The sequence below is a fragment of the Rhinolophus hipposideros genome (genome assembly GCF_964194185.1).
Source record: "Rhinolophus hipposideros genome assembly, chromosome: 2".
Classification (NCBI taxonomy): Eukaryota; Metazoa; Chordata; class Mammalia; order Chiroptera; family Rhinolophidae; genus Rhinolophus; species Rhinolophus hipposideros.
This window is the reverse complement of record NC_138048.1, coordinates 51836827-51902933: the sequence shown is the minus strand read 5'-3', so window position 1 is coordinate 51902933 and position 66107 is coordinate 51836827. Positions and strand designations below refer to the sequence as shown.

The 66107-nt window shown below is 36.8% G+C and overlaps 2 protein-coding genes across 5 annotated transcripts; one reads left to right on the top strand and one right to left on the bottom strand.

Moving 5' to 3' along the window:
* Positions 1 to 8674: 8674 nt before the first annotated feature.
* LOC308508238 (small ribosomal subunit protein uS14) lies at positions 8675 to 11523 on the bottom strand. 3 transcript variants are annotated; one of them, XR_013994999.1, is made up of 3 exons: positions 11336 to 11502; positions 11067 to 11250; positions 8675 to 9422 (listed from the first exon to the last, which is right to left on the bottom strand). XR_013994999.1 is itself a non-coding variant. In XM_081074602.1 (2 exons), the coding sequence occupies exon 2, from the start codon at positions 9378 to 9380 to the stop codon at positions 9210 to 9212; it is 171 nt and encodes a 56-aa protein (XP_080930728.1). In that variant the 5' UTR covers positions 9381 to 9422; positions 11067 to 11192; the 3' UTR covers positions 9096 to 9209. The 3 variants fall into 3 exon arrangements, 1 of the variants encoding a protein (XP_080930728.1); XR_013994998.1 differs by having other exon boundaries at positions 9120 to 9422; positions 11339 to 11523; XM_081074602.1 differs by lacking the exon at positions 11336 to 11502 and having other exon boundaries at positions 9096 to 9422; positions 11067 to 11192.
* Positions 11508 to 62911, top strand: UBXN7 (UBX domain protein 7). Of its 2 annotated transcripts, XM_081074581.1 has the most exons (12): positions 11598 to 11733; positions 27914 to 27949; positions 28040 to 28187; positions 30346 to 30413; positions 37296 to 37361; positions 46793 to 46905; positions 52190 to 52336; positions 53659 to 53749; positions 54403 to 54530; positions 59258 to 59651; positions 59774 to 59853; positions 61193 to 62911. In XM_081074581.1, exons 3-12 carry the CDS (start codon positions 28066 to 28068, stop codon positions 61352 to 61354), a joined length of 1371 nt encoding a protein of 456 aa, XP_080930707.1. In that variant the 5' UTR covers positions 11598 to 11733; positions 27914 to 27949; positions 28040 to 28065; the 3' UTR covers positions 61355 to 62911. The 2 variants fall into 2 exon arrangements, with proteins under 2 accessions (XP_080930706.1, XP_080930707.1); XM_081074580.1 differs by lacking the exon at positions 27914 to 27949 and having other exon boundaries at positions 11508 to 11733.
* Positions 62912 to 66107: the final 3196 nt, after the last annotated feature.

The following is a 66107-nucleotide window of genomic DNA, read 5'->3' as shown; positions in this document are numbered from 1 at the left end:
GCAGGTCATGGAGGGTAGCCATGCCCCAGGCACATAACCTTTTTTTTTTTTCAAACAAAGTCTTTATTCCTAAAGAGAATTCAAGGGTAAAAAGGCACAAAACCCACAAGGCATGGACATACGCAAAAATCGAACTACTGCACTGGCATATAACTTCTTCAGTGAAAGGTTTTCAACCAGCTCTGCCCATTGTTTTTGTGCATCTTCAAAGGTTAACACACCTTTGAAATGCCAAAAGTAATACCCCTTGAAGGCGTTATTAATTCTCAAGAGAGGACATAACGATCCCATTCCGTAATCCAATCTCCCCCTTGCTTTCTCCAATCTTCCTTACGTCCTCTCCTTAATTTCAAGTGCATAAAAGAAGCTGCAAAACTGCTATTCCCCAGAGCATTGGAGATCTTGCTCCTTTAGTATATGTCATCAGTTTGGCTCTAATAAACTCTTATAAAAATTCTCTACATGTTTGGATATTCTTACGTCAACAGACTGGGTGGCTTAAACATCAGAAATTATTTTTTTCCACAGTTCTGGAGGCTTGGAGTCCAAGATCAAAGTGTTGGCAGGTTTGGTCTAATTCTCTGCTTGGTCTCCCTGGTATCTCCTTTCATGTCCCCATTTCCTCTTATAAAGACACCAGTCAGATCGAATTACAGCCCACCCTAAAGGCTTAGTTTTAATTTAATCACCTCTTTAAAGGCCCCATCTCCAAATATATTCACATTCTAAGGTTCTATGGCTTCAACATATGAATTTGGAGGTGGACACAATTTGGCCCACAAAAGGAATATAATGTGAAACATTCCCCCATAACACTAAGACCCCTCTGGGAAGAGAACCACAAGTAAGTAATCCTTCCACTCCCTATCACCAAGGGCTGCATGGAAGGTTGCCTTGATGGGTAATGAGGAGTGGGGGCTGTCTCTGAGAAGCTGTAGCCTCAGGCCATCTCTGATATGTTGATTTGAAGCCCAAATTCATTTTGCCTGTGTGGTTCAAAAAGCTTCCAGTTATAAGTTTAGTTTAAATTGGTCTCAGTACGGTAGTGCCCCTAAATGGTTGGCAGGAACAAAGGCAAATCCCCTCTAGAGAAATGTGCCTTCATCTTAGACCTCAAAGAATTCCTATAAATAATTTTGCAAAACATAAGCACCCCACAGTAAAAAAAAAAATAAACTAAGCACACACACAAAAACCCAGGCACCATGTATGAGAAGTGGTATAAACTACAGCCTAAATGAACAGATGTGCAAAGACTTCAGATGTTGGAATTATCAGACATGGATTAAAAAATAACTATGATTATCATGTTTAAAGAAATAAAATATTAGCCTGAAAGCATCTGCTTAAATCTGGTTAAAAATAGCTAACCAGATTTGAAATATAAATATTAATAGAACTCATAGAAATAAAAATACAATAATTAAATTTTTTCAGCTATTTTCATATAAGCTTCAAACATACAAAACGATTGAAAGAACAATATAATAAACACCTGTAGGCAACTACCTGGCCTACATTTAACAATTGTTAACATATTATCATAGCTATAGTATATATATATTTTTTTAATTTGCTAAACCATTGAAAAGTAAGTTGCAGACATCATATTTTATCCCTAAATATGTTAGAATGCATCTCTGAGAAATAAGAACACTTTTCGTACCCACAATGTCATTATCACAACTAAGAAAATAATTTACTAATGTCATCTCATATTGAGTCCATATTGAAATTTTCAGTGTGCCCAAAAAAGTCTTTTATAGCTGTTTTTTGTTTTTGTTTTTTTTACAGTTAGGATCCAATCAAGGCAATGCATTTGGTGGTAGTATCTTTTTACTCTTTTTATCTGGAACAGTCTTCATGTTCCTCCCACCCCCCCCCACCCCCCCCACCCCCGCCCATCTCACTCACCTGCCCCTGCCCATGACATTGACTTTTTAAAGAGACCAGGATAGTTGTCTTGTGAACATCCATATTCTGGATTTGCCTGAGTGCTTCCTCATAGTGTTCTTTAATTTCTTTCTTGATCTGCCCGTGTTTCTCGTAGTCTGGAAATTAGGCTTAGAAGCTAGATTAGATTCAGAGCCACAGTTTTGCCAAGAACATGTCCTAGGTGAAGCTATGTATTTCCTAACGCATCACATTAGGAATACAAAATATCAGGTTGTCCCATTCTTAGTAATATAAGTTCAGTCACTTGGTTAAGGTGACAATTGCTGAACATCTTTCCAAAACCGAAAATTCAAAATCCCTGGACAGTTTATCAGCTTCTTACAAAGTCAAACATACTTTCACCATATGACCCAGAAATTCTACACCTAGGTATCTTCCCAAGAGAAGTGAAAACTTATGTTCACACAAAAACCTGTACATACATGAGTTTATAGGAGCTTTATTCATAACTGCCTTTAATTGGAAGTAACCCAAATGTACTTCAACTGGCAAATGGATAAACAGACTGGGGTACATTCTTACAATGGAATCCCACTCAGCAATAAAAAGGAATGAAATACTGATACAGGCAACAGAAAAGATAAATCTTAAAAGCATTATGCTAAGTATAAGAAGCCAGATTCAAGAGGGTAAAGCCTGTGTAACTCCATTTATAACATTCAGGAAATAGCAAAAACCATAGGAACAGCAAATGCTAACCCTACACCAAACTACCATTTTTTTTATTAGTTTCAGATGTACAAAACAATGTAATAGTTAGACATTTCTCCCCTCACAAAGTGATAACCCCCACTCCCCAATCCACTACCCCTCTGACATCGCACACAGCTGTGCCAGTTCTACTGACTCTATTCTTATGCTGTACTCCACATTCTGTGACTATGTATATTATAGTTGATATACAATATTATTCAGCTTCAGCGTCAGGTGTACAGTGCAGTGGTCAAGCATCTACACCGTCCATGAAGTGGTCTCCCTAATAAGACATGTGCCCACCTGACACCCTACAAAATCTTTACATTACTGATTATATTCCCCAAACTGTCTTTCATGTCCCCGTGGCAATATTGTGGTTACCAATTTATGCTGTCTAACCCCTTTCCCTTCTCCCTCATTCCCACCCACTCCCATTTAGCAACCATCAATTTTTCCTCTATATCTCTGAGACTATTTCTGTTTACTTTGTTCATTTATTCAGTTCTTTAGATTCTACATATAAGTGAGATCATATGGTATTTGTCTTTCTCCAACTGACTTACTTCATTTAGCATAATGTTCTCTAGGCCCATCCATATCGTTGCAAATGGTAAGATTTCATTCTTTATAGCTGAATTATACAATGGATACATTTATGCAATTTGTATAAATGTACCACAGTTTCTTAATCCAGTGTTTACCGATGGGCATTTTGGTTGTTTCCAAGTCTTGGCTATTGTAAACAGCATTATAATTAACATAGGGGTGCATATATATTTTTTGAATTAGCATCTTGGATTTCTCTGGATCGATACCCCAGAGTGGAATTGTTGGATCATAAGGTAGTTCCATTTCCAGTTTTTTGAGATACCTCCATACTGATTTCCATAGTGGCTGCACCAATCTGCAATCCCATCAACAGTGCACCAGGGTTCCCTTTAGTCCACATCGTCACCAGCACTTGTTGTTTGTTGATTTATTGATGGTCATTCTGACCAGCAAAATACCAATTTTTAATATAGGGCATATAAGTTGCCAGTGACCAACATACTCTTACACCACTTTCTGAAAGGTATGAAAGAACAGGAAAGGTTAAGTATTACTCAGAAGTATTTTATGTAAAGGTAGAATCAGAACAAAGTGGAGGGATATTTCATCCTGCTCAGAGTGAAGCTTTATGAATGGAGCGGATTCTGACTGCCTAATTAACACCCGTTTCCCTCCTTCTTCCTAAAAGCACCAGACTTTAGGGAGGTATCCATCCACCTTCCTCCACAAAGCCATCTGCTTTACTAAAGCAGTTATGTTTATTTCACATTCCTTGGCACGGTGGCTTTAGGAACAGAATTGTGACTCAATTCAGACCTGTTAATTTTGAAGAAGAGTCTTCCAAGGGACTTCTAGAAACATTTGCTTGTTTCCTTTCTCAATTAAAAAAAAAGACTTGGCAGAAGAGATAAGTTGGTTCTTCTTCCTCTAGATGTTATTGTATCTGAATGTGATGCTTGGAACTCCTGCAGCTATCTTGCTACCAGCTTAGGATAAAGCTCAGACAGGTGAGGGAAAGTCAAGAGAGCAGAGCTAGAGCCCTGTGGTCATGGACATACACCCTGCTCTTGGATTATTTAAGCCAGCTGAGTTGGGGTTTCCTGATATAATTCATAATACCCTAAAAAACTTAATGCCTGTCCCACAGTGTAACGTACCTTTTTGGTGGCAGTAATACTGGATCCATATGAAAGATGCTGAAAAAAATAACAAGAGATACTTTTGTTAGTTGGATTTTCTTTTTATAGTTGCTGAGCACACCACTCTTCAAGTTTTTTGTCAGCTCATTTTTGTTAGGGTTTAAATCCCAGTCTCACCCCTTATATTACTGACATTTCTAATTTCAATGTCAAATTTATTACTTTTTGCCTTTATGGCTTGTGATTTTGTCTTCTTTAAGAAATCTTTCCCTGTCTTGATCAGGACTTCGTGATCTACAGCTTCAGGGCTTTTCAATAACCTGTGTTTTGCGTGAATGGCGCCCCCTGGAGCAAAAAAGTGCATGGCATCCCCTCCTTCAGTTGTGCAAAGCAGTTCACTTGAAGTCATTAAGGTTATAAGACCCTATGTTTTCTGAAAGTTGTAAAGTTTTGCTACTCTTCTTTAAATCTTTGATAAATCTATAATTTATTTTTGTATCTGATATGGGCTTTGGATCCAATTTTATTTGGCCCCAGAGTCATAGATCAGTTAGTCCATTGTTTTCCTCCAGTGTTTTGTAATGTCACTTCTGTCCCAGGGTCCATATATGTTTTTGTCTGTTTCTGGACTCTATTCTCCACTCTCTTTGTTTATCCCCCACCAGTACCACACAGTCTTAGTTACTATACCTTTATAATAATTCATGATATCTAGTAGGGCAAAACTTCCACTTTGTTCTATTTTAAAAGTGTCTTGATTATCGTTGATACATTGTTCCTGAATTTTAAAATCACCTTATTAAAATCTTGAGAACTGTAGGATTTTGATTGGAATTATATTGAGTTTATTAATATATACACATAAATTTGGCATCTATATATTGTCTCCCCATACATTAATATAGATTTCTTCATTTAATGCCTATCTAATAAAGTTTAATCATTTTCTTCATAAGACCTAGTACATTTTGTTAAATCTATGCTTAGGCACTTTATACTTTTAGTTGCTATTGAGAATGGGATATTTTTAAAATTAGTTTCAAACTATTTGCTGCTGCTTATGTTTAGGAATAGAGTTTTTAAATGTGTCTTGTATGTTGGTTTTATATTCAGAAATATACCTGAATTCTTATTAGTTCAAAAATTGTCGGTTAGTTCTTAGATTTTCTATGTAAATAATCATAGTCTATAATATTGTTCTTTAAAAATTCTTTTATATGCTCTTTCTCATCTTACTGCTAAGGCTAGGAGTTCAAGGATACTGTTGAATAGAAATAGTCATAGAGTGCATACTTATCCTATTCTTAACTTTGAATGTTTTATTATTAAGTGTAATGCTTTTTACTCTGTGTTTTTGGTGAACACACTTCATTAAGTTAAGGAAGTTCCTTTCTCTACCTAGATTGTTAAGGGTTTTGTTGTTTTTTTGTGAAGGGATATTGATTTATATCATTGATTTTTCTGTATCTGATCAAATGGATTCTCTCATTTAATTTGTTCTACTATCATGAATTGCATTGAAGGACCTTTATACTATAAAATTATGCTTGCATTCCTGAGACAAATTCAATTTAAAAATAAAAGTATATATGTATGTCTGAGTGTGTGTGTGTGTGTGTAACAGGACTTTTCTAAATTTTGGTTTAGTTTAACATTTTTGTTTCAGTAACCATAAGTGAGGCTGAGCTTTCATTTACTGTTTTGTTTGGTTTTGATATTAAGATTATGCTAGCTTCATAGAAGGAGCTGTGTGTCCCTTTGTTTCGTTCTTGGAATAATTTCTATAAATTTTGGATCATCTGTTGCTTAATTGTTTTGGTAGCAATCACCTGGAAAATCATCTGGATCTTTTTGTTTGTGTGGTGAATTCAATTTCATTAATTGTCATCAGTCTATTCATAGTCAAGTCAATTTTGGTAAATTATATTTTTCCAGAACAGATATTTGTGTTTCTTAATTCATTGGCATAAAATTGTCCATAATATTCTCTTATTTTTAAAATCACTGCTGTATCTGCTATGTCCCTGTTTTTATTCTTTATAGTCTTTCTTTTTTTCTTAATTTAGGTAATCAAAGAATTTAAATTTTATTTGTCATTTCAGAGAACAAGCTTTTGGTTTTATGGATCCTTTTTGTATTTTGTTTTCTTTTATTGGTTTCTGCATTTCCCCCCTCAAAGTTCCCTAGGTTTACTCTGTTGTTCCTTTATCAACTTTCTGATTAGATGTTGAGCTACAAGGTGTGATCAACAAATGCGGTGAATATTTAAATTAAAAAGCTTTATTACAGTGAAAGACATTTTGCCATTAATCCCCCTCAAAGTTCTCCCCCTCACTTCAAGCATACTTATCCCATCATTCTTGCCACTTTCTGAAGCAGTTCTGGAAGTCCTCCTTCATGAGTGTCTTTAGCAGTTATGGTGTTGTGGCTGCCTTGATGTCCTGAATCAATTCAAAACATTTACTTTTCATGGTCTTTTTGACTTTGGGGAAGAGCCAGAAGTTGCACGGATCCAAATCCAGTGAATAGGTGGATGAGGACATACCATAATGTTTTCGTTTGACAGAAATTGCCGTACCAGAAGCTATGTGTGACACAGAGCCTTTCCATTGTGATCAAAACATATGGTGAATGCTGCTGTCGAGTGCCATTCCATGGAAAGGCAGGGATTTCCAATTCAATATGGGAAGCAGCACGTCGAACCTTAGTAACAGTCTGTGACAAGTCTCAGTTTGTTTGGAGCAGTCAGTTGGGTGTGAGCTACGGTGGAGAGGTGTGTTTTAAAGTGTGCCATAAATCATCCTCCATGATAGCAAAGTTCTGTGTCACGCATTGCTTCTGGTATATGCCAATTTCTGTCAAATAAAAATAGTGTGTCCTCATCCACCTGATTCATTGGATCTGGCACCGTGTGACTTCTGGCTCTTCCCCAAAGTCACAAAGACCATGAAAAGTAAACGTTTTGAATTGATTCAGGACATCAAGGCAACCACAACAGCACAACTACTAAAGACACTCATGAAAGAGGACTTCCAGAACTGCTTCAGAAAGTGGCAAGAAAGATGGGATAAGTGCTTCAAAGAGGTGGGGGGGTATTTTGAGGGGGATTAATGGCAATGTGTCTTTTGCTGTAATAATTTTTATTTTATTTTATTGGGGAATATTGGGGAACAGTGTGTTTCTCCAGGGTCCAACAGCTCCAAGTCATTGTCCTTCAATCTAGTTGTGGAGGGTGCAGCTCAACTCCAAGTCCAGTTGCCGTTTTCAATTTTTAGTTGCAGGGGGCGCAGCCCACCATTCCATGCAGGAATTGAACCTGCAACCTTGTTGTTGAGAGCTCCAGTTCTAACCAACTGAGCCATCCGGCTGCCCCACCGGAAGCTCAGCGGCAGGCAGCTGGTTGTCTTCAATCTAGTTGAGGGTGCAGCTCATTGGCCCATGTGGGAAATGAACCGGCAACTCTGTTGTTCAGAGCTTGCGCTCTAACCAACTGAGCCATCCGGTTGGCCCTGTAATAATTTTTTAAAATTTAAACAGTCACCAGATTGTTTGATTACACCTCATACTCATTTTTTAGTCTTTTCCAATATAACCATTTAAGTTTACATGTTTTTTCTTTAGGTACTGTTAAAAACTGCATTCCACAAATTTTCATATGTGTTTCCATGACTATTCAGTTTTAAATATTTTCCACTTTTCATTTGTGACTCTATCAATTTCCCTTTGCCCCTACAAAGCCACTCACTTCCTCTTTTCTCCACCGTACTCTCCACCCCATAGGCTGACTGTGCCCTCTGTCTTCTTGTTGGGTTTTGCCAGCGAGGATTTCTGGAGGAGGAACTTGAGCTCAGGGTATTATTTCTTTGGTCTCTTCTCTGTGATATTGCCTCAGGCTGATTATATCCCTTAACAGAGGCCCTGCGTCTTAAAAGATGGTCTGTTCTTACAATTCTTTCTCCTTTGGGATTCCAGCAACTCCTATTTCTCCTTGTCCCTTTGAACCTAGATATTGTGACTGTCCAACTGTTGCTAGTCCCAGATCCTCCACTGTCCTTTTATTTCCATATATCCTGCCCACACCTTTAAAATTAGGTCCTTTATAAATCATTTGAGTGATCATCTGTTACTTGTTGGGACTCTCAATGATACACCATTTTTATTTTGTCTTTGGTCCATTAGTTATATAGAAGTTTGTTTTCAACTTTCCAAGTTGTATAGGAGTTGTTGTTTTTTGAAGTTATTCTTTTTAAACTAATTTTTAATTTAACTGATCTTTATTTCATGAACATGTTCTATATTATAGTGATTCTTTGACATTTACTGAGACTTGCTTTGTGGTCAATTTTTATTTTGTTTCACATGTGCTTGAATAGAATGAATATTTTCTGTATCTTTACTACTTTTGCCTGAGAGAAGGGGGTTGTATAATTGCATATTTGTCAAATTTCTTTTTAAACATTAATTTTTCTTTATATACACTTGAGACCATGTTATTAAGTGCATACAGGTTTAGAATTATTTTATCTTCTTGGTGATTTGTTCTTTTTGTCATTATATAGGGCCCCTCTTTATCTCTAATGATATGTTTTGCTTTACAGTGTATTTTGTCTGAAATTAATATAGCCACAGCAGCTTTCATTTCCTTAATATTACCTCTATATATCTTTTTTAACTTTTCAACTTTATGCTTATATTTAGGTATATCTTATGTCAATAGCATATAGTTTAATTTTTAAAATTATGTAATCTAGTTATCTGTTCTTTTTTTTTTTTTTTTTTAATTGAAGCCTTTTTATTTTATGTACAAAGATCTGACATTGTTTCTGCTGAAAGGTAGTTAGCTTGGATGATTCATTCATGGAAGTTCACTTAGTCCAACTTAATGAAGCCTATGTCCTTCGCGTACTGACGGAAACACTGGCGACACATGTTGAGGCCGTATTTCCGGATCAGACCGTGCCGGTTGGAGCAGACGCGGCAAGAACGAGAACCCTGGCCGAACTTTCGTGGATGGCTCCAGTAGAGCTGCTGGTGACCCATCTTGCTCCCTCGGGCGCAACGAGGTAAAAGGAGTTATCTGTTCTTTTAAACAAAATAAATATTGTCATTTTAATTTACAATCAAAGTATAATACATTTATCTAGGATTCAAGGTATTTGGATTCCAGACTCTACCCTACCATTATGTGACCTTGAACAACTCTCTCAAACTCTGAATTTCAGGAGAGTCACGATAAAATAAATGTTTTATCAGATTATGTTGAATATCCCTTGTAGCTCATTTACTCTGTCATCCATTAAATTACAGTAACATGTTAACAAATCGTTTTGAGGCAGGGAGTATTAAAACCAGAACTAAAATTAAAAACAAAATCCTAGAATAATTTAGTGATATAATTCAAATAGTAACTGAGATTTAGCTTTGAAATATTTGCTCTTTGTCATCTAAAGCTTCAATTTTTTATTATTCAATATATAAAATTTTTGCAATTTAATTTCTTTTCTGATAGTGACCCATGTTTTTTAAAAAACGTATTGTCCATAATCTGGGGATGTATGTAAACATATTCTCTTGTAATTCTAAAGCTCTTTTATATTTTTTAATAATCCAAAAAAGCTTTTCAAGGTTTCATTATTAATTTCCTGCCTCATTTTCTTTTAGCTTATTTTTTAATTTCTACAAAATTTTTCTAGAGTTGCAGATGCCACAATCTTTGCCACTTTTTCACAAGATTAACCTAAAAATCACATCACCATATTTGAATTCTAAGACCTCGGAAATAAACCTACAGATCTCATTGTTAGCCTCTCCATTTAATGGAGGTGCAGTAATAACTATCTAGTTTTTGTAGTCAATGGTATTATACCATTTTATTTGGAGCCTGATTTTCCATTGTTGGCTAAAGTGACGCGGCATTTAGGATTAAGGCCTTTAAGAAGGAAGAGATCACATTGTTTCTTGCTCTGGTTTTCCCCTCCCTTTTTTGCACCTCTGTGTCAATGGGAAGCAAACAGTTTCCCAAATCCATGACTGATCCCTGGAATTCCTCAACCCACCCATAAACTGCAGCAACCTGAAAGGTGGTGCCAGGATCAATCTTTGTCATTTAACTGACAATGCTCTTGATCAGGAGTCTGCTTTCTTATAAACCAATATCTTCCTGAAACTGTATAATCCTAGTTACCTTGATTTGACTCGGTTACTTCTTAATTCGCTCCAATAGCATATTTATAGTCTCTTAGGATGGGTCAATTCTCCAGATGACTCATCCAATCTTTTATTGGGCCATTTTCCTATGTAGATGTAAAATATGTGGGTGTGGGTGGGGATGGGAGGTGGTAAGCGGGAGGTGGGAGGTTAGAACCTAAAGAGTCTTTTTAACTTTACTCTCAAGATGGAGGATCATCAGATTTGAGAGCACCCCTATAACTTTATTTTAAATTTTAAATTATATCAGTATCATGCTAATGTTACCTTTGTTTAAAAATAAAAGATAAAAACCTCAAAGTCCCCTTTCATCATCCCTTCTATTGGCCCCCCTCTCGTTTTGAGGACACCTTTCCAGTACCCTTTCTATACATTTCTTTCCTCTAGTGTATATACATATACCTATTTTCTTTTTACATAAATGACACCTCCTCGTTTAATAGGAGGAAACTAAGTGAAACCTTAAGGGGAGACATATGTTGACAGATTTACTGAAGGAAACAGTTTATTAAAACCTACCATGTGTCAGACTGCACCCAGTGCTTTACTGGCACGAAGGGTTCTGGTATTTTACTTCTGTTGGATGGGTCGCTAAGCAACTAGTGTAGAGGTTGGGAAGCAGGTGCGAAGGTCGTTTCAGTGCGATGATGTGGGCTTTGTATTTTGATGGGAGCTGCAGGAAACCTAGCAGAGGGCTATGGACCTGCCAAAAAAGAAAAAAAAAAAACTGTTATCGGTAATTGGGTCTGTCAAAACTTGTGAAGCTAAAACGCGAAGAGCCTACTTACTACCTGCCGAGCCAGAAGCTTCCTTCGGAAACCAGAAACCGATATCGAGTCTATGAGATTGGCCTTGGAGCTTGCAGAGGAAGGCACCAGAGGTTGAGAAGAAGGATGCGACGGCAGGGAGCAACAACAGCCAACGGCCAGAGCAGAAACCGTTCTTGGACCGGCCTGGAAGTGCGCCTGCGCCGACCGCCGGAGGGGGGCGGGGCGGGACGTGAGGGGCGGGGCTTGGGGGCGGTCAATGAGCCTGCGCAAACTGCGCGGCGAGGTGGGGGAGGGCGGTCCGTGTGTGTCTGTGTTGTTGTTCCGCGGCGGCGGCGGCGGTAAGATGGCTGCCCACGGGGGCTCCGCGGCGTCCTCGGCGCTGAAGGGGTTAATTCAGCAGTTCACCGCCATCACCGGTAAGAGACGCGGTTACCGGAAGGTGGAGAGTGGGGTCTGGAGCGGGCGGCCCGTCCACCCTCGGCTTCCCCTTACCTTCATGCATTCCTCCTTCGGGCTTTTCCCCGTAGCTCGCGTCCTCCCTCCTGAGGAAGAGGCGACGACGGCGTCGGGTCTCCGGTTCAGGCGGGAGACTGCCCTCCCCCCACCACGTATCCCAAACCCTGGTCCTCGGTCTTCTCCTAGTGTGGAGGGGGACCCCCCCGCTTCTGTCAGCTCAGACCCCGGGAATGGGCCGAGCCCTTTCGCCCCCGCCGGCCCAGGGACCTAGGGGCGGGAATGGTGGGGGGCCGCACCCGGGCCACCGCCCTCCTCCTTCATCGTCATCTCTTCTCTGTGCAGCCCTGGGGTGCAGTGCATCCCCTCACCTCCTGTTTCCTTTCTTCTTCGGCCAGGTCATTCTCCCCCGTCCCTGGCCTGCCCTTCCCTTTTCTGGGCCCCTTGGAGCCATCGCCGTGGCCCTGGCTTGTTGGGGCCCTCCCGCTTTCGCGGCGAGGCTGGTGGGTTCGGCAGCGCCTTCACGGATCCCGTGGGATAGGCCGCCAGAAAGGGGTGTGTGTGTTGAGGAGTACCTTCAAGACCGAGGTTTTAAGATTAGAATGAGGAGGAGCCCCCCCCCCCGCATACACACACACACACAAACATTAATAGAGAAGGCCTGGAGGAATCCTGGGTGGCGTTTCCCACCTCCCCATAATAAAATCAGAAAGACTGAGACCATGGCGCCGGGGCCTCTTGCCGATAAAACAGGGATGGCGGCAGAAACTTCTTTGAGAGAAAATCAGTTTCTGGATGTCAGTATCCCCCAAACCCTTGGTTTTTATTTTCCTTTGGTCCTCTGCGAAGGGCACACGCACAACCTCTAACCGTCTAGAGGAAAGGCCCTAAGCCATTCTATGAATTCTCTGACTTCTCTCTGATGGTGCTGAACTTTTTTTGCATGAGTTATTAGAGGGCGGAGCAAATGATGAAGTTCTCTGTGGAGTGATTTGAGAGAAGAGTACTCCATGTGCCTGAGTGTAATTTTGCCGTTCTAGTTTGTCACTTTGGAAGGAGGTCAGAATGTTAGTTCCCTCCCTTAACAGATCTATATACTTTTTCCTGGTAATGTGTTAGATGCAGAGAACGTTTCCTCTACTAAAGTACGCAGAATTTGACGTGCAAGACCTGGTTAAGTAAATTTTTAAAAATTGTTTTAACTACTGCAGGTTATATACAGGTTGCCATTTTATAATGAAAGCTAGTTTTATGTTTTGCTCAGCAATAATAACTAGATGTTTGGTGCATTATCTGGCTTGTGGGCATGAAACATCACAAACCATCACATCAAAGTTGATAAAGGAAAATTTGTAATCAAATTGAGATGAGGAGTGGAATAACTTTTCTTAATGTTTTTAAACTTTTGTGATTGGACTTTTATATTAAAGATGTAATGCATTTCCCAGTGGCTAAGCAGATCATTGTGATTGGGAAAATTAGAAATTATTGTCTACATAAGTTAATATTGCATTATGTTTATATAGAAAAATCTTTGTAGTGAATCAGATATTGAAATATTTATCATTATTAATCTTAATTCAGATTTTATAGAAGTGGTTTAAGATGATATCTGTTTAATTTTAGTTTTTTCTGCTAATTACCACCCCTTCAGCAATTCATGTTGTTTTAATCTCACTTTATTTCTTCTAATGCAACAGTTTTGGTAGACATAGAGAAAAACCCAGTGTGGTAAGATGAAGTGACTCACTTAATTGCTTTAAATCTGTTTCTGTCTGCTAGTCTACATGGCTTGTTTCCTGGACACAGGCCTTTCTATTTATGAGTCAAGTTGGAGACCCTCAGTAGAACAAAGTATTTGGAATTCTGCAAAAGAAAAAGTACTTCAGATTGTTTTTAATGTATTATGAACTTATATTAATTTTTGGGATTTTTTTTTAAAAGATAGCAATTAACTTTTAGAAACATGATTGATCCCCATTAGTCTTTTTCACATATCTTAAAAAGAAATTTTGGGGTTCTCTCTGCATATATTTTAAATTGTATTTATGATAAAAGAGTATTTGATAATTATTCATTGCTGGGTGAATTAAACTGAATTTAAGCACTTATGCTCTGATTTCAGAAAAGTTTTACTTACCTGGAAGCTCAACATTCTGGTAAAAGAATTTTCAAAAATGTATTTGCAAAAATGCATTTTCAAAAATGTAAGTCCTACCTTTTCGGTGGCATTTAGAAATAGAATAGAAAACTGAAAGACTTTTAAGTCTTATTTCTCACTAACTAGAACAAATCTCACTCTGTATGATACATGAGTATGAAGTAAGGACTATGATTTTTTAAATTATTAAAAAGATATCACATGAAATAATTTTGAAAAAAGGAAAAACTAATCCACTTTCACAACAATATTTTACATTTTATCTTCCAATTCTTGTTTACATACTTTTATTTTTAATATTTTTTCTTATTTTTACATTGTGGATCATAGCATACATAATTTAGAATCCTGAAATTTTCAGTTAACATTATATCATAAACATTTTTTTCATAATCAAACTCTTTTGATAAGCAAGTAGCCAAGGAAAATGATGCTGTTTGAAGTAATCACATTGAGAACATATATATATTAATACCTCTGCGACTTATGTCGTTAGACTCATTTGAAGTTATGTGGTAAACCAGTCCTGTCATACTCTGCTACATTTTACAATATTACTCAGTTTGCTCTCCCTGGTTATTCATCATACATGGCTTTGAATGACTGCTGACTGCTTTTAAAAGTCATATCAATTCCCCAAATATGAGGAAAGAATGTGCTGCTGGATCTGAAGGTAATTCTAGAAGTACAATTTTTGAAAATGTTTTGAACCGTGGCATTACCCATTAATAGCAATTGGGCTGCCATCCATCCACACCTACACAAAATAGACAGATGTAATCAGAATAATTCTTTTTTTTGAATTTAATTGAATACCACTTTATTCACTGACTTGAGTGACTCTGTGTAGGTTACTTAATCTCAGTATAGTTCAATTTAATTAACATTTAAATATACTTCTGCTCAATACTGGGCCTGTTATAAATACTGGGAAAAACACAGTAAGAGAGACGTAGTTCCGGATATCATGAAGCTCATAGTCAAATAGGCAGCGATGACACTGATGAGTAAAGCTCATAGTGCTGTGGGCGGTTCTGAATGTTGGGGGGATGCCCAAACTCCTACCTTCTGAGTGGTTCCAAAATCGTCTTGTATTTCTCCTAATTGTCACCGATGTCCTGTCTTAGTCTGCAAGTCCTGGAGATCCCTTCAAGCTTTGAAGATCTGGGTCCAGAATTGTGAGTCATATCCAGAGAAAGGCGCAAGAATAATTCTTGAGAAAAAGGATATATAGATGATACAAAATAGGTAAAAATAAACAGGCAATTAAAAGGTAAGGACAGACAATGTGAGGGAATAGAAAAGAGAGGCTGATAAGAATACAAGAGTTTGCGAGTATAGAATTCTAAAGCTTTGTGCATAGTAGGCATTCACATACTTAATGAAATTATAAAATCTCAGTTGTGTAGAAGGGACCTTAGTTTAATATTTCTCTCAAGTTGTTGAATGAATGCATATTTGTTACAGAAAATAGAAACTGGTGTGTGTGGTATTTGGCTTTGTGACCAATTTCCATTCATAGTCTTTTCTACAATACATTTCGCTTGGGTTAGCATTAAAATCTTTTTAAGTTCTCTGGCAGGAAAAGTAGTCGGTTGCAAGTGTTATAGATATATCAAAAGAAAACTCTGTATCAAAGAATTATTTCAAAAGGTGATAATGACTTTTGAACAGAAATTTAGGGAAGTAGTTTTTTTTGAGTTGTGAATGAAATCTTACCAATAAATTCAGTATTTGTTGATAAACTACTATGTGCCAGGCATTGTTCAGATCATGGGGATACTGCGATGAACAAGACATGGTGTATTTGTACAAAAAACTTAAAAGTTACCAGGAATAGACACATACATAGGTATTGTGATCCAGTGGGAAAATAGAAAGGAGCTATTACGGAGCACAAAAGAGGAAGATCAAGACTTCCCAGGAGAAGTAATTTCTTAGCTAAAACCTAAATGAGAGATGTTTCTAGCAGGAGGAATGTTTGTAAAGGCCTGGAGGAGACAGGGGTTTACACACATACAGAGACAAGAAAGCAGAGACTATAGGTTTAGGGAATTGATAAATCCAAATGAATGGAGCCTAGCTAGTGGAAGTACACTAAATGGAACTGAAGAGATTAAGTGGGTGCCAGATTAGGAAGAACCTTATTAAACCATGGTAAGGAACCTGGCTTTATTCTGAGTGTAATGGGAATCAGTGAAACTTTAGTTAGGGGAATGACATAATCAGATTTGGATTTTTTAGAAAGAGCTACTTGGCCATAGTGGAGAAGAGGTGTGGTAGGCACAGAGATCAGTAGAAGACTGTTGCATTAGTCACGAAAGACACTGGTGTCTTGAAATAAGTTCGTGGCAGAGAAGTGGACTCTGAAAGATGGGTGGAAGTAAGAGGAGACAGAATGAAACTTCGGATTTCTGTTTTGGACAGCCAGATACATGCTGCTGCTGTTTGTGAAGGTTTGGTAGAGAAGTTGTTTGGGGAGAAAATGATTATTAGTTCAGTTTTAGGTTAGCTGCTACCTGTGGGACTTCCAGTTGGAGCTGTTCAATAAGCAAATGACTGTTTGGGTCTGGAAGAAATGACATTTGAGGAGTCATATTGATGGCAGGTGAAAGTATGAAAGTAGATGGCATCTTGCAGGAGAGAGTGTAGTGTGAGAAAATACTAGGTTCCAGGACACAAAGCTGAAGGAACACAGACATCTGACAGACTGCAAAGAGAAACCAAAGATGTAGAAGAAAAGCCAGGAGCGTGTGGTAGTACTTCCAACATCAGGTATGTGGTAATACCTCCAATATAAAGGCACTTCAGGAACCAGGAATTACTGAAGATGCATAGGTGTGTTTTTTTTGGTTAGTGCTAGAAGGTATCTCAGTAGCCATCTTGACCCATTTCTGAGTTAATTAAATGAGAAATTGAAGGCCCAGAGAAGTAAAATGTCTTAGGTCAGTACTTTTCAAACTTATTTGTAGGAAAGGACCTTTTTTTTAAAAAAAAATTTCCAATCTTCATAGACCAGTACTGTCATAAAAAAACAATACAAATTAATTGCTTAAAAAATGAAATAAAATAAGAACAAATAGAAATGTAAGTCCAAATGTTGAAATTAAGGTATAATTTGCATAATTTGTAATAAATATAATTTGAAATAAAATCGACCCTTTTTAGTTGTATACCTATGAGAGCTGAGAAGTGTATGCAATCATATAACCAGATCGAGATGCACGACATTTTATCATTCTCAAAAAATTCCTCCAGCCCCTTTGTAGTCAACCCTTCCCACACCTGTAACCTAATCTTTTTGTCTATTGATTTTCTTTTTCCAGAATGTGATATAAATGGAATCACAGTGTGTAGCCTTTGAGTCTGACTTTTTTCACTTAGTATACTGCATTTGAAATTCATTCATGTTGTTGTGGTATGAGTAGTTCCTTTTTATCGGGAAATAGTATACCATTGTGCAGATATATTACAGTTTATTTATCCGTACATTAAATGAATGGCGAATAATTGTGTTGTTTCTAGTTTGGGGGATTATAAATAAAGCTGCTAAAAAAACATTAGTGTACAAGTGTGTGAATGTTTTATTTCCCTTTGGGTAAATACGTAGGAGTGGGGTTATAGGATCATATAAGTGTATAACAAAGAAATTGCCAAACTGTTTTTCATTTTCCATTCCCATCACCAATTTGTGAGAGTTCCAGTTGCCCATTGGTATTTTTAATTTTAATAGGTGTGTAATGATACGGTATTGTGACTGATTTGCATTTGCCTAGTAACTAATGATATTGGTCATTTTATCATATGATAATTTGCCATCCATAAATCTTTTGGCCCCAACTTTTAATTATTAGATTCAACAGACATACAGTTACTCTATTGAATTGCTATTAAGTGTCTAAGCCCTTCCACTGGCATTTCTGTCTTGTCACTGGCTAGTAATAGGTAGCTGGTCTGCCCTGGACTAGGTGATGGTGGAACAAGGACTAGAAGTCTGGTGTCTGCTCCCAGGCCCATGCGTTCTCCATGTTACTGCTTCCCTCACTATAGGCTCCTTTTGTTGAGTCAACAAAAATTAGCTTTGTTTAACCAATCATTCCATTTCCCTAATGTAATCATTTTGTTCCTCTGTACTTACTAAATTTATTTTTCTGTGTATAAGGGTTTTTATATTATGTTTTCTATTCCTGAATGCTAAGAAACTCCAAGATAAAAGAGAGAGACTGATGAGGCTAAACTTTCACTTTATTTCTTATAACTGTCACCCACTCCCATTTCCTTGATGGATTCTCTGGCTTACTATGTTATCATTTGTGGGGCAAATGTGGAACCAAACAGTAACCTCTTTGTGTTTCTATCATTTCTGTGTTCTATCACTCTGAGGCAAGAAGGGATCTGTAGAGGGACCTACCTTCCTTCCCTTCCCCTCTCTTCCCTTCCCTTCCCTTCCTTTCACTTCCCTTCTTTTCCCCTCCCTCTTACTCCCCACCCTCCCTCTCTCTTTCATTCCCTTCCTTCCACCTTCCCTCCCTCCCTCCCTCCCTTCCTTGTGACTGCCATACTTTGATTCCTTGACAGTAGTGAAGAGACTGTCCTTTGGCACTGAAAGTAGTGTAGCGACCAGGCATAAGGGACTCTTAAATCTTGATTCTTTTTTCCAGCTGTGGTGGAGACGTGGACTACATTACAGGTTTGGGGCTATTTTCTATATAGTCATTTAATGGAGAGAGAGAGTGAATCAAGAGGCAACAGCAAGGAAATGGCCACTGATAAATTGTGTGCCACAAGCTGGGTTAAATAATGCTATTTGGTGCCATTAACAAGCTTAAAGCAGATGGAAGGAAGAAAAGATAAGGGATAAATCAAAAGGGTGCATGTGGTGAGACATAGGATTCTGGCCATAGATTATGGATTGAATGTTTGTGTGTCTTCCCCTGTCCCAAATTCACATGTTGAAGTCCTAACCCCCAATGTGATGATATCAGGGTGTGGGGGCCTTTGGGAAGTTGATTAGGTCATGAGGGTAGAGCCCTCAGGAATGGGATTAATGTTGTTAAAAAAGAGACCCCAGAGAATTCTCTTGTCCCTTATGCCCTGTGAGGACTCAGTGAAAAAATGGCTGTCTGTGAAGCAGAAAGCGGGTCTGTACCATACATCAAATCTGCTGGAGTCTTTATCTTGGACTTCCAGTCTCCAGGACTGTGAAAAATAAATGTTTGTTTTGTTTAAACCACCCAGCCTATGGTATTTTTATTATAGTGGTCTGAACAAACTCAGAACACTGAGTTAGATTGAGCAGTCCTTCTACCACAAATATTGGCACCTCAAAATAAGCCCATTTAAACAAGGTTACAAATAGTTTAAATCTGCAAACTTGTTTTATTAGCCCTGTCTTTAAAAAGATATGTTGTTTATTCTGAATATAATAAGATAGAAGTTTAAATTTGTTCAGCAGACCCATCAAAAATTGTTATTACCTCTTAGTATATAGGTGAAACCTGTAACTATCACTCTTCCTTCTCCCTGTATCATTTAGTCCTCCTTACTTTTCTGTCGTCTCAGTTAACCTTCACTCCCTCATATTCCTGTTAAGCTCAGTGGGAATGTTATTGGCATTTTGGCTAGGACAGTTTGTTGTGTACGACTGTTCCATCCATTGCAGAAGATTTAGCACTTGTATTAGTTTCCTGTGGCTGCTTTAACAAATTACCTCAAACTGCATGGCTTAACACATTTATTCTCTCACAGTTCTGGAGGCCGGAAGTCTATAATGAAGGTGTGAGCAGTCTTTGGGGGAGGGAGGATTTTTCGACCTACTACAGCACCCCCAGCTTTTCTCCACTGAATGTCAGTAGTGCCCCCTCCCCTCAAGTCATGAAACACCAAGAATGGTCTCGCACATTACTGAATGTGTCTACTACTTCCCAACCCTAAGAGCCACTGGAATCTTTAATTATCTTTCACTTATCTTCTGTTTCTAAAATGTTACACTAAGTAAACTAAAAATGACTGATTTTACAAGCACAGATGGCTCAGATAATTTGGCTTCATTTAAGAAAGTAAACGGTGTGCTTTTGCTTATTGGGCCCCTCTTTAAAACTACCTTGTTTAATCTTGCCAGGATTTAGCATGTGCTTCCTTTTAAAAAAATTTATAGGTGGAGCTCCCTCTCCCCACCTTTTATTGAAAGCTCTTACAAGTCACTATGCTGATAAGCTTCCATGATGAAAGTTATCCTGTGTAATTGTCAGCAGAGATATGGTAGTTCCATCTCTGGGATACGCTGCCTACAGCTTAGATTCTAGCATTAAATGGTTAAGTGAGGATTGTAATAGATAGGATGGTAATTCTGGGCCTCCAGTGTTGACACCCTCTGCCCCCCAAAATAACACAGTTATTTATTGTAGCTTTATTTTTGTGTCTTAAAGTCATTCCCTGTATAATCCCTTTTAATAAATTCTATTTTAAGTTGTAGTTCAGTAGACCTATGGACCTTGAAAATTTTGGAATGCTTAGCTGTATTTTTATTAGGTTTTCTACTGCCTCCATATATCAGCTCATGATGCTTCTCCTGAGTCACACTGAAATGCTGTTTAGTTGTTACAAATTTTGGAGCAGATCCCTTTCATGTGTTTCACTTTTTTATTCATAGCATTCACCTTTTTTCTAGAGTAATATTTTTTTGCTTTCTTCATTGTACTCCTTTGTTTCCATGAGTGTTTAACATGAGTGAAACACATGTTCATAGCATCAGTGAGTGAGGGAAAGAAAACTGATGTCTTACTCTGCTTGTTTACTATCTGACAACACGTGGATCTCCATAAGCTGTATAAAAACCTCCCAGTATTTTTCATTTGTTATTGGTTATAGCTTGAGTACCGTATAACTTGAGTCAGTCTTCTTAGTAGCCAACTACTTGCCAGTAAGGACTTGTGCCAAGTTATTTAATGTGAATCTTGTTAATCCACACAAGCACTTCATGAAGTTGGTAATATCCCCATTTTATAACTGAGGAAACTAAGGGCTAGAGAAATTATTAACTAGCTCAAAGTCACCCGACTAGTGAATGACAAAACTAGGATTCGAACTCAGGATTATCTGAGTACTATCCAGGCTCTTGATGTCTACCCTACTCCCTAGCTTGGGAACAGAAGGGAATATGAAAAATGTTTTATCTTCATTACTGAGTGTAGGGCTGGCCAGAGGAAAAATGTCGATACCTTCATTCCAATGGTTTTGTGTCTATCCCCAGGGTACCCATGTCTTTGGTGCTCTAAGTATACCTGCCCCCCACATCCCTTCCCCGCCCTGTGGCACTTCCCGTAGGCCTTTCTTACCTCTCTCCCAAAAGGCACTTGGGATGCTAAGGCTACTTACATCCCGTTTTTTCTGAACCAACTCCCATAATTTCTTATCTCAACCCTCAATTTATTGTTTCTGGATTTTAGGGGGAAGCAATATTATTGAATTAATTCACAGTGTGAAATAATTGATACATCCTTAACTCGTCAATAAGTTTATAGTTTTAAAAAGGATTTTTTTTTTTTTTATTCAGTCTCTTAAGTGGTAGTATGTTAGGCAGCATAATAAACTGAAAAAAATTTAGGTAGTTAGGAAAAGGCTTTTGGGACAGGCAGACCATATTGTTGACAGACCAGTTTACCTGCGGATTGGCTTAACAAGTTCCTGGTTTTCATAGCATCTTTTATTTTACTTCAGAACACACAAATTCTCTAAATGGTTCTCATGCCAGTGACGTCGGAGTTCTGATAGTTGGAAGGGAAGACAACAACTATTTGTATGCAGTGGTCATTTTTACGTTGAATTTCCTTATGGACAAATAAAAAGGAGTGAAAGCAGGGAGCATTGGTTGCTATTAGGGCAGAAGGGCGTTTTGCTCCCCATCAGCCTGCTCTTTGCACTCTTTGTGGTGCTTTAGTGCAATGTGAGCATCTAGAGGGATGAGAGCCAAAGTGGTATGAGCTCAGCCAGTTCCTTCTCTGAAAGGAAAAATCAGTAGATGCCTTGAGAAGCTAGTTTTAGGGTTTGTTAGGAGGCAAATGTAACAATTCATGCATCTCTGCTGGATCAAGCTGCCAGAGTCGTCACCTATAGGAGCCTTTTAACTTTCAGAAGCTGCTGTGTAGATAAGGAAATTAAAACAGTGGAGTACACAGTGGAGTACAATAGACTCTGAACTTTTAGGCTAGCATTTAATAAGTATAGTCAACACATTATAACTAGACATGGTGTAAAAAAAATTAGGAAAGCACTGAAACAAAGCCTCAGGTTTTATGAGAAATAATATGGCAGTGTCTGAGTCTTGAAATTCTTCATCAAATTTGTGTGCTGTTTTGCCCAAAGAGTTTGCATTTAATTACCTAACATAAAGTTGATTATTGGGATATGTGAATTCCTCCTTGCTTTTGTTGTCCTTAAAAATAAAAGTTATTTTACCAGCAAAAATGGGTTTATTTGAGAATAGCAAAGACTTGCATTTTGGAACAAGCAAGCTATAGCAAAATAGGCAAGTCCAACAAACAAAGGAAAGGAAAGTTAGTTCATGGAGAAAAAGGAAGTTGGGAGGGGTTGTTTTGAATGAAAGTCCATTGGAGAAAAGCAGTAGATGGTTCAGGGAGATGACAGTTCAAAGAGATGATGGTTTCTCATTACCAGAGTTGCTGTGGTAATCGATTTTTTTGTAGGAGATGCAATGTACATCTTTTTCTGTTGGGGCCTATAATCTATTCTTTTCTGTTGAAGATTTTTTCTGTTGGGGTTTGTCATTGACAATTCTTCTGTCATTGACAAGTAGTACTGTGAGAGCTCCCCGTTCTAGCCTCCCAATTCTATTTTAGTAAGGTTTCCCTTTATTTTTACACCCTCAAAAGTTGCATTCGTTTTTGAGATTTTAATTTTTTTAAAGCATGTTTTCTAGTTGAGAATGTAAATTTGTACATACTGGAACTTGAAAAGTTTTGGTTGAGGTTGATTGAGAACTTAGAACTGGTCCAGTTCAATGAGCTTTTAAAGTTTGCAAGATAGATAAAGTAGCAGAGACGATGATAGAGATTAAGACCATCATGGAAAAGGACATGAGTATATCTGTTCTTGTATCTACATCAGGGTGAGGAGGGAAGGGTAAGGTCCAAAACTTAACAGAAAGGTGGATATTTGGTGTGTCATGAAGAAAAACAAGGGGACTGATTTGACTGATACCACTTCCATATCATGCAGAATCATGGCATTATAAAGTACCACCAACTGATCTGCCTAGCTTACCATAGAGCTGTGTGGTTGAAGGGACTAAGACAGGTGAGATGAGAGCAAAGGGATATAAAACGGGAGTGGTAAATAATGGCCAAATCTTTTATGCAGCTCAAGAGAGATGAAAACTTTTGCAGTCATCAATGCAGAACTATTGAACAGGGGAGACAATCAAATTTGCATTATTTTCCAGTGTAGACGATATATCAAAGGGGACATGACCAAGAGTGGAGAGATGCGATAGCTCATGTAAGACTGTAGCAATGGATGGAGAGGACAGGGTGGATAGGATTGATTAGATGGAAGCTGTAGGATTTGTTGATTGACTGATGGGATGTTTATAGTTGAAGGAGAGAGGAGTTGGAGAAAGTTTCTCAAATTTTAATAATATATGAAGCCTTTTTAAAAGAAAAATCATTCCTGTCCTACGTAACTTAAATTACCATATATATCCAGATAAAAGGCAAACCTCAAATAAAAGACAATTCTATATTTGTCTAATTCCCCAAAAAGATTTTTGGCTAACATAAATATGTAAGTTTCTAGAGATTTAAGTGAAATGATCAGATACTTTTTTTGTAATATGTTTTTTACTGATTTAATTTTTTTTTTTTTTAAAGATTTTATTGGGGAAGGGGAACAGGACTTTTATTGGGGAACAGTGTGTACTTCCAGGACTTTTTTCCAAGTCAAGTTGTTGTCCTTTCAGTCTTAGTTGTGGAGGGCGCAGCTCAGCACCAGGTCTGGTTGCAGTTTTTTCTAGTTGCAGGGGGCGCAACCCACCATCCCTTGCGGGAGTTGAACCAGCAACTTTGTGGTTGAGAGGACACGCTCCAACCAACTGAGCCATCCTGGAGGCAGCTCAGCTCAAGGTGCCGTGTTCAATCTTAGTTGCAGGGGCTGCGCCCACCATCCCTTGCGGGACTCGAGGAATTGAACTGGCAACCTTGTGGTTGAGAGCCCAGTGGCCCATGTGGGAATCGAACTGGCAGCCTTCGGAGTTAGGAGCAGGGAGCGCCAACTACCTGAGCCACCAGGCCGGCCCCTACTGATTTAATTTTAAATAATATTGTATAATAATGCTTTTTTCCATTTGTGTTTCATGAAAGAAGTTAGTTCAGTTTTTTCAGTAGCATCATAGTTATATGTACCAGCTATCTGACAAAGCCATAGCTAATGTCATCTGACAGTTTTGTGGAGCATTTGATTTTCACTTTACATTGTTTGAGATGTAGCACTTTTAAAATTAGTAGATGATGCTGTCACTGGAAATTTTATCTTAAGTCCATTTATTCTAAGTACCCATTTGCTGTTTGTAATTTCCAGTGTAGCCAGTGTAGTTTTTATTTATTTTATATAAACCCAGTGTAGTTTTTATTTATTTTATAAATAAAATTTAAAACATAAGTGTATGCACACCGTGTAAAATGCAAAGGATGTAAATGAGTTGTTTTGGCTGAAGCCTGGCCCTTTGTTTCCTGGTGTAATAACTGGTGAGCAGTTTATCAGACATTGATCACATGCAAGCAAACATGCTAGGTGTTGGGGATACCAAGACAATAACCAATCCTGGCATTCAAGAAGCTTCTCTTTTAGAGGAACCAGAAAGTAAACCAACATTTACTGCTCAGTAGAATATCCATGTATATTATAGAGTATCAGAGGGATGGGCATGGGCTCGGTAGAATATCCATGTATATTACAGAGTGTCAGAGGGATGGGCATGGGCTCAGTAGAATATCCATGTATATTATAGAGTATCAGAGGGATGGGCATGGGCTCGGTAGAATATCCATGTATATTACAGAGTGTCAGAGGGATGGGCATGGGTACTGTAGAGACTGTTTAACATACAAGTTGACAGAGTAACATGTAGGGTGATTCTTGAGCATGCATGAGCTGGATGAAGAGAGAGAGGAATGGGGAGGAGGGATATTGGAAGCGTGCAATTCAGTACGACTATACTCAATTGTGTAGGATGGAGAAGAGGAGAGGCAAAGCCGGAGAGATAAGCTGAGGCCTGATCACAAAGGACTTTCCAGATCATGAGGACTCTGTAGGTGTCAGAGTCATTAAAGAATTTTAAACTGGGGTGTGATATAATGAGCCTTGTATTTTGGAACATTACCTCAGCAGCCAGGTGGAAGATAGGCTGATGATCAGTTAGGGGCCTATTGTAAGAAGTATAAAGGGCTTGCTTTAAAGCCTTAGAGATAGTAGTAGAGAGGAGAAAACGCATGAGAGATATTAAGAGTAGAGCCAGTGCTTCCATTTCTGGCAGTAGGGCTAAACTAGAGAAAGACGGATAACCCTCCCGTTGAGAAAAAAATTCCTGAATAAAATGTGTATTTAAAAAAATCTTCGAGAATGTATCAGTGAGATGGCAAGAAAGTTAGGAATACTCAGAAACTAAAAATGTGGCCTTCCTAAGGAGAGGAGTCTGAAAGAAGACCCCTGCCCCTTTGTGAAGTTGAGCTTTATTATTTCAACCTTGGTCCTTGGGGAGTAGCGGGAGATAGCTTCACTGCGAATTTATAACAAGCGTCCTTACAGGGTCAGACTTCCCATGTGGTCTTGTAAAACTTCAAGTCAGGAATATATCTTGTTTGGTAGTCCCTGTTTGGTAGTGCCCACAGGTGCCTTACAAAATCTGATCATGTCCTCTTGTGAGGAATGTACCTTCAACCCAGGCTTCAAAAATCTACAGATTAAAATTCCAAGGCACACAAGATCTTAAGTCAAATAATTGCAAAAGACACAAAAACCATGGCACAGTAAGCAAGAGCCAGCAGGAACAAGACAATGACCCATAGAGACTGCAGAAAGTTTATATTTTGTCTTAGTGAGTTCGATTAATATTGAAATATGAGCATGAAGTAAGGGTCTCTCAAACATGACCAAGCAGATTAGGAAAAAACAAAAACAGAACTTCTAAGTTAAAAAACATTAACTGAAAGTAAAAGCTCAGTGAACAGATTAAAAAAAAAAGGTGAAGAGTTCTAATTGGAGTTCCAGAAGGAAATAAGCGTGACTGGAGGAGTAAAGTAATTGTTAGATAGTATTGGCTGAGAATTTTTCAGAATTGATAAAAGAGAACAGCTCTTATTTATGGTGGAAGTCCAGTGAATCCCAAGGAGAAGATATAAAATCATCCCTGACAAATGAAAGTGAAACTGCAGAAGACCAAAGACAGAGAAGATCTTAAAAGGGACTAGAGAGAAACAACAACAGATTGGTATACAAATATTTTTCTTTGGCATCTGATTTCCCAGCAGCAACAGAAGCCAGAGGACATTGGAGTGCTGTCTTCAATGTACTGAGAGAATATAGCTGTCAGCCTTAAAATAGAATATGTGTCTAATAAAACTATCTTTTAGGAATGACAGCAAAATAAAGACATTTTCGGATACACACACCCACCCCCCCCACACACACAACCAACAGACCTCACTGAAGTAGATTATAAGGGACTTCATTCAGATAGAAGGAAAGTCATCATCCCAAATGGAAAGCCTGAGATGCTTTTTATTTTATTTATTTTTATTAGTGTCAAGTATACAAAATACAATGACTAGACATTTACACCCTTCACAAAGTGACAACCCCCACAAGTCCACCACCCATCTGACACTGCACACAGCCACCACAGCACCGTTGTATATTCCCCATGCTGCTCCCCATATCCCATGAATGTGAATATATATATTTTTTAATTTTTTAAAAGTTTTTAAAATTATAGTTGACATTCAGTATTATATTAATTCCAGGTGTACAGCACAGTGGTTAGGCATTTATATAATTTATGAAGTGATCTCCCGTTAAATCGAGCACCCATCTGACACCGTATACAGTCTTTACAACATTATTGACTATATTCTCTGTACCTCACGTTCTATATTGTAACTACCAATTTGTACTTCCTAATCTCTTCACCTTTCTCACCAACCCCCAACCCCCTACCATCTGAGATGCTTTTTAATGGCCACAAAATGTTTCATCAGGTAGATTCTATAATTCAGTCTCTACTATTGGACATTTATGTTGTTTCTAATTTTTTTATATTAACTGAAGTTATACTAGATATGCATATGCACATGTTTATGCATGTATTATTTTATGTAGAATAAATAATACATTTTCTTTTGACTAGAAACCCACCCATATTACTGGGTCAAAAAAAACAGGAGTATTTTTATGTTTCTTGATACATGTAAAATTATTTTCCTAAAGGGCTTTACCACTTTACATTGTATATAACAGACTATGCTGGCTTTAGAAAATGAGTTTAAGTGTGTGATAGGGCACTTAAACGAAGACTGACATTTCTTACCAGGTTTTGACTTAGTTGTATCTTTGACAAAATGTTCTATCTCACTTCTCTCCCACTGTTAGGAAAAATGCTCTCTTTTTAATAGAAATAGAAATGCTAACAGAAATGCATTCTTTCTAACAAAGTATTTCCAACTTTCTAGAACAGTAGTCTTTCATTTTTCTTTTTTTTCCCTTCAGTTTATTAACAAATATATACTTGGTCCATTTAAAGAAATGGCAAATAAATATTTAGTTTTTGTTTTATTATGAAGGAAGACTACTATTTTAATGCTGCTACTTTCTTTTCTAGCTCTGTATATTTCACACCACTCAGCCAGCAGTATAGAAGTTAACAGGTTTTAAAAAAAAAAGTCATTCTTTTTTTTTTTTTTTTTTTTTTTTAGTTTGAAGAAAAAGTCATTCATTCTTAAAGGGAAAAGGTACTATTAATTTGGCAATTTTGTATACTAGTAAGAACTGAATGTAAAAAGGTGTCTTTAAAACTTTTCTCCTATCTTTTGCTTTTTCAGGTGCAAGTGAAAGTGTAGGGAAACATATGCTTGAAGCCTGCAACAATAATCTGGAGATGGCAGTCACAATGTTTTTGGATGGTGGAGGAATCGCTGAAGAGCCCAGTACCAGTTCAGCAAGTGTCTCCACTGTTAGACCACACACAGAGTATGAATTTATTATTTATTGTTAGGAGCTACCTCCTGCCCAAATTGAGTAGTTGCATTTTTATCAGGTTAATTCGTCGTTTTTGAAAAAATTATAAATTGAAAGCATCTGAAAAAGTCAAGTAGAAATTTTTATGCTTACATGCTTTAATTCTATAAAGCTTTGTCTTGTCTATTTAATCCTCAGAAGAACCCTGTGTGATGGCATTATCCACATTTTACAGATGAGGAAGTATAGACATAGCCGTTTTCCCAAGCTACACAGCAATTAAGTAGGAGATACGGAATTAATGCCCAATAAAGCTCATTTCCCAAGTCTGGATTTTCCTGCCTTGCCACTGGAAAGTTTTCAGTTGCCATAAAAAGTTTTTAAAAAGATTTCTAGTCCTTTTTACCTTGAATAGTTGCATGTGGTTGATCATTAGAAGCACGTTCAGCATATGGAACTGTACTATATAGAGAGAATAGTAATAAATGGTGAACAGATTCGGGTTTTTGCCCTTTACATTTGATACCAATGAGAGTTTGAAATGAATACCTTTTAGGCAAAATTCCAATAGTCTTTGGAAAATATTAGAAATGAACACTACTCAAAGGAAAACCATTGATTTTTGAAACAAAATTAAGAAGATCCTTAAATAAGACTTTAATACTCATAGCCTTTTATAATTTCTGGTGGTTATAACATGAGATCCCCTTAAATACGAATAGGCAAGTCATGGATTTTATTTTTACTAAATTAGACTTAGATTTAAAAACCCAAATAACATTCAGGACATGCCTCTTTTGCTGATCTAGTTCCAGATTCTAGAGTAATATCGTTTCCACATGAAGCATGAACTTTAGAGATCATTATTAATATTTTACAAAGTTTTCTCCTGTTACTACTACTGATTGAGATAATTTTATGTATATACTTAAATGTATATATATATATGAATATATTAATGTATACTGTAAAGTAAGGTATAACAATAATGGAAAGATTTATTTAGGTAAAAGATATCTTTAAATTCTTAGTTTTCTTAAGGTAATAACCTATTTTCCCTTTGATGAAAAAGTATTACTAGAGCTTCCTCTTACAGATGCATTATCTATTCCTTCAGAATATTGAAATTCTGTGTGTAAGCAATAAGTGATATCCAGTAGGAAAGAGTATTTACACTTTATCTTTCAATCATTTGGCTTATTGTATATTTCTTTAACTAGCTGTTCTTTGATTACAGGATGTTAGTTCTTGATGAATGAGTATTTGTACTTTATTTCATGAAGTATGTTTTAGAGTTCCAACTCTTAGATATCAAAAACAGGGACTTAAGCTCAGTTGTCATTATTAGAAACACCTGGATGGAAAACATGAGGCCTAACTTAAATTAACATTTATTATAAGCAGGAAGATAAAATTGGAATTTCCTATTTATTGTGAGCATTAATCAGCAGAATTTAATATTTGAGTTAAAACTATAAAATAAACATATTTAAAGGAACATACACCATTTTTACAGTATATCTAAGTATTTATTTTTAATAGAAGAGTTGGATTATTAGTAAACCCTTTAGTGGTAAACTTTGAAGAGTTATAGGCTTTTAAAAGATGAGTAATTACTTTTTCTGTTCCATATATTTTAAGCTCTATTTAATAAATAATACAGGATAATACCCATGTTAGCCATCTTCATAACTAGCATAAAATTCATTGTATGTTTGTTTAAGCTTATTTTAATATATCTGTGTGATTTAATTATTATTTGATGCAGGAGTAATGTCATATTGCTTTTATTAAGCCTGTAGTTTTTCAGTTAATTTTTTTGCCAATTTTTTTTAATTCCCTTTTTTTTTCTGAAAGAATTTAGGGTAGGCAACTTGAGAGGAAAGGGGAAATGCTTGTTATTTTTGTTTGTTCTCTTTCTTTATAAATCATGTGAGCTATCTGTGCCAGGTACTTCATTTCAGTTGATCTCTACATGGAAATGGAAACCATCTAACAATCATTCATCACTATGGTTCCTAAAAGTCACTAAGTCTGGAAAAGAAAAAAAAAAGTCACTAAGCCTGGTGTTTATTTTATTTGTTAATTTGAATGCATTTACAACAGTTACAGAGCGAACAGGTAGCAAAAAACAGTTTTCATTTTGAATTTTCCCACTTTTTTTTAATAGAGAAGAAGTTCGTGCCCCAATTCCTCAAAAGCAGGAAATATTGGTGGAACCAGAACCTTTGTTTGGTGGTAAGTTCACCTTTCTTCTTTAGTTTTGTTTGACTTTATTGTTGTCTTTAGGATTTCCATGAAGCTACCAAAAGATGTGAAGACTTGCTCAGAGATTGTAATTTCAGGTATAGGGTCAGTTCTTATAATTCTGTACTCCTCTCAGGAAAGTTGCACAGTTGGTTCTAAGGAGTGAACCAGATTAAACAGTTGATGTTTGTTGCAGAAGGCCAAAAGGAGGTTAGCAAAAAGAACTGTTGCCTTATAATGGAAACCATATAAGACTCCCAATTAATATAAGACCATAAAAGACTCCCAATTGTTTTTCTTTTCTGGATACCTATGTAACTGCCACATTCTTACTATCTAGATATGCCTTTCACTCTTAATTTCTAGACATGCTGTTCCTATTTTGAAGAAAGGAGAAGGTGATACCCAATCCATGCAAAAAAAATTGATACCAATCTGAGTGCATAGAGAAGATGGTAGAAAATAGGACATTTAATCAGATTTAAAGAAAATTTATAGTTTTAGTTTAAGATACACTTACTTACCTTTTGTGAACCAAATGTTTTAGGCATAATAGATGTAACAAAAAAAGAAGACAAAGTAATCTGGTTAGGCAGACGAATGTATAGAAATGTATATTGTACATATTGAGAACAGCAGAGAAATAGGCTTATGAAAACTTTTGTAGGTAAATTAGACTAAAGGAGAACAAGTTGTAAGACAAGGATGAAAAAAATTATATAAACCATATCTTTTAATTTGAAAAAGCACCTTAGTTAAGTGTGTTTTTAGGATTCATCTTTAAACTTGGCAGCTTTGGAGTTTACTGTAGCAAGAAATAAAATAATATACTGTCTAAATTTGGAAATAAAGATGGGGGATGAAAACTATAAGATCTGAATATTGAAATATATGTGCTTTCTAGACTGTTCAATTCAGCCAGTCATTGTGCTGTTAACATACCAGAAGTAATAAAGCATTGTTCATATTTTTTTGTTTTTTAAACTTTTTTATTTATTTAAGTGTGTTTTTCCAAGACCCATCAGCTCCAAGTCAAGTAGTTGTTTCACTCTAGTTGTGGAGGGCGCAGCTCACAGTGGCCCATGTGGGGATCGAACCGGCAACCTTGTTGTTAAGAGCACCCTGCTCTAACCAACTGAGCTAACCGGCCACCTCCGTAATTTTTTTTAATATGAACTTTATGAATAGATTTGGAGCCAAGGAATAATACTCTTAGAAGCTGTGTCTTTATTGCAAGGAAGAAGGCAGGATCTATGAGTGGAGAAGACTACAGGAAATAGATTCTGTGCCCATTAACTGTTGAACCACAGGCAAAAGAGTTTCCACTTGAAACCCCGCTTTCCTCCTTTTACCTCTGGTTTGATATACATTAAGGAGGATGATGAAAATAACGTTATACAGTTAGGAAGTCAGTCCTGTCATTATTAGACCTTATTATAACTTAAGAAAGATCGTTGAAGAATATTTTCTTCTTAGGACAGTATTGATTTAAAGAGTGATTCTCAAAGTGTGGTTGGGAGTCCCTGGTAACCCCTTTCAGGGGGTTTGTAAGATCAAAACTGTTTTCTTAGTAATACTAAGAAGTTATTTGCCTTTTTTTACTGTGTTGATATTTGGGTTGATGGTTCAAAAGCAATGATAGGTCAAACTGCTACATATTAATTGAATTAGGGCAGGGGCACCAAACTGTACTACTTACTACTCATTGAATTCTTTATTTTTTTTCCCCCCCTTCTGCCTCGCCCCCGCCCCACTCTGGTTCAAGCCTTTATTTCTCAGTCTAGTTGTGTAGGACACAGCTTCCTGACCCATGCTGGTATTATGAGCCTTGCTCTCCCCCCTGGCTGAAGCAGTCGGTCTCTGGTCACAGCAGCTCTCACCGGCTGCCAGCCACTCACGCTGGCCACCAGCCGCTCATGGTAGCACACGGTAGCCAACAGCAGCACCCAGGAGCCCGTGGCAGCCCACGGCAGCTCACGCCGACCTCCTCCGGCTGCTCACGGCAGCCCAGCTCCAGGGAAAGCTGTTGTTCACAGTCTTAGCTGTAGAGGGTGCAGCTCACTGGCCCATGTGGGAATCGATCGAACTGGCGACTAGGAGCACTGCGCTCCAACCACCTGAGCCACTGGGCGGGCCGTACTCATTGAATTCTTCACTGCCACACACTTTCAGTTAAAATAAAAAAAAAAACAAAAAACCACAAAACCAATTTTATTTACTAATGTTCTTGATGAAGCAATAAAAATTAATGTAATTAAATCTTAATCCTTCATTACACATTTTTAAACTCTTCTGTTTGATGAAATGGGATGTATGCATAAAGCACTTCTGCATACTGAAGTGTTATGGTTACTTTAAGTAAAAGCGCCTGTACAGTTGTTTGAATTACAAGCTGAACTAGCTGCTTTTTTTTCATGGAACATTATTTTTACTTGACAGTAAAAATATTACTGACAAACTATAGTTGTTTAGATGTAGACGTTTGGCAGACATTTTCTTGAATATGAACAAAGCCTGTTACTGCTTCAAGGCAAAGACTGATATTTGTTTCCAATGATTTAAAAAAAAAAAAAAAAAGCTTTCAGGCATAAATTGGAAGTTTAGAAAGTTTATATCTACAATTGTGAGTTTGATTTTTTTAAAAAGTATTTTATAATGAAATGGTCAATATTTAGAATGTTTGCATAACTCAGTGAATAAATTGTTTTCAAAAGACCAAGGCATGATGTTACAAAATTGTGCATAGGTAGAAGATCTATTCAGACTGGAAGATGATATATATATATGGAAAGAGAGAGAGATTAGATATCTATTGTTGTGCTCGCTTCTGCAGCACATATACTAAAATTGGAAAGACATCTATTGCTGTGTAACAAATTTCTTCAAAATTTAGCTTTCTGAAACAACAAACATGTTACTTCTCTGTTTCATTGGGTCAAGATCCAGGTGTGGCTTAGCCAGGTGCCTTTGGTTAGGGTCTTTCACAAGATTGTAATTAAGGTGTCAGCCAGGGCTACAATCATCTCATAGCTTGAACAGAGGAGGATGTCTTTCTGAGTCCACTCATATGGCTCTTGGTTGGCTGGAAACATCAGGTTCTTACCACAGAGCAAATGAGAGCCACAGGGCATCCCAAGACAGAAGCCACCATCTTTTAAAATTTAATCTTGTAGGTGACATCCTATCCCATCATCTCTGCCGTATTCTATTCGATTTTGCCCATACTCAAGATATTCACATCTACCTTATGAGTATTGGGAAGTAGGGATAATTGAGGGCCATTTAAGAGACTACGTACCACATAGGCCTATAGATTTGAATGGAGCAGAGTATGAAAAGTTCTTTGATAGTATTGCAGATTCCACGTTGCAACTAACCTGTAAGAAACTATCATATCATGAGTTTTGTTGTAGTGTCAAAGAATATTTACAATTATATTAAAATACTATTAAAATAATCCTTTTTATAACTACATTTGAGATTGAATTTTAATTTTTTTCATATACTTGAACTAAAGGAATAGCAGTAGATTGAACGCAGAAGTAGATCCAAAAATCCAGGTATCTTCTTTTAAGTCAGTTATTAACAGATTTGTGAAATAGTGCCACTCTTCTCTAAATTTTTTTATGTACCTGTTCCATTCTCCTATCGTGATTGAGGCTCCTTGAATCTTTTTTAGCTCTTTGTAGCTTAGCCTGTAACCTCAGTGACCAGCATTCATTATGTGGGCATTAGAGTGAGAGTGCAGAGGACTGAAGTTTGCTTCATAGCAGATGGGCTGGAAGAATCAGGAAATTACATATTAAAGAGGCAGGCAGGAGTAATAATGGTTCTAGGGCTAGAAGTGTTGTGGCCTGAAGAGAGGTTCTTGGTTAGACTTCGGATAAATGAAGGACAAACAGATGGGAGCAGGTTATGAGCCCAAGAAATAAAAGGGGTTGGGTAGAAGACTAGCAATAAGCGGAACTAGTGAGGATCCCAGGAAGTCAAGTGCCTAATAGAGAAGGGCTAAATTGGAGGTAGGTGGGGTGGAGGAGAAAAATAGGGTGGGGGGGAGAATGTGCGAGGTGTGGTAAAAAAATACAGTAAATGTTTAAATTTTAAAAATTTTACAGTAAAAGACACATTGCCATTAATCCCCCTCAAAATACTCCCAAAATACTCCCCCTTGCTTCCAACACACTTATCCCCTTGTTCTTGCCACTTTCTGAAGCAGTTCTGGAAGTCCTCTTTCGTGTCTTTAGTTGTGTTGTCGTGGCTGCTTTGATGTCCTGAATCATTTTGACTTGGAAAGAGATAGAGCAGCACGGTGCCAGATCCGGTGAATAAGGTGGATGAGGTAATGTTTTTATTTGACAGAAATTGCCATATACCAGAAGCGATGTGTGACACTGAGCCTTTCCATTGTGATCAAAACATACAGTGAATGCTCCTGCCGAGTGCCATCCAACAGAAAGGCAGGGATCTTCAATGTGGGAAGTGGCGCATTGAACCTTAGTAACAATGTGTGACAAGTTTCAACTTGTTCAGTGCAGTCAGTTGGGTGTGAGCTGTGGTTGAGAGAAGGTATGTTTTAAAGTGTACTGTAAATCGGGCCAGCTGGGTGGCTCAGGTGTTGGAGCTCTGTGCTCCTAATGCCGAAGGCTGCCGGTTCGATTCCCATGTGGGCCATTGGGCTCTCAACCACAAGGTTGCCTGTTCAACTCCATGACTCACTGACTCCCGCAAGGGATGGTGGGCTCCGCCCCCTGCAACTAAGATTGAACATGGCACCGTGAGCTGCGCTGCTGCTGAGCTCCCTGTGGCTCAGTTGGTTGGAACGCGTCCTCTCAACCACAAGGTTGCCGGTTCGACTCCCGCAAGGGATGGTGGGCTGCACCCCCTGCAACTAACAATGGCAACTGGACCTGGAGCTGAGCTGCACCCTCCACAGCTAAGATTGAAAGGACAGCAAGCAACTTGACTTGGAAAAGTCCCAGAAGTACACACTGTTCCCCAATAAAGTCCTGTTCCCCTTCCCCAATAAAAAAAATAAAGTGTGTCATAAATCATCCTCCATCATGACTATGCTCTGTGTCACACATGGCTTCTGGTATACGGCAGTTTCTGTCAAATAAAAACATAAAATTGTCCTCACCCACCTTATTCACTGGATCTGGCACCGTGCAATTTCTGGCTCTTCCCCAAAGTCAAAATGACCAGGAAAGGTAAACGTTTTGAATCGGTTCAGGCCTTGGAGACAGCTACGACAGCACAACTAAAGACACTCACAAAAGAGGACTTGCAGAACTGCTGCAGAAAGTGGCAAGAATGATGGGATAAGTGTGTTCAAAGGGAGGGGCAGTATTTTTAGGGGGATTAATGGCAATGTGTCTTATACTGCAATAATTTTATTTAAGCATTCACCATATTGTTTGATCACACCTTGTGGGTGTGTGTGTGTAGAATAATGTAGAATATTGACTGGCTTGCCTTTGGCAATTTAAAAGTAGAAGAAAACTACCTTTATGTACTACCTTCCCAATAATAATACACTTTCTTAGGTAGCTTATATGTCTTATCCCAGGATACTCTTACTTTCTTAATTGTTGTGGTTAAAAAGTATCTGGTAAGGAGTTTGAAGGAGGCATTATTGAGAGGCTATATTATTCCTGCTAGAAACATACTTTGAAATAGGACCTCTTGATCAAAAATAGTTCCAAGATTGAAAAGAATAGCATTCCTCGCTTCTTTGTAAAGGAAGGGAAGGAGAGTGTGAGGAAGAGAAAAATTATGCAATATTTAAATTTTTTAAAATGCAATTTAAATAAAATCAATACAATAAAATTCAATTTAAATTTAAAAATTCAGTACCAAGCTGAATCATGTAAGTTTCGTTTTTTAACCAAATCCCATTGCTAGAGAAAATATTATGATTGTTTAATATAAATACTGATATACATATGTGCATAAATGATATACAGACAGATAGTGCTTTAAACAAAAACAGATTTTTTTACACGTGGTTTTGCATTTTTGGTTACTTTTGTTTTGCTTTTGTTTTACTCAATAATACTTCGATAGAAAGAATTACCTATATAATGGTAAACACAGGTGTTGGGAAAGATGCTTTGGCATGGGGTGGGGGACTTTTATACTTTCTATCTAATCTTATCATTTATTAACATGGAACATTGTTCTGGTTACATGTTGGCCAGGACTACATTAAGCCAACTTAATGACTGTTACCCATATTCAAAGAATCATTAAATGTATTGTAATGTATATAAATGATCTGGCAAATTTTTTAGGTATAAGAACACATAGGAAGATAACATTTTGACTATTGCCTTTTAGACTTTATCTGTAAAATACTTCAGGAATGGGCAATGTACACTGGACAGAGGTATCAGAAGACGGTTCTATTCACTTTTCTGTAATGAAACCATTATGTAACTGGAAAAAAATTTTCTTCCAAAGCTAAAAATGTTTTTTGGTATTTATAATTCTACCTGTATATCCACTCACTAAGAAGTTGACTCAAGTGTTATAACAAAGGATAGATCCCTTAGGCTAAACTGAATTAGATATTTTGTAGATTCATCTACATGGGAGTCCTCAAAATCTTCTTTCTTCCTGTCTTTTACACAAGTTTAGTCAAGTCTCCTTAAGTGAGCCTTAATTTTCTCATTTTTAAAAAAACGGTTGGGCTGAAGGTGATTGAGTTCGTTATATATGAATGAAGGTTTTAAAAATATTTATTTTTTGAAGGGCACCATTATGAATCTATGAGTGTTTCAAAACAGGAAATACTTACAGATAAAGAAGTTTTTAGAATTGTTTCAAAATTAACATTTAAATTTTTGTATCAATTCTATTTTTCCCCCCCTAAAGCTCCTAAAAGACGACGGCCTGCACGGTCAATATTTGATGGTTTCCGGGATTTTCAAACTGAAACTAGTAGGTATCTATGGACCAGATTATCTTCTATGTCTGTCTGTCTCTGTCTCTCCCTTCCTCCCTCTTCTTCCCTCCTGGCTTCCTTTCCTTTCCTCTCCCTTCTTTCTCCCACATATAAAAAAAACCACAAGGTGAAAAAGCACCCACACAATCCCCTATAGGTCAAGATCCTAGTTTTATATACTTTTTTCTTAAAAAGAAGATGAATATTAGGTCTAATTACTTTGAGGAGTCACCTTATTTAAAAAGTGAAATTATGAATTCAGTCTGTAATTGTTATTAATTCCCCCTGGAGCTGAATTGTCCTAAATTCTAACCTACTTGATGATAGAAGAATAATAAGAGAGATGGAGGTAATGTAAAAAAATCTGGTAATTTACAACCTTAATCAGCATTTTTTGATAGGTGAGGGGCATATTAGGAGACCTCACTATTGTTGGGCAGTGGTGAGAGTCTTGACTTTCCATGAGTCTTCCTCTGATACCATCCCACTGGAGATGGGGCGGGGACACTTATCATTGCCAGATGGGGATGGAAGTCCAGGCTCCCCACTGGTCTCCAACACTACATTGAGGAAGCCTCATTATCTTTGGGAGATGAAATTCCTGGCTCTCATTCAGTCTTTTCTGACACCACTTAGGCAGAGAGATTTGGGTTCCTTGTTAAAGCCTCACAAGGGTGGAAGTCTGGGCTCCCCACTCCGCCTACCTGGCATGGGTGGGAGTGGGGTCATAGGTTTTCTGTAGTGTTTGTTTGAAGTAGAACAGTTATTATTTAAAGGGTTTCTGTCTTGCTAGGCTGCTCCTTTGGCTAGAAAGAGCAAGGTTTTGTTAGGGCTTTTTTGGTCTATACTTATTGGCATTTTCAGGTTGCCAGTTTCTTTAAGCATTATGTCTGGGATAAAAAAGAAAACCCAGGGGACTCACACCATATTGTTCCTTGGATTCCGAGGTCAATAGTTGGTCTTCACCTTAGAGAGTCTTCCTGTGTTTGTTTTATTTTTTTTTAATTTTTTAATTACCATTGACATACAATTATATTAGTTTCCAGTATACAAAACAGCGTACTGGTTAGACATTTATGTAGTTTATGAAGTGATCCCCCCAGTAAGCCTAGTACCCACATGACACTGTACATAGTTTTTACAATATTATTCATTAGATTCCGCATACTGTACTGTACATCCCCATGATTATTTTGTAACTACCAATTTGTACTTCTTAATCCCTTTACCTTTCCACCCAGTCCCCCAACTCCCCTCCCATCTAGTAACCATCAGTTTGTTCTCTGTATTTATGAGTCTGTTTCTGTTTTATTTTGTTCTTTAGACATAAATATAAGTGAGATCATAAGATATTTGTCTTTTTCAGTCTGACTTATTTCACTTAGCATATATCCTCTAGGTTCATCCATGTTGTCGCAAATGGTAAGATTTCATACTTTTTTATGGCAGAATAATATTCTGTTATATATATATGTACTACAATTTCTTTATCCAGTCACGTATTAATGGACATTTTAGTTGCTTCCGTATCTTGGTTGTTGTAAATAGAGCTGCTGTGACCATAGGGATGCATACATCTTTTCAAATTAGTGTTTTGGATTTCTTTGGATAAATACCCAGGATTGGAACTGCTAGGTCATAAGGTAATTGTATTTTTAATTTTTTGAGGAACCTCCATACTGTTTTCCATAGTGGCTCCACCAGTTTGCAATCCCACCAACAGTGCAAGAGGGTTCCCTTTTCTCCTCATTCTTGCCAACATTTGTTCGTTGATTTATTGATGATAGCCATTCTGACAAGTGTGAGGTGATACCTCATTGTGGTTTTAATTTGCATTTCTCTGATAATTAGTGACATTTAGCATCTCTTCATGTCTATTGGCCACGTGTATGTCCTCTTTGGAGAAATGTCTGTTTAGGTCCTCTGCCTATTTGTTAATTGGATTGTTTGGTTTTTTTGGTGTTAAGTGAAATCATAAGATATTTGTCTTTCTCAGTCTGACTTATTTCACTTAGCATATACCCTCTAGGTTCATGAGTTCTTTATGAAATTTGGATATTAACCCCTTACCAGATAGTTTGATACCAGGTAGCATGATGCCTCCAACTTTGTTCTTCTTTCTCAAGATTGCCGTGGCTATGTGGGGTCTTTCATGGTTCCATATAAACTTTAGGATTATTTGTTCTAGTTCTGTGAAAAATGTCATTGGTATTTTGATAGGCATTGCAATGAATCTATAGATTGCTTTGGGTAGTATGGACTTTTTTTTCTTTTTTTCTTTTCCCCTTTCTCCCGCCTCCTCCTACCCCCACTCCTGTTCAAGCCGTTGTTTCTCAGTCTAGTTGTTAGGAACACAGTTCCCTGGCCCATGTTCGTATTATGAGCCTTGTGCTCCGGCTAAGGTAGTCAGTTGCCAGTCGTCGGTTGGTCACTCACAGCAGCTCATAGCTCTCCCCAGCTGCCGGCCATTCAAGGCAGCACACGGCAGCTCACGCCAACCTCCGGCTGCTCACAACAGTCCAGCTCCAGGGAGAGCTGTTGTTCGCAGTCTTAGCTGTAGAGGGTGCAGTTCACTGGCCCATGTGGGAATCGAACTGGTGACCTCAGCGTTAGGAGCACAGCGCTCCAACCACTTGAGCCACCGGGCCGGCCCTGGACATTTTAGTTATATTAATTCTTCCTATCCATGAGCAGGTATATGCTTCCATTTATTTGTATTTTCTTCAGTTTCTCTCTTCAGTATCTTATAATTTTTCAAGTACAGGTCTTTTTTGTCCTTGGTTAAATTTATTCCTAAATATTCTTTTTGATGCAATTGTAAGTGAGATGATTTTCTTAAATTTCTTCTTTCTGACAGTTCATTATTGGTGTATAAAAATGCAACCGATTTCTGAATATTAATTTGGTATCCTGCTACTTTACTGAATTCATTTATCAGTTCTAATAGTTTTTGGTGGACTCTTTCATTTTCTATATAGTATCATGTCATCTGCAAATAATGACAGTTTTACTTCTTTCTTTCCAATTTGGATGCCTTTTTTTTTCTTGTCTGATTGCTGTGACTAGGGTTCTAGTACTATGTTGAATAAAAGTGGTGAAAGTGGACATCCTTGTCTTGTCCTTGACCTTAAAGAGAATGCTTTTACCTTTACCCCATCAAGTATGATGTTAGCTGTGGGTTTGTCGTATATGGTCTTTGTTATGTTGAGATGTTTCCTCTATTCCTACTTTGCTAAGATTTTTTGTCATAAATGGATGCTGGATATTTTGTCAAGTGCTTTTTCTGTATCTATTGATCTGATCATAGGATTTTTATTTTTCATTTTGTTTGTATGGTATATCATGTTAATTGATTCGTGGATATTAAACAAATATCCACAAATCAATTTATTCTTGGTATGTATACCAAGAATAAATTCCACTTGATCACGGTATATGATCTTTTTAATGTATTGCTGAATTCAGTTTGCTAATGTTTTTTTTTAATTGGGGAATATTGGGGAACAGTGTATTTTTCCAGGATGTCAATTCATTGTTTTTCAATCTAGTTGTGGGGGGCACATCCCAGCTCCAAGTCAAGTCATTGTTTTCAATCTAGTTATGGAGGGTGCAGCTCATTGATCCATGTGGGACTCAAACCGGCAACCTTGGTGTTATGAGCACCTCGCTCTAACCACTGAGCAAACTGGCTGTCCACCAGCGGCTCAGCTCCCAGCTCAAGCCATTGCTTCTCACTGGTCCATGTGGGAATCGAACCGGTGACCTTGGTGTTATGAACACTGCGTTCTAACCACTGAGTCAACCGGCTGTCCAAAGGCTCAGCTCCAAGCTCAAGCTTTTCTTTCTCACCGGTCCATGTGGGAATCGAACTGGCAACCTTGTTAAGAGCTCGCGCTCTAACCAACTGAGCCATCCAGCCACCCCAGTTTGCTAATATTTTGTTGAGAATTTTTACATCTATGTTCATCAGGGATATCGGCCTTCAGTTTTTGTTTTTTGTAATGTGTTCGTCTGCTTTTGGAATTAAGATAATGGTAGCCTCATAGAATGTGCTTAGGAGCCTTTATTCCTCTTGAATTTTTTGGACTAGTCTGAAAAGAATAGGTGTTAATTCTTCTTTGAATATTTGGTAAAATTCACCTGTGAAGCCATCAGGTCCAGGACTTTTGTTTTTTGGAAGCTGGTTGATTATGGATTCGATTTCATTAGTAGTAATTGGTTGGTTCAGATATTTTGTTTCTTCTTGTTTCAGTCTTGGAAGATTGTGTTTCTAGGAATTTATCCATTTCTTCCAGATTGTCCAATTTGTTGGCATATAATTGTTAGTAGTATTTTCTTGTAATCCTTCATATTTCGGTGGTGTCAATTGTCACTTCTCTTTCGTTTCTGATTTTGTTTAATGTGTTTCCCCGAAAATATGACCTACCCCAAAAGTAAGCCCCATTTAAGATCGTCAACCAGACAGATGCATTTAGTACGTTATGACGATGTTCCAGAAGAAGATGACATGACTATATTTGAATAAATGTAGATTGTTGTACATGAAAAAATAAGACATCCTTTGAAAATACGCCCTAATGCGTCTTTTGGAGCAAAACTTAATATAAGACCCGGTCTTATTTTCAGGGAAACACGGTATTTGAGTCCTCTCTCTTTCTTGATGAGTCTGGTTATAGGTTTATCAATTTTGTTCCTTTTCAAAGAACCAGCTCTTGGTTTCATTGATCTTTTGTATTTTTTTTAGATTATATTTTGTTTATTTCTGCTCTGATCTTTATTATTTCCTTCCTTCTACTCACTATGGGCTTTGTTTGCTGTTCTTTTCCAGTTCCCTTAAGAGTAGTTAGATTGTTTATTTGAGATTTTTCTTGTTTCTTGAAGTAGGCTTGTATTGCTATGAATTTCCCTCTTAGGATTGCTTTTGCTGTGTCCCAGAGATTTTTGGATCCTTGTGTTTTCATTTTTTTTTGTCTCAAAGTATCTTTTGATTTCTTCCTCATTCTCACTGTTAACCTATTCATAGTTTATTATTATATTAGTTAGCCTCCATGTGTTTGTGTTTTTTAGGGTTTGATTTCTAGTTTTTATCATTATGGTTGGAGATGACGCTCAATATGATTTCAGTCTTCTTGAATTGAGTGGGGCTTGTTTTGTAGCCTAACATGTGGTCTGTCTTGAAAAATGTTCCATGTGCACTTGAAAAGAATGTATATTCTGCTCCTTTTGGGTGAAATGCTCTAAAAATATAATTCTGTCCATCTGATCTAGTGTGTTATTTAAGGCCGCTGTTTTCATGTTGATTTTCTGTCTGGAACATCTATCCATTGGTGTCAATAGGGTTTTGAAGTCCCCTACTATGATTGTATTATTGTTGATCTCTCCCTTTATGTTGGACAGTATTTGTTTTATGTATTTAGGTGCTCCTGTGTTGGGTGCATAGATATTTATTAGGGCTGTGTCCTCTTGTTGGCTTGATCCCTTTATGATTATGTAACGCCTTTTTTTTTTCTCTTACTACAGTCTTCATTTTAAAGTCTATTTTGTCTAAGTATTGCTACTGCAGTCTTTTCTGTTTGTTTCCATTTGCATGAAATATCTTTTTTCATCCCTTTACTTTCAGTCTATGTGTCTTGATCTGAAGTGGGTCTCTTGTAGACAGCATATGTATGGGTCTTGTTTTCTTGTCCATTCAGTTATCTAGATCTTTTGATTGGAGCATTTAATCCATTTACATTTAAAGTGATTATTGAGAGGTGCATAGTTATTGCCATTTTATTCATATTTTTGGTCATCTTTTGTTTGTCTTCCTCTTTCGTCTTAAAGAAGTCCCTTTAACATTTCTAGTAATATTGGCTTGGTAGTAATGAATTACTTTAGCTTTTCTTGTCTGGGAAGCTCTGTATCTATCTTTCAATTTTAAGTGCTAGCCCTGCTAGGTAGAGTTGTCTTGGTTGAAGGCCCTTGCTTTTCATCACTTTAAATTAAATATTTCCTGCCACTCCCTTCTGGCCTCTAAAATTTGTGTTGAGACATCAGCTGATAGTCTTATGGGAGCTCCCTTGTAAGTAACTAATTGTCTTTCTCTTGCTGCTTTTGGGAGTCTCTCTTTGTCTTTAAACTTTGACATTTCAAAGACGATGTGGCTTGACGTGGGCCTCTTTGGGTTCATCTTGTTTGGGACTCTCTGTAGTTCCTGGCCTTGTATGTCTATTTCCTTTGCCAGGTTGGGGAAGTTTTCAGTCATTATTTCTTCAGATAGGTTCTTGATCCCTTGCTCTTTCTCTTCTCCTTTTGGTACTCCTATGATGCAAATCTTGTTACACTTGACGTTGTCCCAGAGTTCCCTTAAACTACTTTTTAAAAATTCTTTTTTGTTCCAATTGGGTGTTTTCCGCTATTTTGTGTTCTAAATCACTGATTCAATCCTCTGCTTCATCTAATCTGTTGTTGATTCCTTCTAGTGTATTCTTCATTCAGTTATTGTATTCTTTATTATGGTTTCTGTGTCCTTCTTTATGGTTACCATCTCTTTGTTGAAGTCTCACTAAGTTCCTTAATATTTTTATAGCCAGTGTTTTGAGCGTTATCTCTGGTAGGTTGGTTGCCTCCACTTCATTTAGTTCTTTTTCTGGAGTTTTCTCCTGTTTTTTTATTCGTGACATGTTTCTTCCCTTATTATAGCTGTCTTTCTGTGTTTGTTTCTGTGTATTAGGTAGATCTGCTATGTCACTCATCTTTGCTAGGTGGCCTTATGTAGTAGGTGTCCTGTATGGTCCAGTGGTGCAGTCTCCCTGATCACCTGTTCTATGTGTTCCAGGAGTGTCCCTTGTGTGTGTTGTGTGTATTCTCCTGTTGTAGTTGAGCCTTCATTACTTTTGGCACATCAATGGGTGGGATTAACTCTCAGGCTGATTGGCTGTGAGGACTGGCTATACCCACAGAGTATGAGGTGCTGTGTGGGGGCTGACCCCTCAGAGGCGGGATTTGCTCGAGTGGGCTCTTATGCCTGTTGAAACCACCCTTTGGGTGTGCTGCTTGTGGGGCTAATGGGATAGTGCTCAGGTGTGATCTAAAGCAGGCCTCTGGGTGTGTAGTTTCTGATGTCTCTTGAGAGGGGCTCCTGTGCAGGCCAATTTTCAACCTTGCTTGTGTCTGCCCTGGGCTACCCCATAGAAGCTACAAAGCTGTAAGTACTTGGTTGCTGCCTGTGTTGGAGCTAGAGGCGTGTGGGGGTGACCTCACTTTGATCCCAGGCTGGCTGCCACCTGTACTGGTCCTCGGGCAGCTTAGCAAAAGGCCCAGGGCACCCCTAGGCCTGTTGCCACCTGCTGGCTGTGCATAAAGCTCAGCTGCGGAAAGAGCCCTTAGGTGTGTGGTCCCGGTTGGTTGACCTGGTGCTGACAGTGCTCCCAGCAGTGCCACCCGAGTTGGGTGGGGTGGGATCCCAGTGAGTCTCTTTGGTGGGCCCAGTGATTTTCAGAAAGTTAATGCACATCAGTTGTTGCACCAGTGCTGAGCCTGTGGCCACTCCACAAAATGTCCAGAGAACACCGTAGCCAGTCACTGCTCACCTCAGACCCTCCGATCCTTGAGAGCCGCCCAAAAGAGGCTACAGTGTGAGCTGGGGCTCACCACCTGCCACTAAAAGTCTTCCAGGCCGCCACAGGGTGATTGCTGTTGTAAAAGCCTCCTGCAACTTGCAGGGCAGGGCTCACCTTGGAGTTGCTGAGAGTGCCCCTGGTGATGCTGCACTAGCTGGGTGTGGTGAGGTGCCAGGGAGTCACTAATGGGAGGCGTGTGCAGATTTCACCAGACCAATGCCGTCTGAGATTTGGCCCTGTGGAGGAGGGCTTACCACTGGACAGATGGCACCTGCCTGTAGACTACACATGAGGCAAGCTCTATACAGAAATAATAGCGGCTGGCCCTCTAGCCTTTGCCCTGACGGGCTTTCCTTGTATGACTCAAGTTGCGCCAGAGCCCAGGGTGAGTGCTTGCAAGCAAGTAAGTCTGCGTGTGGGCTCTTTAAGAGGACGTCTGGGTTTCCAGCCACCTTCCCTCTCACTGGGATGAATAGAGTCCTTGCTAATTTTTCACTGCCAGATGTGGGAACTCTTCTTCCTGGCACAGGACCCCTGGGCTGGGGAGCTCGGTGTGGGGCTGGGACTCCTCCCTCTTCTCGTGGGACTGCCACCATCAAGGTGTCCCTCCCAGTGTTCAACCGCTGTGTTGGTTTGGGGTCAGCCTGTTTCACATCTCCGCTCCTTCTGCCAGTCTTGATGTGACCTCTTCTTTATATCCTTAGTTATAGAGGTTCTGTTCAGCTAGTCTTCAGATGATTCTTGAGGTTGATTGTTCTATAATTTAGTTGTAATTTTGGTGTGATCATTGGAGGCAGTAGGCACAGCGTTTACCTATTTGCCACCTTGGACCTTCTCCTTAATCAACTTTTGAATAAGCACTTAAATGCTGACTATAATAAAATAAAAAACTGATTTTGCTCAAGATCCTGATATCTGTCAAAGTAATGTCTACAATAAAAATGGTTGTTGTAGGGGATTTAAAAATAGAGGAAGAAAAAGCCACACCACCCAAAGCAGCCAGTAGCGTGTTTCTCTGAAAATAAGACCAGGTCTTATATTAATGTTTGCTGCAAAAGACGCATTAGAGCTTATGTTCAGGGGATGTCATCCTGAAAAATCATGTTAGGGCTTATTTTTCTGGTTAGGTCTTATTTTCGGGAAAACACAGTATTAACATTTTGGGTACAGTTGTTTAGGATAGGTTTATATCTTTCTGTGGAATGAATTAGAATGGGAATCTTGGCTTTACATCTTCAAAGGATTTAGTATTGATTTAATAATGGAATTCTAAAGAAAAAGACAGTTATATTTAGAAAATAGATAAGAAACACTTGGACTATGTTTGATTTTGTAGTTGATTTATCATGAGCTCATTGAAGCACAGATAGGTCTTATAATTTGGAGAGAGTTGAAGGGGAACCCAAATTGTGCCCTTCTGGGAAAAGGTAACAGCAGTGGTTATTCTCTCACTTCCGGAAAGAATCTTTAAAGTTTGGGTATGTGGCTAGAAACGACATAAATTAGGATCACTTTCAGAATTAGATAAATGGAGATGAAAGTTTTCTTCTGTGCTAAAGTTTTGAATATGTGAAGGAAATATTTTGATTGGGTGACTCAAAATTTCTGCGTTTGTCCTTAACTTTGGGTAGAGAACTATCACCAAGTCTGAAGACTCCCTTCTCACCCTGCTTTGTTTTTTTTTTCAGTCAGCATTTAATGTCTGCATTTGAGGTCAAGCACATTGTTCCGTAATTCTTGCAATTGATACATGTTTTTTTATGTTGTGAGATTTATGCCTTTTATTTTATGGCTATTTAAAACTTTCTCACCCTCCTGTGTTGCAGTTCGGCAAGAACAGGAATTAAGAAATGGAGGCGCAATAGATAAGAAACTAACTACCCTTGCAGATCTCTTCCGGCCACCCATTGATTTGATGCATAAAGGCAGCTTTGAAACAGTAAGTTGTTAAAAATTCCAAGCCTTCGCTATGAATCCTTTTGCATTTTCAATGCCATTTTTTTTCTTTCTAAGAGCAAAAAATGTTTTTAGGGTATTGTATAGAGAATTGGCATCTTAATAAGTATGATGTAAATATGAGATATACCTAAAAGGTAACATTGAAATATATTTCTAGCAGCAGTATATGAAATTGTTTGATAAATGATTAGCCTTATGTGGTACAGTTTTAGAATCTTTACCATTTTGATACTCGTAATTCTTCCTTTTAGTTTTACTTTTTGTAGTTTATATATTTGATTACTACTGAGGAAAGCGTATGTGTGTTTGTTAGCCATTTATGAATTGTTTGTAGATATCTTTTGCCCACATTTCTATGGGAATTCTACTATATTTTTAAAGAATATCTGTAGTTGCAGAATACATTCTCGCTCAATTCTTGGCTTTAGCTTGGCTAACACCAAAAAAAAAGCAAAACCTTTCAAGAATAGGTTTATTTGATTGTCTGCTAAATTACAAGCTTGTTGAGGGGAAGGGGGAACATGCTTCTTTTTATTTTGGTACTCCTTGGGACCCAGTCTCTCACATTTAATAGGAACATAGTATTGGTTATTAAACAAATGAGTTTAGTTAGGATTTTAAATATTTTTGTGTTGACGTGTTTAATCAGCTTGCTTTTGTGTGTTGACTAGCATGTCAATATTCTTTTGAATCAGAATGGCATTTCCATAGATGTAGATTACTTAAATTTCAGGTAAGTTTTATCTGTTAGGATAAAGTGGGTCAAACAATAACCATAAAAGTAATGTTAGTAGCTACCATATTTGAAAGTGAATTATGATTATTTTTTAAAAATTTTGTCCCTTGACATATTCTTATACTAGCCTAAATGAAGTATTTAATTTAGGATAAGAAATTTAACTATAAGCTTATTCCTTAGTTTCAGTTTTCTGAATTGTAAAACCAGAAAGTGTTTGGCTGCATGTAACAGAAAATCCAAATGATTTGGCCAAAGAACGGGTTTTTTTTGTCATGTGAATAAGTCTAGAGTTGAGGGAGTCTTTGCCATTCATTCATCAGCTCAAAGATGTCAGATTAGATGTCTCCTCAGTTTTCTTTATCTTTCCCTCATGATCTTAAACGTGGCTGCTGCCTATCCTTCTAGTGTTCTGGTAATAATAGAGCTACTGAAAGAGAATAGCAGTAATATGAAAGACAAAAATGATCTGAGTTTGTTTTGACGTGTTTTCCATTTTCATTACCTTTCGAGTTGCTCTAGGGTTTGAAGAAATAATGCTGAGCTTAATTTAATGTGGTCACTTTGGGCTTATAAAAAGCAGTTATTCTGCTGCTTGTTCATGGAGGGGAAAAAGTGAATCTTTTGATGTTGTCACCTGCAGTTTGATTCATTTTATTAAGTTATATCACCTTTTTTCTTTGTATTTCATGACCTACGTTGTTTGCAACAATCTATTCATGTTTTCAATGGTAATACTAAACTTTATCATTTACGACTCTTTAAATGACACGAACACTCCCAGAAAAAGTAGGCGTTCCATTATAACTAACAATGTGTCGATTAGTTTTATAATATATAAATTAGGGATGTAATATGCAAAATTAAATGATAGAACCTTAAGAGGTGAATGTTAAAAATTATAGGAACACTCTGATTGCTCAGGCAGTGCCCAGAGGTTAGGGCACAATACTACATGTAGATCTGACACATAGTTTTACAGGTTTCGAAACCAGACTTTCTTAGTGCAACTAGAGGTAGACTGTATTCAAGGATTCTGGCTCATGCGAAACAGATGAAACACTGGTTAATTTACTTCTTCAGTCAATAAATATTTATTGAGGACTCCTATTGCAAGGCCTTGTTCTAAGTGATAGGGATTATATTTCTTGGGATAAAGATTTGACTGTGTTGAGAGGGACCAGAAGGAAAACCACCAGTAGCTTAAGCAAGATGGAAGTCCAGGCTTTTAGTATGTTTCTGCTGTATGAATTTACTAGGAATACAGTTTTTTCTGTTTTCTTCTTCTGTCTCCTAGGCCTTGCTTGCTTTGTCTACATGAGTCAAGGTGGCTTACCACCATGCTTGCTTTCCAGCCAGAGTTGAGGAGGGAAGAGGCTGAGAAGGGTACACCTTTTCCCTTTAAAGGCACAGCTTAGAAGTTGAACACATCATTTATGCCCACATCCCACTGACCAGAACTTGGCAATATGGTTACACCTAGCTGCAGGGGACACTAGGAGAGCCTGGTGCTTAGCTAAAATTGGAGGTTACGTTACTAAGAGGGAGAAGGGAAAAATGGATATTTGGTACCTATAAGCAGTTTCCACCACAGAGAGATAGTGGTAAACAAATTATACAACAACCTTGCCATCAAAGAATTTATAATCAAGAGGGAGAAACAGATTATAAACAAGCAAAAAACTATATATATATATATAACATATACTTAGTGTGTATATATTTTATATATGTTTCACGTATGTGTATGTAAATGTGTGTATATACAAAGAGAGAGAGAGTAATTTCAGGTTATAGTAGATGCTAGGAGAAAGAATAAAATAGAGTAAGGGAAGGAGAGAGGGGGCAATTTTTTGTTTGTTTGGGGCCATTAAGGTGCATGTGTTCTTATAGGCAAATTGAAAGCGAGGTTAATTTCATAGGTTTCACATGTGTTTGTAATTGTGAGGCGAGAGGATGATTTTAGATGGGAAGATCAGGGAAGATTCTGAAAGGATGAGATTTGAGTAGAAAACTGAATGAAGTGAGGAAATGTGACCCATAGGAATGTCCCGAGGAAAAGCAAATCGTAAGTGTAAAGGTACTGATGTTGGAAGGAGCTAGGCATATTTCTGATATAGCCAAGAAAACCAGTATAGCTGGAGCTGAGTGAGCAAGGCACTTACATGCTGAATGTTCCCTTGCTCAGGTGAATGATCTCACCTGAGCAAGGGAATGGTTAGCCTGTAAGTTCTTGTTCTATTTATTGTGTATTCAATGCCTTAGAAGAGTTTCTGGCACATAATTCGCCCTCATTAAATCTTTGTTAAATGATTGAATGGCATAATCTGGAGTATATTGTACAGAAAGAATCAAAACAATTTTCATAAAGTTTTTCGAAATAAACTGTATAGCTTATATTTAGTTTTATTCATATTTGGCAAATATGGAAAAATTAGAAAGCTAGTAAGGAAAAATAATAAAATTATAGTTTTCATAAAAAGTACTGTGCATATTTTAATATATTTTCCTTCTTGACTTTATGTATATGTATTATTGAAACTTTTTTTCCTTCGTATCATTTTTTTTTCATACTTGACTGATCTTAGACTAGGAGAGCTGTTAATTTTCCACTGTTTCCCCCTTGTCATGGGGAAAAGCCGTATCACATACCTTTCTATTTGGTATAATCACACTTACCCTTGGGTCTCCCTATGATGGCTTTTGAATGTTAATTCAGGACAACCTAATGATTCCAAGAAGGAAGATTCATCATTTATCCCATGGCTCACTCTCACCTCTGGTCCTTTACTCATAATTTGTTTACTTTGTGAGATTGTGTAAGACTCTTATATTTCCTCTAAACATTGTTGCTTTGTATGAAATTCATGTCTTGTTTGGGTCCTTCCTTCTAGCGGTAATTTCTTAATAGCATCTTCAGTTTCTCTTGCTGGTATAAGGTTTCTCCCTAATGTGTGCTTCATGAAGGCAGGGATTTTTGTGTTTTAATAATTGTTGTAACTCCAGCATTTATATTAATAACTGTACCTGAAACATGGTAGGTAGTAGTATTTGTTGAATGAATAAATCTGAATTAATGAAAGCATGAGTGTGAATGAATGAATTTTTAAAAACAAAAGCAAACGATTCTCCATCATTTTTAAACTCTGGACTTATTATTTTCAGTGTTAAACATGTTTTTCTTGTCAGTGTTGTAGTTTAGACAGACTTATGTAAATTCACCTTGTTATACGGATAAGTATTCTCCAATCTTTCTTTCTAGAATGTGTTATTTTTTTTCTTTATTCTCAAATACTTTTTCTTCAGTTAAGGCAATATAATTACTCATTTATCACTCATTTATTATTCTGTGTGCCTGCTATAGGTAGGAAGTAAATGGAACACTATTACTTCCTGAGAGTAAGGAGTAATATTATTGTATTTGTATATTTTAAAATAAGCCTTTGACCAGTTTAGTACAGCTTTTTGGCTCAGTATGGGAATACTTCCTTTTAGAACATGGGTCTTCACCTGCAGAATCAATAGTGAATATTAGAAAATGATTTTCTCTGGGATTCACACCAAAAAATAGGATTATAGTATGTAAACCTTCTTAAAACAGAAGATAGTCTTACATTTTCCAATACCTCAAAAGTGATTTACATTTTTCAATTGTTATTAACCTAAGTTAATTGATTCTTTAAGATTTTCCTATGTCAAACTGATTTGGAAAAGAATATTGTTTTAAGAAAATTATTCAAAACTATGACTTTCATTTCATTGTTTCTGTACACAGGTTTAAGGCGGCATTTGCTCCTTTGTTTTTCTGCCATTCTCTTTGTATTCAGCAACATTTTAAGGTTTTTATAATGACAAGGAACTGTTGAGCAGAAAGTACACACTCACGATTGATATTTATCTTATAAACTGAGGAGTCTTTCAAAGATTATTCTGAAACATTCTTTGATCCTGTAATCTAATTTTTTTGAAATCCACTCCTAGGGAAAGAACCCTAAGAGAAAAAAACCTTAGCAGCTTTTACAGAAATGTTAGTGATTTTATAAAATAACGCATGCTTAATAATTGAGGTAAGTGTGATATTTGTAAATGTGTATAGAAAATGATGTTGAAGAAAATAAAACATGAAGTCATATACACACACTGGCTATATCTGTTAAAAAGGAGATCGTATATTTGTGGATAGGAATTGGAAGAGACAATACAATAGAATTATGTGACTTGTTGACCTTAAGTTTGGAATCTTTTTCAGGTAAAGATGTTTAAATGTACAATAAAGAAAATCCAGCCATCAGAACAATAATAGTTCATTTAAATTTGAAAAATGCTTGAAAATGGACAGTATAATTATATACACATAGGTAAATTAATGTAAATAGTGTATAGATACCAAAAACTCTAGATGTCATGCTTGAGAAAAGAACTTAGTAGGTTAAATAAATGAAAAGTTGACAGCTTCTGAACTCTGAAACATATCAGTTACAAAGTAGAAATTATTTCTGACAAATGTTGTGTAACTTTACCCTTACAGGCCAAAGAGTGTGGCCAGATGCAGAATAAGTGGCTAATGATAAACATTCAAAATGTACAAGATTTTGCGTGCCAGTGCCTCAACCGTGATGTATGGAGCAATGAAGCTGTGAAGAATATTATTCGGGAACATTTCATTTTCTGGCAGGTGAGAAGTTTATCAAAATTTTAGTAGTAGTTTACTTTTGTAGTATGGGATGTTGAGAAGGAAGAATTCAGTTGTAAACAGGAAAAAAATAAATAACTGAGTTAAATTATGATATATGAAAATGTAAAACCACCCATAATGGCTGAAATAGTAAAAACAAATGAAAATTAGGGCAGTAATGAAAAAATCCCAAAGGAAGGAAGAAAAAAAGAATCAAGCTATGTAATCATATAATACTTGTATCTTGGAAGAGCTTGAATATCTTGATGGAGTATACAACTGTACTGTTCAATAGGAATATAATGGGAGTCACATATGTAATTAAAAATTTTCTAGTAGCTACATTTAAAAAGGTTAAAAGAAACAGGTGAAATTAATTTTAATATATTTTAAAATCAATATATTTAATATAAAACTAATATTAAAATATTAATGAGATGTTTTGATTTTGTGTGTATGTGTGTGTGTTAAGTTTGCGAGGTCTGGCGTGTATATTTCACACATACAGTTCAGCTCAGTTCCGACTGGCTACATTTCAGATACTTCAGTAGCACATGTTGTAGTGGCTGCTATAATTGACAGTTTGGATGTAGGAGATCTTGGAGTAATGGAACAACATATGACTAAGACTTGGATTTTAGCTTGAATTTGATACTTTTTGACTCTGTGTCCTTTGGCTTGTCACTTAGTCTTGCTGACTCTAGTTTCTTTTGATATAAATTACCAAGCTAAGGTTAGATGATCTTGCTCCAATTTTTTATTTTATGAAAAATTTTAGAAAATAAAATCTGAATGAACTTAATTTCCCCCCCGCTATATGTATTATTGTCATTAATTTGCTTGTTAATGTTTTTTACAGACCCCTAAATTCACTATTATTTTTTCTGAATGGTAACCTTTTATTCAGTGACTGTTGATTGTGCATCCTTCGCCTAGCGCTGTACTATTTGCACGAGCCTATCTTAATATATTATGACTTATTAAGATGTTATGATTGAAAAAAAAATGTGTGTGATTGAGAGTCAGGAATGGTGTAGGTGGACAGATACTTTGAACAGGAAGAGCAATAACACGAACAGGAAGAGCAATACCTCTTCGGAACTGGAAAGGGAGGAAAAAGGGACTGATACATAAATTTCCAGAGGAACTGAGGGCAGGAAGTTGCGGGAGTTTACACCAGATGACTTTCATTTTCTGTTTCTAAGATCCTAACATATACAAAAGGTATATTTGGAGAATTAATTACTGTTGGTGTAAAACAAGAATATACTTGGTACTTTTTTTAGAGGCTGACTTTTTTTTTTATATCAATGACTTAACAGGTTTATCATGATAGTGAAGAAGGTCAGAGATACATACAGTTTTATAAGCTAGGGGATTTCCCCTATGTTTCCATCTTGGATCCACGGACAGGTAAGATTTGTATCAGCTTACAGCCTTTGACCTGTGGCTTATCTTTCAATTACCTAAATAATTAATCTTTCATATATAACTGGATCCAGTTTCACAATTGTTTGTAATAATTTAGGTGTTCATTCCCGTTATAATTATTTAAACATCTGTTGAAATGTATATACGGAGTCTGTTAGTGCCAATTTTGGGACATGATAGCATTTTGTATTTGTGCAATTCTTACAAAAAATAACTTCTATCTTTCTTGTGACATTTAAAGGATCTCCTTAGGTTTTTCTATTCAAATACTAAGGTCATTCAGTTACTGGTTGTAATCCTACCAGAGAAGCAAAGAGTAGAGATGAGTATATTATCTCATCTCTATTGAGTTCTATATAGATTGAGTTCTATATAGATACTGCTTTGGGTAAATCTCTTCTTCTTAAATGGGAATAAGTGATATCAGCGGATAAAGTCGTTGCCCTGTTTTGATAGGTGGGAATCTTTTAGGTTGATTGTAATTAGTGTATCCTCTAGGTTATGAAAACGCTATGCATCTTAAGCTGGTGAAGGGTATCCCCAATAAATTTTAATTATGCATATGCCAAAATAAATAATGAGAATGTTCAGAAGGCATGTTGATTTCATTATATACCCTGGTTTTTAATTTTCAGGTCAGAAGCTAGTAGAGTGGCACCAGTTAGATGTATCTTCTTTTTTGGACCAAGTGACAGGATTTCTTGGTGAACATGGGCAACTGGATGGACTCTCTAGTAGTCCCCCCAAAAAATGTGCCCGCTCAGTAAGTATGACTAAGAAGTGGTGAGGGGTGATCAAGTGTAATTGTATATAGCTGTCTTGTGTAAAATGAGGTTGAGATGGTAAAGACCCATGTTTTTTATAGTTTTAGCTCTTAAATCAGTTATCCACTTTGAATTATTTCTTGTATACGGTGTTAGGGTAGGGTCGAGTTGCAGTTTTTTGTTTGTTTGCATATGGCTGTACACTTGTTTCAGCACCATTTGTTGAAAAGATTCTCCTTTTTCCATTGAATTGCCTTTACCTTTGTCAAAAATTGATCATATATATGTGGGTTTATAGACTAGTCTTTTCGGTGGTTGATATATCTTTCTTTACACCAATATTTCACTGTCTTAATGATAACTGTAGCTTTATGATAAGTCTTGAAATCTCATGGTTAAGTCCTCCAACTTTGAGGTTGTTTTGGTTATTTCAGGTCTTTTGCATTTCTACATAAGTTTTACAATCAGCTTGTCACTTTCTACAAAGAGCTACTAGGACTTTAATTGGAATTTCATTGGCTCTATGTATCATTTTGGAGAGATTTGACATCCTAAAAAATATTGAGTCTGCAGATTTATGAACATGGTACATATATCTCCATTTATTTAAAGTCTTGAATTTCTCTCAGCAATGTTAATTTTTGTATGTTGACCTTGTAGCCTACAACCTTGCTAAATTAACTTATAGTTCTAGTTACTTTTTTGTAGATACCTTTGAATTTTCTAGATAAATGGTCATGTTGTCAGCAAATAGACTTATTTTACTTCTTCCTTTACAATTTCTATGCCTTTTGTTTTTCTTTCTTAGCTAGGACCTCCAGTAGTACAAAGTTAAAGAGAAGTAGTGAGACATTAGACATCCTTGTTTCTGGTGTTCTGGTGAAAGTACTATCTTTCACCATTAAATTTGATGTTAACTATATGTTGTGTATAGATACACTTAATCAGGTTAAGGAAGTTACCTTCTATTCCAAATTTACTGAGTTTTTATCATGAGGGGATTTTGTCATGATTTTTCACATATATTGGGATGATCATATGGTTATCATTTTTAGTGAATTCGTTGATTGATTTTTTAATAATGTTAAACCAACCTTTTATTTTTGAGCTAAAACCCAGTTGATTATGATACATTACTTTTAAATATATTTTTAGGTTTGGTTTTCTAAAATTTTGTCAAGAATCTTTGTATCATTATTCATGAGAGATATTGTTAGTAGTTTTTAAGTATTTTGTTTTCCTTATAATATTTTTTAATATCTTTGTTTTGTTTTGGTATCAGGTTAATGCTGGCCTCACAGTGAATTGGGAAGTGTTTCCTCCTTTTCTGTTTTCTGGAAGAGTTTGTTTAAAATTGCTATTATTTCTTTAATATTTGATGATATTCACCAGTGAAGCCACCTGGGTCTAGGAGTTTTCTCTGTGGGAAATTTTAAACTACTAATTCAATTTCAATTATAGATACAGACTACTCAGGGATTTATTTCTTCTGTAATGAGCTTTAGTAGATTGTGTCTTTCTAGGGATTTGTCCATTTTATCCAAGAGGTTGAATATATTGACATAAATTTGTTCATTTTAATTCCTTATTATTCCTTTAATGACTGTAGTATCTGTAGTGATGTCCCCTCTCACAGTCCTGTTATTGGTAATTTCTGGCTTCATTTTCCCTGACAGTCTGGCTATTGGCTTATCAATTTTATTAATTTAAAAGAACCAGCTTTTGGTTTCGTTGATTTTTCTTCTGTTTTGTAGGTCATTGATTGATTTTTGTCCTTTCTTTTTTTCTTTTGTGTAGTTGGATTTAATTTTCTTTTTCTATGTGGATACTTACTTAATTTAAGATGGAAACTTAGTGATTAATTTGAGACCTTTTTTTCCTAATATAGCCATTTAGTTCTGTAATTTCTCTGTAAGTGCTGCTTTAGCTCCAACCACAGTGTTTTCCAACTTGATATGTTTTCTTTTATAGACATGATTAGGATTCTGTAAGTAAGGAATTAAAGGAAAATGGATATGAACTAGGAAGCCGGTGGTGTCTGCCATGGTGACAGTTTTTAAAGTCAAGCTATGTGCTGTGCAATGTCATTGTTATAAACTTATAGTCCATCTAAGCAATTGCAAGTCAAATAGGCACATCTGCTTGCTTTTTTATGTGTGTAATAAATTAGCCTTATCTTTATTTGAAATGTTTTATTCTTTGCTATATAATTTGGCAGACAGTGAAAGCCAAAATGAGATTCCCTTAGTTTTTTTGTGTGTTAGCAGCCCATACTTCTAAATCTTTTTTTTATTGTGGAAATGTTTAAGGATATTCAAAAGTAGAAGGAATTTATTGAACCGCTATATATCCATTAGCTAATTCAATAATTATCAACAAGTGGCCAGTCTTGTTTTATCTATGTTGCATTCTATTCACATTATTTTAAGGCAGGTCTCAGAATTTGTTGTTTCGTTCATTATACTTTGGTATGTATCTTTAAAACACAAAGGTTCTTTTTCATTTTTAAAACACAGTCCTTAAAAAATTAACTTACGCTTAAAAAATTAACAGTGCTTCCTTAATGTCATGAGATATCCAGTGATCAACTTGCAAATTTTTTTGTATTATTTGCTTGAGTTAGGATCTAAATAAGTTCCCTTTAAACAACCCTTTTTTTAAGTTTAAATTTTATTTTATTACTATTTTTAAATTTTTAAATTATAGTTGACATACATATATATTTATGACATACATATATATAACTGACATACATATATTAATTTCAGATGTACAACACAGTGATTCAACATTTATATACCTTACAAAGTGATCACCACAATAAGTCTAACCATCTGTCACCATATATAGTTATTATGATATTGACTCTATTTCCTATGCTGTACATTACATACCTGTGACTTATTTTATAACTGGAAGTTTGTACTTAATCTTCTTTCCCATTTCTACCCATCCCTTCCACCCCACTCCTCTCCACAACTGTCAGTTTTTTCTCTGTATCTATGTATTTTTTTGTTTGTTTTAGATTCCACATATAAGTGAAATCAGACAATATTTGTTTTTTTGACTTATTTTACTTAGCATAATACCCTCTAGGTCCATCGATGTTGTCTCAAATGGCAAGATTTTATTCTTTTTTGTGACTAATATTCCATTGTGTATATATACCACATCTTCTTTATCCATTCACCTGTCGGTAGACATCTAGGTTGCTTCCATATCTTGGCTATTAGTAACAATGGTGCAGTGAACATAGGAACTTAACTCTTTTTGAATTAGTGTTTTTGTTTTCTTCAGATAAACACCCAGAAGTGGAATTGCTGGATCATATGGCAGCTCAATTTTTAATTTTTTGTGGCATCTCCATACTGTTTTACATAGTGGCTGCACTAATTTACAATTCCACCAACAGTGTACAAGGGTGCTGTTTTCTCCACATCTTCACCAGCACATATTATTTGTTGATATATTAATGATAGCCATTCTGATAGGTGTGAGGTGATAGATATCTCATTGTGGTTTTAATTTGCTGTTTCCTGATGGTTAATGATGTTGAGCATTTTTTCATATCTCTGTTGTCCATCTATATGTCCTCTTGAGAGAAACATCTATTTAGGTCCTCTGCCCATTTTTTAATTTGATTGTTTGTTATTTTGTTGTTAAGTTATAAGAGTTGTTTATATTTTTTGGATATTAACCATTTATCAGATGTATCAGGGCTGACATTTAAGTACTTAATCCATGTTGAGTTTATTTTTGTATATGGTGTAAGAAAGTAGTCTGGTTTCATTTTCTTGCATGTATCTGTTGAGTTTCCCAGCACTATTTATTGAAGAGACTGTCTTTTCTCCATTGTATATTCTTGCCTCCTTTGTCATAGATTAATTGACCACATAAGCATGGGTTTGTTTTCTGGGCTCTCTGTTGATCTGTGTGTCTATTTTTGTGCTTGTACCATACTGTTTTAATTACTATAGCTTTGTAATATAGTTTGAGATCAGGGAGTGTGACACCTTCAACATTGTTTTTCTTTATCAAGTTGCTTTGGCAAACAGCCCATATTTTGTGACTGAATAAGTTTAGTGATATTCGTGACATTAGAACTTTACCAAGAGGAAAACTATTAAAATTTGCATTTCTCATGACCACAATGGAAAGGTTATTGCAATTAAGCTTGGGAAAATATAGTTGGTGTTTGAAAAAACAACCTATTTATTATACGGTGTTTTGTTTTGTTTTGAATGTTAGAGATCTGTTAGATTTTTTAGAAAATGGTAATTACTGAGTTAGTTATTGATAGCCTTCTATCCAACAATGTTAGTTAAATACAGTGGTGACATGCTTGGCTGTGTGTAGTCATTTTAAAGACTTAATGTTTTAGTTTTATACTTAATACCTTAATTCTTTTTCTGGGCAGGGAATAAACTGTTTTCTTAATTTTATTCATTTTTATGCAAAAAACCTCCCCTGTGCTTGCAACATCATTGTGCCAGGTGGTATGAGTTTTTATTTTTGTTCTTAAGCTATCCATTCCAACTTGGTTCTGTACGATAATGTAGTTGCCCACAAATAGCGAAAAAATTTAGTAGAACAGATACAGTCAGCAGAAACTAATAATGGCAAGTTGACTATTATATTTCTTATGCCCTGTTTGACTTCACTATCTATTTTTGGTTTAACTGTTTTCTTTTTCTTTCCACCCGTGTTTAATGACTGCATCTTGCAGGAGAGCCTTATAGATGCAAGTGAAGACAGCCAGCTAGAAGCTGCCATCAGAGCCTCCTTGCAAGAGACACATTTTGATTCATCACAGACAAAACAGGATAGCCGCTCAGATGAAGAATCTGAATCTGAACTTTTTTCTGGCAGTGAGGAGTTCATATCCGTTTGTGGCTCTGATGAAGAAGAGGAAATAGAGAATCTTGCCAAATCCAGAAAGTCTCCCCACAAAGATTTGGGGCATAGAAAAGAGGAAAACAGAAGGCCACTAACTGAGCCTCAAACCAGAACTGAGCCTGGAACAACCACAAACCACCAAGGATTGCCAGCAGTGGATTCAGAAATATTGGAGATGTCACCTGAAAAATCAGATGGAATAGTGGAGGGCATAGATGTAAATGGTGAGTTACATTCTAGACTTGATTTACTTGAAACTTGAATATTACTGAAGGGATATATTTATTTGTGTAAATTAATCTTCTATCTTAAGCTCCTGTGTCTTTTTTTTTTTTTTTAACCCTAGGACCAAAAGCACAACTGATGTTACGGTATCCAGATGGAAAAAGGGAACAGATCACTCTTCCAGAGCAAGCTAAGCTGCTAGTGAGTATATCTAATTGGAAGTGTTTACTTGATATAGAGAAACTAATTCATTGGTATAATTGACTTGATTCTTTGAAATAAGTGTTAGGTATTCAGTCCGACCTCTAACTGGAAACTTAACTGAGGTTAATCTTACTTCTAATTACCTTATTTCCTTCCTGAATTACCTTAGGCAAGTCACATACGGTCTGTTCCAATCCAGGCTCTTCTATTCCATGGCTGCATTTCATTTTTCTGACTGAAATTATTACCTGGAAAAGGGGAGTAAAGACTATCGTGGGCTCCTGGATTTCTTAGCTGGAACTGCAAAATAGTTAAGAACCAAGGCCATTTTTTAAATGTTTCTCTGATGGGGCGCCTATTTGGTTTCTCCCCTGTAATTCTCTGGTTCACACCATTACTCTCTGTTTATTGGTGACTTGTGTTTAACTCTCAGCTTGTACATGGTTCATCATAGTGATGCTAAAGGCTTTTTCCTCTAAAATCCACAGATGATGGACCTTTCCCGTGTTTTTTCAACTCCTGGAAAAAAAAATGAGCCTGACTAGCTTAGCTTAGCCTATGAATGCATCCCCCTTTGATAAGGTGTTTATACCCAGCCATTTTCTGCAGCTGGAGATAGTCTATTCTTGAAGCCTGTGTGACCGGAATGCAAGTCCGATCTGGCTGCTGGTGCTGATACCCAGACTGTCGCCCGTATCTTGTGTTTGGAAAATAATTAATTAATGGGAGATAAGACAATGGATAGAGCAAGTATAGACAACTTTTTTGAGACGTTTGGTTGTGAGGGGAGTGGACAGTGATCAGAGCGGTAAAATGGTTGAAGGAGAGAGACTGAGCGTTTTTCTTTTAAGTCTGGTGGGAAGCATCTATAGAGAGGGAGATGTTGAAGATACCTGTAAAAGACGGCATATTCTATATAGTGGCGTGGTTTCTGAGAAGGCAGAAAGGGGTTTAGTGCAAAGGTGGCAAGATTGGTTGTAGGTAGAATGAAGAACATATCTTCTCTGATCAAAAAAAGGAAGGAAAACTGATCAAGTGTTTAAAAATGAGGATGATAATTTTATAAACAGACAGTGGTTTTGTTTATTAAAGAAACCTTAATAACCTTTATATTTCAGTATCATTTGATGGCCCTAAATTATTGGACACAGGTTTATTGTCTCCCCATCCAAAGGGTTATATTGGCCCTTCCACAAGGGTAGGCTTCGGTTATCTGAAAGAGTAACTTAAACTTCATGTCTTCCTGATATGATAAAAATGAATGTCATATATGTAATTCTTTAATATACTCTTTCTACTTACATCTAACAGCCTTGTCTTTGTTTATTTTTCATAGGCTTTGGTGAAGCATGTCCAGTCTAAAGGATATCCAAATGAACGTTTTGAACTTCTCACCAACTTCCCTCGAAGGAAACTCTCTCATCTGGACTATGACATTACATTACAAGAGGCAGGCCTTTGTCCTCAAGAGACTGTCTTTGTACAGGAAAGAAATTAACATCATGGCCTGACCTCTCTCAGCTTACCCCTTTTTTCCCTTTTCCTGTGAGATAACCATGTCACTGAGTATGCATTTTGGCTCATGGGATCATAGAGCCAAAGTTGGGCAAGCAAGTCACCTGCCTTCTCTTTTATTCCTTGCTCTCTCCTGTAATCAGTCTTTTTCTCTCCTCTCCTATTTTCTTTTTCCTACTTTTCTTTCTTTCTTTCTTACCTAATTGGGTGACCAAATGGAAGTGTAAGGATAATACCTCCTAATACTGGCAGCAGGAAATGTGTGTTCCAAGAAGTGATCTCTTGCACGGCACTTTTTCGGGATCAATTGATGTTACTCCTCAGACTCTTTTGGTGAAGGACCGGCTAGATTCAGAATAAGAACAACCTCCCTTTTTTGTAAGCCCCATTTTTAGTAGGGAGAAGAAATTCTCTAACATATGTTTTATTGTTCATATAGGAAATATCACATAACAAAATATCCAGGCTTTTGTTTACACGGAAAAAGCATCCCTTATAATTATTTACTCATCATATATAAAAAATTTTTTTTTCAAAGGAATTCCATACCCTCAGCTAGAATTATTTCCATGATATCATCTGTGTTATTGGCAGAATGAGTGTTAAACATAGGGTGGATAGCATGGGGTGTCTTTCAAAATCCTAGCCTGAGACAGCTTTCGTTGTTATTACTCTGTAAACTGTATTGATCCTGCTAGTCCCAGAATGGACACTTAGTGAGCATATTGTGGTGACCAACATAGGAAGGTGCTTGCTGTTTTTGCCAGTACAGCATATTAGTTCCTTTGGCCCTTCCATTCTTTGGGTCCACAAGTGATCTGTAGGAAGGCAGCAGTTCATACTCATGCAGTACAATGGCTTGTAATTGTAACCACTATGGTTATTGATTGTCCCATGTGCTCTAAGGCATACTTGTGTATGTCCCGGGGGAAAAGACAAAAATGCAGCTGAGAGTAGTTAACCATGTTCCTTTGGTTAGAAATAATGATTCTTTTTTTTTTTTCACCCCTGGTTGGAACAGTCTGTAAAGGCTCTGATGACTAAATGAGCTTAATTCCTCAAGCTGTTTTCTTGCAAAAGTTATCAAAACCGAAAGCCTCTCTAAGAGGAAGACCTTTAAATTCAATTCATAAGACAACATTGAATAAGGGAGGTGGGGAAGTTTACCAGTAGACTTCAGATCTTGTGGGTTTTTTTCTGCCTGCAAAAGCGTTCAAATTGTAGTTGGTGAATGCTTTTTTCAGTATTATTTAGAAGATGCCATCTTGAATCTATATAATACTATTCAACTATCAGTTTCACTGTATGCTCAGTTCTTATTTTAAACTTTAGAGTCCTTTGAAGGGGTAGTGGTGATTCTGATGACAAACTCAGAACTTTAAACTTTCTATAAAACCGTAATGTAAAATGGACCTATTTTGTCAATTGGGGATTTAGATTGATTGCTTCTTCTACTTGAGGAACGTAACTTGCTGTTATTGCTCAGAGACCTTTAGATTCCCATCTACTTTAAGATCACTCTCTTGGTAACTAGTTGATTAAAAAAGAAAAAAAGATGCTTATGTGTTGCCTAGTATACAGTTAGAGAATATGGTTTCTAATGGGTGAATTTTGAGGGACCCTCCCTAAAGAATAAGTAATGTTTCTCCTCAAGGAAATCATGGAAAATTCTGTTTCTTCTTCAGTGAGTCCTTTTGAATTAATGTTCTTACATTTTTTCTAAGTCTGTGTAAGTGCTTATGTATAAGTATATAATTGTATAAATATTTATAAATATATTTATATAATTACAATTTCATTTATACCTTGAGTCAAAGTTCTCTCTTTAGATTGGTGACTGAGTAATACCATTTTGGTGTTTTTTCATAGGCTCTCGAGGCTAACTAGCAACTTCTGAATTATTGAGGAAATACGGTTTTCATGTTAATTCCTCATTTGTATCTCTGAACTTGGATAACATACCTGCTATCTAAGGAACAGAGCTATACACTATCAAAGGCGCATTAGAGGGTAAAACAATTGTTGGTAGTAGACAAGGTCAGATATCTAAAAATTCAGAGAGGTAGGTACAGGGTAAGAAGTGAGGGTATGCCCAGCTTTGGTGCTGTAATGGCACCCATCTCCACTCAGCAAAATCAAGTCACAGCTAAAGCCCAAATCTGTCAAAAATGTGAAGTCAAGAACTTTCCCTATAGGACTCTTTCATTCTTTTACCTGTTAGTTTCTCTTTATAAAACATATCTAGAGAACCTGAGACAACATGTTCGTTAATGATAGGATGTAGTTCTTTTTGATAAGCTTAGCCCTGGCATATCCATTTATGAGAAACCAAAGTGACTTTTTCAACTGTGAGATGACCAAGTATATATAAAGTGATTTAAGTAAACATATCAAAGAGATAGGGCATGAGATATTGACCCAACTTAGGTACAGCTGAGGTGTTTAGAGTTCAAGATGTAAAGATTTTACTTTGTTTTGAGGCAGGAGTGTAATTATCATGGGCTTGATACAGAGGCCCATGGGAGGATGGATTATGGATTGTACATGGGAAGAGTGAATACGGAATATTGCTTTACTCAAGAACTTAATCCACTTAGGGAGTATGCCTCCTCTACTTTGTCTTATTTCCTCTGCAAATTCCTTTGCTTCTTGGAGGAGAGGTTTTATTAAATAGATTAAATGAGATTAGTATGATAGTTAAAAAATAGTTTAAAATAGTCATTCCTTTTGAAAGAGATTATAAAAGGTAGGGAAAAGAACAAGATAGACTTTGAGAGTAAGTGACAAGACATGTATAGGGAGATAAAATGAAAACTAGTGGGGAAAAAGTGACAGGAAACCTCTTTTGAATTTGATTTAGGAAGGAACCAGAAGAGAAAAAGAGCAGCCAAACAAAAGAAGAACAGAGAACTAATTTTGACTAACATGTGCTAGGTACTTTATATGCATTTTCTCCCTTAATCTTCCTAAGAACTCTAGAAAATGTATATTTTCCCCATTTTGTAGATAAGAAAGAAAACTGAAGTTCAGAGAACTTGTTTCAGGATGTCATAGCTAGTAAGTGACAAAATCAGAGTTGACATCCAAAGTCCATGCTCTTTAACTCCCCTACTGTAGACTCCTACAACAGGGGATTCAGTCTAAAAAAAAGGTTAGTATCTCGTTGTTTGGTTCTGTGAAGTATCGTTTGGTTTCTTTCCTTAAAGCTGTGGAATTTGTGCTATGCCTATAAATTATTAATATTATTAATTCCATAGATGGAGAAAATGTAAATGTGCATGTGGAATTGCAGACCCCATGCAGAAACTCGAGGAACCCACAGATTTTAGACCACTGAATAAGATTATCTCTGAAATCCCTTCCACTTCAAAATTTTATGCTTTTAGTCTCTCCCTTTTAATATATCATCCCTAGGCTAATTAAAAGTATACTTGCTAATTAATTCCTTTGCTTTTTTGTGTGTGTCCATGTGTCATTTGCCCAATAACTTGATCTAACCTCACTGTGACTGAAATCTCCAAAAAGGAGAGTGTAATAGTCATAGATCTAGTAATGATCTTTTAAATATAATTCATTACTTTTAAAAACTTAATGCGGTATTCCTAATCATTGTTGAATATGACTAAAATGTAATTAATGACAACCAAATATTTCATTGACTCCAGAGTAAAATTTTATTTTACCTGTGTGCTTAAACAAAACACTTTACTTGTTGAGCAATTGTTAGGAAGTTGATTTGTGTCAGTTGTAAAATTTACACGTAGTTTTGGCAGAAACAACTTTTTCGGATCCAATTAGGCTGACTTTTAAAAATATTTCTTGTCCCATAGAGCGTATCTCCATTGTGTAATTCTCTCTTTCTCTCTGGCCCTCTTTCATTTAACTACTCAATAGTAAATTGTGGGATGCAGGATGATGAATAAGTAATGTCTTGTGTAAAAGTAAATGCAAGTCAGAAGAACCAGCTCTCTGATGAGCATGGCAATTTTCCAGTCATAGAAGCCTTAATGAAAAGGCTGCTTCAGGACAGCTGTGTGCTATGAATATTCAGCTGTATTGATTTGCCTTGTTTAGCACTTCTGTACTGTCTTGCCATGAAACTTAGAATTGCACTGCACACATTTTGGAATAGTGGCAAGAATGTTCTTTAGTACTGAAAATAACCAACAGAGAATACCAAGCCAATATGTTGATTTATCCTGTTACGCCGAAGTTTGGTATCTTAATAATGGTTATTTTGGTCTTTGACTCACCTATGTGTCAATCCTGCTAGAGAGCTTAGAATCGAGAGTATTTTTTCATAGAGATTATGATGACCTTGGTAGTTTTCCCATGAAGTGATCTTGTGTGAAAATTACTGGATGTAATGATATGGGACCCTTATTTAGAAAATCTTTTAATACTACTTTCTCTCTTACTTTTCTCTGTTCCTGATTTTTGATGTCCATTCTCTGAAAATTAGTCATGATTTTTAATGAAATTTCCTATGGTTCAGAAGTTCATGTCTAAATTTTAATATGTAACATTTAAATTTTTTCATCAATTAATATACAGATGAAGAATTTGAGGCAAACATTTTTAGAGCTCATTTTCTCTCCACTTAAGAACTATCTTAATTCCAAATATAGAATGACACCCCCCCCATCCCCTTTTTAGCCTACAGAATGCTGTTGTATTGCTTAGAATCTCAGTAATTCCATAAATATGACTTTTGGTACAGGCCTTTCCTTGCCATA

Bases quoted from the DNA above. Each gene is read 5' to 3' on its own strand.
- LOC308508238 (XM_081074602.1), bottom strand. From the start codon at position 9,380: ATGGGTCACCAGCAGCTCTACTGGAGCCATCCACGAAAGTTCGGCCAG.
- UBXN7 (XM_081074580.1), top strand. From the start codon at position 11,574: ATGAGCCTGCGCAAACTGCGCGGCGAGGTGGGGGAGGGCGGTCCGTGT. The intron at 37,362-46,792 runs GTAGGTATCTAT...CCTGTGTTGCAG, and splicing joins GGATTTTCAAACTGAAACTA to TTCGGCAAGAACAGGAATTA. The intron at 46,906-52,189 runs GTAAGTTGTTAA...TTACCCTTACAG, and splicing joins ATAAAGGCAGCTTTGAAACA to GCCAAAGAGTGTGGCCAGAT.